This window comes from Opisthorchis viverrini (assembly GCF_000715545.1).
Source record: "Opisthorchis viverrini unplaced genomic scaffold opera_v5_212, whole genome shotgun sequence".
NCBI classification, from domain to species: domain Eukaryota; kingdom Metazoa; phylum Platyhelminthes; class Trematoda; order Opisthorchiida; family Opisthorchiidae; genus Opisthorchis; species Opisthorchis viverrini.
Genome location: NW_008751870.1, coordinates 230281 through 302369, shown reverse-complemented (window position 1 = coordinate 302369; position 72089 = coordinate 230281). Strand labels below are relative to the sequence as shown.

Sequence of the window (72089 nt, the reverse complement as noted above, 5' to 3'; positions counted from 1 at the left end):
TTATTTTTGAACTCAGGCTGGCCCAAAGCATTGGTCTAAACCGATAAAAAATGTGGATTCGCATGTAAGCAATGATGCAAAACATTTTAAAATATGGTCAACTTGTATTTGCGTTTATTTATTTATTTCTTAGGGCTTTGCCGGGTTGATAACAAACCTGAGAGTAACACAAGAGCAAGCTTCAGATCGACGTGCTTTATCACCGGATAGTTTTGTCGGGGCGTCTCGCTATAATCAAGGAACAGCCAAAAAGAATTACAATGTCTGTAGTTGTTTATGAGTTTGCACAAAGTTTTGTAGCTGAGGTTCTAATTACCGTGCATCCACATCACACTTGTCTGAGCAATTCTCATTTTGTTGCGTTGTAATAATTGTGGTCAGTCGAATCCTACAAGATAGAATTCTGGACCATAATATTCCCCTTTTTAGACTCTTCGGTGATGCATTTCCTTGGATGTACTGGATTTTAAATCAGGAAATCTGCTCTGTCAACTCCAACCGAAAAACGTAAACGCACCCACCATTGAGTAAGGTGCATAATCTCCCCAAAATGAGGACAAAATGTGAGACCGTTCCAAGGGCAGTCGTGCCGGTGCAAATCCTGCAAACCTCGCAAATACTTAGACTCTTTGTGTGTAAAGGTTACTCGTCCTCTCCGAGGTTTGACTCCATGATTTTTGAAGGCCTACCATTGGACTAGTTGCAGCGCAACAATGCCAGATTTACGCATTCATTCTTGATGAAAGGGCGAAAGTCTACATGGATTGGAGGAACCATCGAATTTCCAGACCAGGGACTGTATAGTGCAAGGCCAGGATGTTGAGAAACAAAACCCGGACGGTATATACAATTCTAATAAAAACAGGACTTTCGGCAGTTCAAGAGAGTGGGAGGCATTCGCAAGTCACAAATTTGCACTTACACAGTGACCTGGCTAGGAAGAATGCAGCGTGTGTAATCTGGAACGAGACAAAGATGAGAGTAGTACATGAAAGCAAATAAACGATTACACTATGTACATTCACAAATATCTATATTTCAGAGTGTTTAACAGAGGAACAAAATGAAGTTGAGTCGGTAACCGGGATACATCAAATATGCAGCCTGTATTGGCCATGGTGTTAGATTTCTGTCCTAAAAGAGCTGCAAAAATGTTGTGCAGCAGAATCAAGGAAGCACTCGCCGGTATAGCACATTAATGGAGACTGAATTTCAGTTACTCGCTGATCTGTATTATGAGAGCGAGCGAATCCATTTGGCCAAAGAGCAATGCACAAGGCTTGGTATGCAGTGTGCGTATAGTCTCCGCACTAAAGACCCCAGCACTTGTTGCGGTTGGTAGCACTTTCGAAAAAACAAAGCCATTTAGCCTAGTAGTTTTAGTGGAAGTAACAAAGACGGAAAATAAGTCGTCGGGGGACAAAGCTGTGTTCGATCGCCCAAGAGAGAAAACAATTCACGCTCGGGTTTTTCGATCAGTTATTAATCTCAGTAGTAAGCATACCAGCTGCTATCGGTTATTTTTCTCCTGCAGACTGTGCAACCTCATATAACGAAAAAGATTGGGTTACGTTATTTAGGGACCCCAATATGGATGTTTTGCTCCATATTTTTCCATATCAGTCGTCGCCAAAACTCTTGGTGATATAAACAATCAAAGTGCTGTTTTCAGTCCCCTTAGATATTCTTAGGCTCATAATTTACAGATCGGTGTGCTATTTCGTCACTGTTTTAGTGGTAACTATTCGGAGGAATGCAAGGCAACAAAAAGAACGCAAACAGGCTAAATACTGATCATGGGCATTAGCTTCAAATTTCTTTATTCAAACAGGAATGCGTGATATTTGATCCATTGATAGTCAATTACGTCATAACGAACTTGAAGATGTAAGACTTCCAGGAGCGGTTTGACATTCCTACGATGGTCACCTGTGTTTACCTGGTCAAAGGCGTAAGATGCCGCGTATTTACAATATCCGTAGATATTATGCAGCAGAAAGCTATATAGTGTTTCCGCTCTTTAAAAACTGGTGTTACCAACAGAGACTCAAATTCCACGAAACGCAATGTTTTTCAGATCCTTCTTAAGAAACCGGATTGATTTGTTGCCCTTTTAAAGAGAAATAACATTCTCTTCATATTTAATGACGTAAACAGAAATTACGCTTGGAAGTATCCAAAAAATATTTTTCCCACATTTACACGCAATGCCGCATTTTGTGACAGATTTTATTCATGTGAATTCCAGTTTTTCACTTGTCATGTTACCGTGTCGGTGATGCTAATTTACGGAGAACAGCGTGGGGGCATTTCGGAAAATGGGATTTCCAGATCTGCAGGTAATATGAAGTCACCTTATCATAGGCGTTTATTATTTCACCCTAGCAACTTTAAGATTGACAAGTTATTCAGAATCTTGAATAATTTGAAGTTTTTTTATCTTGGAGGCGAATAGTAAGATGAGCTACAATCATGAATCATTAGCTGACCGAATGCGGATGAGTCCTTGAGGTTATTTCATTCCCCGTGGAAATTCCTTGCTCCAGATATTCACCAGTGTTCCACTGGACCATATTGGTAAATTCATATGAATTATAACTTACAAATGGTGCACTCAGGTTTTTGTGTGAATATTCTGTGCCCACAGGAAAAGACACTGTTTAATACCAACGCTATATCCCGAAATATTTTCGTATACGATAGGGTTTTTCTCCTGAATTTCATCCGTCTTAAAATTGAAATTTCGTCCATTACATCTCTGTAAGAGTGTTACAGCTGAATTAGTAGTCGCCGGAAGACGAATTTAAGCAGCGAGTAAACTGTCCACCTGAAAATCGTCACTCTAGAAGCTTGTCCACATGTAACCGCGTGATGGACACTAAGTGGCAGGAGAGCGAGTGGCGGATTTTCAGCCGCTCGTCACCTAAATTGTAAGTGTTGACGTACTAGCCAGGAGTTTTCAAACTCAATTATCCCCAGAGATTCATGGGGTGTACACAGCCAATCATCCCAATAACAGGTACTCAAATTTTCTGATTTTCAGCAGATATTAGTTGCATTTACAAATATCACACTGACCTGTGAAAATGATGGCAGAGGAATCTAACTGCAAACACTTCTTGCGGACAAAGTTATTATTAAAGTGTTTCGACAGGTATTACTTATTTGTGCATTGTACGAAGTGTTTGAAATTAGCGATTCAAAGAATGTTTAATGTCAGCGAGCAGAAAATGCATTCAGCGAGGTCGATAGATGCGTGCATGTTGCTCCGAAATCAATAGACCGTTGGCAGTTTGTGTTTAGTTAAATATTCTCATTTCTCTTTGGCTTATGCTGGGGTTGCTATAATGTAATCAAATTCTTGATAATGAGTCTGGCGTGGCAAGACGTCAAATTCGGAACTCGAATAAGAAAAACCTAACTTTGTGTAGCATTCATCACCTGGTATCTCTCAGAAAGGAAAATTTTGTCCGTTGCACGTTGAACAGTAATTCTGAAGGTTCCGAGTGCTATCAAAACAAAAAAGGCCCCTCAGCATCTTGCTTTTCAATGTCACTTACTGCATCAAAGTGATGCGGATAATTCGGTGGTTGCAGATAGCCCTTCACACATGCTTCATTTCTCATCGAAACTGATGAGCCAGGGATGGGGGCTTGATCATTTGTTTAAGAAATGTGGGCTATTACTCGCTCGAGTCAAGTTTGCTAACCATTTTATGCGGGCGTTGAACTTGGTTTCAGTTTAATTTTTGTTCCTACCAGGTATTCCCCTAATCGGACAATCAACCGCAGTTCAATCCGTGCTCAGAACAATGTTCGGAGTAGCCCGCTAGTTTCCGGCAGCCAGAAACACCTGCACTAGCAAAGCATGAGTGAAAACGGAAACATTCTTGAAACAAGGCCGCAAAATTGTGGGTTTTGCATCACGAATTGTGAATTGAGTTTTGGACTTTTTAACACTGCGTCACTCACAATAATTTGGTGGTTGTCCCTGCCATTTGTAGAAGGGTATTTTGCATCGTATGTCAACGTTGATACTGAGAACGCCACTGTAGAAGCCAGTCAATCAAAAGTAACCACTTGATATGGGTTCCGTTACCGAAGGATGTATGGCTCTGTCTCCTGCTAATCACACTGCTGATCAGACACTTTGGGTCATACGGTTGGGTGATCACCCACTGGCCGGATGTTCGCAGGTTCGAAACTCTCTGAGTTTTGTGAGCTGTGCACTGGTTGTAATTCCCAGCGGAGATAAAAATGCTGTACAGTGTTTCTGAGGTTTTAAGCATGAATGTCCTCACTAGCAAGAAGTAGAAAAATGTGCATGTTTAGCCCATAAATTACAACGCTATATTACAACGCTAAAGGTTCGAAATTTTACGCATTACATCTTTCAAAGGCAATTATAGGTATGCAAGGCCAATGAACCCTTGAAACATCCGGAAAAATCATGAAAATCCACTTTAACTGTAGAAAACGCTAGCACACAACTAAGCCACTAACGATGAATTTCAGAATAAGCTAGTTATCAACACTCGTCCAAAGCTGAAACACTGTATGGCATCAGAGAAGTGNTATAGGTATGCAAGGCCAATAAACCCTTGAAACATCCGGAAAAATCATGAAAATCCACTTTAACTGTAGAAAACGCTAGCACACAACTAAGCCACTAACGATGAATTTCAGAATAAGCTAGTTATCAACACTCGTCCAAAGCTGAAACACTGTATGACATCAGAGAAGTGTATCCCTGAATCTCAAGGAATGTGTGTATCCGAATACAATGCGGGCTGTTTTTTTCGTATGGCTGTGAGACCTATCCTTTTCGAGTAGCGATCGTCTTCAGGGGTTCGACAGTCTTTGTCTCAGAACCATAGATCGTGGGAGTCGGTGTCAGAGAATCCTTAACGAGGCAGTTAAAAATTGAATCTTCGGTTATGAAACGGATACTCCCATTAAAAAATGTTCTTAGGAGCTGCGTTGGTTAGGACGTGTGTTGCGTATGCCCAACCATTGTTTACCGAAGAGAGCGTTGTTTTCCATGCCCAAATCAGAGTGGCGTAAGCAGAGGAACGGCGAACCCTTGGCCTGACAGATGGGTATGAAATAAATCATGGAACGTTTGGGCGCTGTCGGTGCTACTCGCCTTCCAGGCTGGGGACCGCGTGATCCCAGCTGCGACCGTTGTTGATGCCGCACAATTTGGCTGCCAACCGATGTCAGTGGCGTTTTTGTTGTCATTCTCTATCCAGATTGCTTGGATAAGTGTCAGGTGGTATAGGGTCCTTGGAACGATTGTAGTAACCTAGCAATAATTCCCTTTTCTGTCCATTTTTATTCTTTTTTCACAATAAGTCTTTCAAATAAATCATGGAAGTACGGCCGGGAAGCATCGGTGTTCAACATGGATTTCTTGATGATTATGAATATGATAATGGTGATGACGTGATCTTTAGTCCCGAGGTGTAGTTTCACACATAATTTGTAAGTGATTACGAGGTCCCTAAATTGCACACTAACCTCACTTCCATCTGAATAGTTGTATTTGTTCTGAGCAATCATCTTGCTCAAAGCACCCCGGTGAAGGGATAACCTGCACCTGCATCTCGCTCTTAGAGGAGGACATCACTAGTGCACATTGCATTGAAGTAAACTATCATTAAGTACAAGATTCTGGCACGCACGTCTAGGCGATACAATACGGACTTGGAAACTGCACAGGAAAAAAAGTCTGTCCGAGGTTGCCACTTACACTACGCTAGCGTTGCCCATTTTATAGTTGTTCGGCTTATCAGATTATCAAAGGGTTTGGTAAATAAATCCGTATTCACGAAATCAAAATGGATTGTAAGCTACCCGATCTTTAGTAGATCTTAACAACACAAACAAAAAGGGACTCCAATGCGCGTTCAATATGAATAGAAGCTAAACAGATGAACGTCACTAGAGTGCCTGGTGCCACTCGCTTTCCATATGTGTTCACATTCAGAAACACGACGTAGTTAAATTTCATATTACTGGGAGGCCTTGCAAACTCAATCTTCTCTTCTTGTGACCTTTACACTGAAAATCTCGGCTGCAACACTACCTCTGTGACTCTACCAAGGTCAATTTCAGCATTTAAATGAGTCAATGCATGGTCGGTTGTGTTTCTTGCTTTGTAGAATAGAGCACACTGGAAGCAAGTGATTGTTTGAGCAGTGTTCATGCCAAAATCATTGCGTACCTACTATCACGACCAAACTTTTACATATCACTATCATGATTTTTAATCCATGTAAGTCATTTCAAAACACCTGTGGAATGCTCAAGAGAAGTTTTCAAGTTTGATTAAATATACGCATATACATATATAGGTACATGTATAGACAAGTGTTTATCCCCAAGTATATGTTCCATGTTGGTAAACACCATAGAGGACTTGATATTCCAAGTGACACTGCAACAATCCCGATACATCGGACAGGGCATATAGAAAAAAATCCTTTTTACACAATGCCGAGTACTAGGCAATCCGGTCAACGAGCCCGCATTTGAAAAGATTGTTACGGATCTCAGCCCTCCGATCCGAGTCCACAGCGCATGCGTAAACAACAAGGAGGGACTGGTGGCTGCTTGGGGGCGATAGTCCGCTAGCTAGTCTGTGCTATCGCTTATAACTCCTTGAAGAGCAGGTAGCATTACACTCATTTGCATATCAATTTAGTTTCGACAAATACTCGCTAATTCCGTGTAATTTGGGTACAAATAGTAAATAAGTTTGATGGAAACCCGGGGAATCAGCCTACTTGACTGGCTTCAGGTAGCGCGAAACATGTCGTAGGGTCCCGAAGAATTCTTAATCACCTTATGAGTAGTGTATTACGTCTTATATCTTTGCCTGCGTGTTTCCATACCAACCCTTCCTACGTACGTTAGGATTCGTCTTGTTTGAGCGAAACTGTTGGGGCTTGGACTTCGAATGGGTCCTTCCGTCCGGTTTATTTAATATTCTCCTGGAACACTTCCACGTCTATCCCTTTCATTTACTTTTTATGCTTGTGACTATGTTCTTAAAAGATAAACGACAAATATGTATTTGAAGGATAACTGTCGAAGGATGGATGCAGCCAGGGTAAACTACTCGCAGAAAACTGCGCTCGGCAGTACATGCACAAATAATGACATTTTCTATGTTATTTGCTGTTAAAAGCTGTCCTTGTTGCCTAATTTTCCGCTGATGCTGCCAAATCCTGTTAGAGGCAGCCGTGGTGGCAATTTGAGGAAATCCGTAAAAAAACCGACGAATCTGTCTCGGTCTACACGCCCATTTCATAGGCTGCTGCCGTTTGTTTTCGAACTGTTTTGCACAGTAGATTACAAGCACTTTCCAATAGGAAGCCATAATTTATTTGTGACCCCCAGATTCTGCAGAACGGCTTATTTTATATGTTGATGGTTAATTGTCACCAGCTAGTTATCTGATAGCTACGTTTTTACAGAATCTTCACTCATACATTACCGCGCTGAGCTCCGGTTCAGTTGTGAGGAATCCACCCAGAATACTCATTACCAAGCATTGTGGATTTTAGATAATGCACAATTTAGCCTAGTTCACTGTAGCTTAAATGCTGGAAGTTTGTCGTTTCAAACTGCGGACACACAATCTTCTGTTTGTATACAGTAACTTGGACCTGTGTTCTATGGGTAGATAACAGATTATCTGAGCTCTTAACTTGCCGATCATTGTCAGTTGAAAAGTGATAAAATAATCTATTCTCATTACTTCAACTAAACCACCACCGGCGAGAAAGAGGAATTTAATCGGTATTCCTGTTAGAGCCAAATAAAATATCACCTACATCTTAGTGATGCTTTATCAAAGTCAAGTGTGAACATTTAAACGAGCTGTACATCAAAGTTTTTCTATGTAAACGCTACTGCAGAAAATTTGGCATATGATAAATCGGTTCCTCTCTTGTTTCAGTGGCTTTAACTGTTCCTTTCCATCATCCACCCAGTTGATTTCCGTCCCACGCTGATACTCACACGTGGAGTTTTGGACCGCGACCTGACAAGAATATGTTGCTCTCTTTCCTTCTGCCTTCCAGCGACTCGTTATATTTTCACAATTCTCTAAGTATGGTGCTCGATTGTTGCAAATAGAGCAGTACGATTTTGCGTCCTGAGCAATTTATGAGCAAGCTTTATCCGATTCCTTGTATTTTCGTCTGTTTACATCCTTTGGCGATTTACGCACACGCTGGAATTTTCTGACCTTTAATATGCTTATTGTCAGTCCCACTTAATTCAGGTTGGAATGGTGAAGACTGTTGTATGTGAGGTTGACGGCAATCGTGACGTGTCAAATCCACTATACTTGGACGGTGCAGGCTTCCTTGGGAATTTAATCACTGAACGGCCAATCAACTCATTTGCCACTGTAGGTCTCGATCATTATACTGTTGAACTTGCGTTGAACCCTCCCTTAGTCATAAATCGCAAGAGCCACAGTTCTCTATAAATTCAATGGTTGACGGTATCCTCTTGTCTCTCCCTGTATTTGTTCCACCTGCTTTCCCTCTCATTTTTCGGTTCGTTACAAATATATCGACGATACAGTCGTTGATTGTCTTCATTGTGGGTCACACTACGCTCTCTATTTTCAAGACAATCATAGTGGGTTGCTGGCTAGTGCATCTCCTGATCCCTTTACTTGATTGTGCTAAATTCCCTAATTGTTTCATCTGGTCTTGTGATCGGTTAACACAATCGAAATCTTGGAATTTCTTTTCTAAAAGGTACAGCTGATAGCTGCACGGTTCCCATATCTATGTTGGCAATATACTCAGACGTCAAGATGACTTGTGATCTTTCTAAATTTTGGTGTCTCTGTTTCTGCTTTGTACTCTGTTCTTCGTTGTTTTGATTTTCTGTTACCAATGGATTCACCGAAAAGTTTCTATCGCCGTCACTGTTGCTTTGGTCGAATTTGTCGGTCTCTAGAAAAAATATTTTGACTTGCTATTTGGCTTCCTTAAACGGATAGTTAAATACAGGGACTTTTCCGTGAATTTATTACAGTTTCCACTGGTAAACGGGATCTTTAGCCTCCTCTAAAGTTCTGATCCGATGAAATTTATCTCTCAAATGTTTCGAATCTACTTTGGTCTCACGAAAGGAATAGGATTACGGACTATTCTTGCGGAGTAACTGATTACCACGACATTTTGTCACATACTAACCCACTTACTCAGTTATCGTCACCCCATACAGGCCGCCACCTTTTATACTGCCCTTTTCAAGTCTCATGATTATGAGCTCCATATGTGCTATCAGTTCGACGAAAATTCGGCTACTGAAAACTTACTCCGGTTGCTGTCTTGACGCTATACAGTAGTAGGTTGCTAAAACTGAAGTCACACTAATGTTCAATACTTGAATGTTTCTTTGACTTCTATCGGGGATCAGGTTCGTCAAAGTCACTGGCTGTGCACCACAGAGCCAGACTTTAGGGATAAACCAAGCTCGTGTGCCCAAACAAACGGGACAAAACACGCTATTTTTTCCTGTTGGATATTTCGAAAACTTTGCTTCAAGTAATCAACAGGGGATAGACGACGGATATTCCGCTGTTTTTAAGCCAAATCTCAAGTTGCCTGTGATGAACTGCACAGATCTCACCGTTTCGGCAATTTACTCGCAGATAATTGCACACATATTCCCATATATTCGTGTGGAGAATTGTAGTCGTAGGATAGCTTGGGAAACACACCCGCAAAAGAGGTCACCATGTTGAATCTAGAGTGGTTTACTTCATTCCGAGACAATCCGATGGACGACTGGCATTCAGTGATTTGGATGCTTCTTTGTGTTAGGGCTTTTCCAGTGAATATGGTTTGCACATATTCGTTGCTGTGTATGTTATGCACTTGACCGTTTAATTGTATGCTTCGTGCAGTACGAGACTGACTCTATTAACTCAACGATGTGATCTGCGACTGCACCTCTGCTTAAATATCCCCATGGTTTGAAGAACACAGTGACGAGAATTACTGTTTCCGGGATCTCGCCATCAAGTCAGTACATATCTAATGGAATTTCAGTATTGTTAAGTTATGGGGAATATTTGGGTATGAGGTCGCGCTGTGTGTGGTTTTGAACGACGGTGGACGATAAAAGACGAAATGGCATGGTTATGCTTCATGCTACGGAACGAAAAATCGGAATACAGAATAATCATATTTGCCCTTCAATTTCAATGCATCAAACCTATCATCAAATGGATATCCGGAGTAGATTTTTGCGTCACAGAGCATGAGTTATTAAGCTGAGCAAGACCTCAAATCGAACGTATTCAACTTATATCTTTAAGTTAGCCTCGAAAACCAAACGTGTGGTATTGAAAACCTTATTGCACAAGCATCAACGCCACTAACATAAGAATAGTTAGGCGGTTGAAATTGATGGATCCGAAAAATTGTGTACTGAAATCCAAGAAGTAAACGTTTACTGTTCTTAGTTCCTTACAAATCACACTCCCAAAATTTTTTGAAACTGTCTTTTGTGGAGCCGTCATTGTAGGCTCATTAATAAACACAAGTATCCCGAAACCAACTTTGAATATTCCTCCAATAGAATGATTAATTTACCACTGGACATACTGATCAGAATTGTAAGGCATGTTTCTCATAAAATAGTTTGAGTAATAAATGAATTCATTTCGTGTTTGTTCTAGCGAAGGCGGTTTTATCTGTTGTGATGTTGAAACAGTTTGTCGCAACTGAGTGTCGGTGAAAATTTGAGGGTATGGGTTCGGCGTATATTGGATAATGTAGCGTTCGCATACTAACATAACCGGATGTCAGTTGTCTATATTGTGGTGCAAATATTCACGACCTTACAGAATGTTTCTGCCCAAACAGTAGTTTCGTGCCGGACTATCATTACGACCTCTAAGTGTGCAAGTTTAGGTTTTGGTCAATAGTACAGGGACACATTCGCTTAGTATTTCACAGTCACATACCATCAGTGCTTAATAAAGTATGGCAAGAAAACACGACGAATGGCGTCATCTGTACACTGCAAACGCGAAGATTTCATTTGGGTCAGTTCAACAATTAAACTGCTGCGCTTTGTAAATACCACATAACTGGAGTAGAGAGGTGTGGGCACCTAAATAATGAGACCAGCAATGCGTTTCCATGCTAGGAGCCGACATTTTGTCACTGAGTTATACAAAATCTCACAGTGAACTGGGAAAGTGCATGCTTCGAAAACGCACAAAAACAGTGATTGGTTACATAAATATATGAATAGTTACAAAATATACATAAAGCAAATTTGTAAACAATCCTGTTTCAAGTGCAAAATGGTTTAATGCTTGCCACAGCGCACTGCATTTTAGACTATCTGATGAGTTCATATCTATTCGTGCAGCGACTGATCGTTCCGGAGAGGCGAGAAAAAAAGCGTGATCTACGGTTGACGATTATGTAGGATGATAGGAACTCGCCGAACCTACTTCGATGTTCGTGGTAGACTACAGATGGAATTCGGTGAGTTACTGAGTCGGCAAAGTTTAACAGTCGATTGCTGAGTGTCAATGAACATGGAACTTCGTTTCCTCTGACATTCCGTCTTCTTCATTCAACGAATCTATTATCTCAACCATCTGAGAATTAGCTTGTCTGCGATTTACATACCTATAGCAATTCAGGCGCGCAAAATGGGCTTCCGTTCACGAACACCTGTATTTCTTTGGAAACTAAGAATTTCCTGCGAGAAGCAGACTTGCAGATGTCTGAAGAATAACTTTAAATTACTGTTGTGACAATTCCATGACCACATGTATTAGGTAACTGTGTTTGACGAAATCCGTGAATATGGACTTTAGGAAGCGATCTGAAGAACGAAGTGCAATAAGTGTAAAGAGATAATTCTTTTTCATGGATCGTAACCCTGACCGATTAGTTAGATAACAGCTTAGACAGTCTAACCTAACGCAGTTTCTTTCAAGAAGCTTCCACTCATAAACACGCAGCAACGTGTGCAGGAATATTTCAGTCGTGAAAGCAAGAGTTAGAATTAGAGCAAAGCACATAAGCCAGACTGCCAGAAAGTAGAAACACGGTCTGGTTACAACATGAAGTTGACGAATACAACTCACAGCAGTATGTTGTGGTCTCATTGTATCCCACCTATTATACCTCTAAAGTGCGACCATTTTCAGGCATACAAACATATAAGATAATACATTGGGTTCTGTGACCCCTTGCGCCTCACAAAATATCAACGCAGAAACTTAAAAGTCAGCCACGAGATGATGAACCTCATGGAAGGGTTTGGAAGCAACGTGTGCCATGACCCACATTTCAAAAGTAGAACACCGTGTATCACCTAACCGTAAACTATGGAAGTGCCCCGTAGATAGAGGTTGAATACCGTAAAACTGTCAGATCTTGTAATGAAGTATTCAAAAAATCAGGTGCGTGCCAAATCGTACCACATTTTTCGAACGTTAATTCTACAACTGGAGATATGACTATGCGAAATAGACCGCCTGGCGAAAAATGCAGTCGAATAAAGCTTAGAGTCGTTGTATGAGCTAAAAATGACGAACATGTTTTCGGCAAGGTTTTTTCAAGTCATAGAATTGCAAAGGTTAAGAGAGTAGTATGTAACATATTTGAATGAGGATGGTGTAAATGGACAGGAAATCGAGTGAGACGACATTGGCTACCCATCAAAGAACAATTAGTTCTGGTCACGAATAGGATGACTTGAGCTTGTCAGCGCGAGGGGTGCTGTAGTTGTGTGTTCAGCACAAGGGGCATGTATGAGAGGAGGTGAGTAGGAACATGGTAAGTACAACACGCGAACAAAGCGTTTTTGCCGACAAAGGATCTGGTCGCGATGTTGTATGGCGATAGCTTCAGCCACTGTAATTGTGCGCTGCTTTACTGATCTGGGTTGATTAGCAGGCGCCTTGTAAACAGGGCGTGTTCTTACTACTAGTGGCAATTTTCGGAATAAGGTAAAAATGTGTTTTTTGCGTATATGAGTTTTTTGAGTTCCTTTCACTGACTAAAGGAATGCTTTGCTTTTCTGATAAAAGAACCCCACTATGTTCACTTTCAAATTTGGCATTACATACGCACTTTAATCTCGTTGGAAGTCACACATCCAGTACCACAACAGTTCAGATGTAGTACCATGATACTCGTGGAAAGCACGACGGCTGAACTACTGTCAAGTTCTTAAGTCTAGACGCGAGTAGTCGAGTTATCGAGGTTAGGTTCGTGCCTTAATCATCGAGCTATCTCGAGCTCAAGGGTGGCCGTCGGGCAGCTCCTAATGCGATAGCTTCAATCAGGGTCCGTGGTCATTTCGCTCCGATGTATGTCCCGTTATATAAACAACTATGTTCATCATATAGCTGATGTAAACACGGGTTATCTTGGAGGCGCAATACAATGGGAAAGGAAGAGAATTTCGCACAACAAACGTGCCGTTTATTTGAGAAGTCGTCCCTTGAGGAGTCAGTCAATAAGCCAATACGTGATTTGGGTTCCCTGTTTGAAGGATGAGTCCGAGTATATAACATTGTTGCTCGTGCACCCGTGGTGGAACGGCTGCGTGTTTAGACAAGTAGTCGAGAGGTAGCTGGTTAGACACACTCTGGAGTCTCGTGAGATGCGCACTGCGCATGAATCTCAATTAGGACGAAGCAGTTCTGAAATGCTCCTTGGGATTTTGGAATATACTGGCCCTACTTTCAAAACAAACTTAGGACCGGAATGGAGGAAATTGGATTTTCGGAACGTAAAAGGGCCAATCAGCAGACTTGAGGAAGAATTATTTAAGATAAAATATCAACTATATACGATGGACCTAGAGTGATCACACCTGCAGTTGTGGCAATTAATCTTCAGCTGGATCTTCTACTTGCTGCAATTCTCCCGCTTCTGTCCATCTAGCCGTGGTGTTTAAATAATTTTCATGCCATTAGCAATTCTGACTACAAAGTTTCTACTACAACCCCACTTCGATAGTTGCTCAGAATTATTTATCTCTCACCATGATCGAGTTCGTTGAGATCAACAACACCATCCGAGTTAGATAACAAGATCGAAATGGATTTAACAGCACTGCTCAAAGTGGCATGACTTTTCCAATTTAAGGTTATTAGGAATGAGCCATATTACTGGTCGGGGCATAAAACATGTGAGGCACAGTCAACATGTTTACCAGAAATCGAATAGTATTCGCGGAATCCAGTGATGCGTACAGAATAGCTGAAGTTCGCTCAACAGTTGTGGGTGTAGGTAACGGACAAACAAGTCCTGGAACCGACATGAACACAGCAATCCAGGGCGGATTAACACATAGAGCATGATATCAAATGCTAAGGTTTGTAAAAAACGTCAGGAAAGTATGAAAAAACAAACAAAATCCAGACCCTGTGCGATCCTCTTCAAAATTCTCCACATTTGCACATTTCAGGAGGCTACATAAAAACCCAGTTTTCGTGCCAAGAGCAGCTGTGATGCGCATTTTCCAGCATGCCATATCCGCGAAACCAATGATACGGCGTTCGATGCCGTCAGAGTTCCCTTAGCCGCATATTCTCCAGCGTTAGTGGGTCCATTACCCAATGATATAATGCTGTTTGTTCTTGAAGCTCTCAAATTCACTTAAGCCATCAATGAGGAGTTGCCCAGGTATTATAAGCCCGTGCCTTGCCCGATCCAGGCAATAGAACCTATCCAAAGGAAAGACCTCAACATCACAAGTGATTTACATATTATGTGCAATCAAATATTAGTCTCAGATTACCCATTGTAATATTCTCGATCTCCTTCTTAATTCAGATATTGTTTATCTTGCACACCGTCGGCTGCTACCGCTTCGTTCATTTGTCGAGAAAATCTATTTGGACAGCCTCACGTCCATTGCTTCGTTCACGCACACTAACACCGAATCCTATAAAGACATTTTCGTTCGATGTCATACATGAGCTGTGATTTCTTAATTGTCATGCACGCGAATAAATGGTGTTATTGAATCGGAGTAGTATGAGGAAGATACTCAGGTGATAATGACCAAATAAATCTTGAAATAATAAGTAATAATGTGCTAGACTGGTGATGAAAATTGTACTGGACAGATCAGAGATAGCAAATTCAATTCAATTTTGAAACAAACCGTTTTCGTGGAATTTGAGTATAAAAATAGGATTAGGTGGGTTCGACTCTTTGTATGAAACAGAATGAATGAGTCTGAAAAGGAGATACGAAAGAAGTAAACTGTCGAAATTGAAAACAAGAGATCAGATGCCAAATGGAGTGTTTCAGGCCCAATTATATCCCTGCAGAAAACAAATCCTGTCGACCGTTCCAACGTCTATTGCTTATAACACTAGGCGTCACATGGCCATAGTTTTTCTTTCGGAAGTTTGACCCGCAGGTTTGTATCGTATTTGCCTGATATATATAGCCACGAAAGAGCTTGGTCAGATGCGCCTCCAAATTACACTGATGTTGAAAGCAGAACACTTTGGTGCTACTGGTTCCATTTCACAATATGAAGTGTCTCTTAAACTCGAAGAAGCCCTCGGTTGGTTATGTGGATTAGGATTAAAAATATAGCACCAATTTTAATAAAACATGTCCGAAGTGTTGTCGTTAGTTGGACTTAGTGGATATATCTTCGAAGAGCAATCAAACAGACCTAACTGTCGGTTTTCTGCATATGCATTCAAGCTGACACGTGCTGAAACAAATGTGGATGATAACCGCGCTACCGAATGACGGATTTTCAAGATTTTTGTGAAAATGAGGTAGGGCTCAACTGACGTAGTCTAAACGCGGTTCATTGTGCGAACGGCAAGTGATCATCCGTTGTAGTGGGCGTATTTCGCCACGGCTACGGGACAACATTCCAGTAATTCAATGAAAGAATTATCCGGTTTTTGGAATAAGGTCACAATACTCAGTTTACGAAATTTGGGACGAGATTTCTGTAAAAATATTGGTGAATGACTGTTCAAGTGAGAACGCTCTATTCACCTGGTTGATCTAAATCGCTATGATGTCTTTTGGATATTTCCATCTGGCACTTTCACATCTGGTTCACATCAATTATCAGTGACTGCTGTTTTCATAAAACTGGTGAATCGTGAGTATTGATTGGTGTAATCGCGTTTACAATGGACAGACGTCTGGGTGCCTGTCCATCTGAAGTAAATTAATCCAACAAGATGGACTAATATTCGGTCGTATTCTTATTTTCGGTTCTCTGATTTCGAGATAGGGAATGTTGGAAAACACAGTGGTGTACGTGATCTTAAAATGTGGGAGCTGCCATAAATCATCCATATATAGTGCACAGGACGCGAGATTTCCCATTCTCTTATTTATCCTATTTCACCATTCTCAGTTTTCCGTACTGAACCAGGATTGTTGAAGCCTTCAAAGTCCAAACTGTTACAAACCACACACAGTTAAGCAGCCGAAATTATCGATCAGATACATGTAATCAGCAATAGACTATCCAAAGTTGCTGACTCAGTGGTGCACCGAATTTCGTCTGTAGCCTCATTCGCCTGCTGCAAACATTGCGGGAGGTTTGACGAGTTATTTCTGTCCTGCATAACCATCAAAAGACGTCTGGGTGCCTGTCCATCTGAAGTAAATTAATCCAACAAGATGGACTAATATTCGGTCGTATTCTTATTTTCGGTTCTCTGATTTCGAGATAGGGAATGTTGGAAAACACAGTGGTGTACGTGATCTTAAAATGTGGGAGCTGCCATAAATCATCCATATATAGTGCACAGGACGCGAGATTTCCCATTCTCTTATTTATCCTATTTCACCATTCTCAGTTTTCCGTACTGAACCAGGATTGTTGAAGCCTTCAAAGTCCAAACTGTTACAAAACACACATATAGTTAAACAGCCAAAATTATGGATCAAATACATGTACAGCAATAGACTGTCCAAAGTTGCTGACTGGATGGTTCACCGAATTTCGTCTGTAGCCTCACCCACCTGCTGCAAACATTGCGGGAGGTTTGGCGAGTTCTTTCTTTCCTGCATAACCATCAACAACATATAATGGTTTATGCTCACTTATTTGGCGCCATTGGTCGCAGCATGAATAAATATTCACTCATTAGGTAGAATAAAAAGCTATGCCTTTTGACGAGTAGTAAAAAATTTACATTTTACAGTATTCATAAGTTCAGTATCCAGTGATTTCTCCTGTAGGCTTTCCGAAGGATTACCTTGCTCGGTCTTTTATATTTCATTTGCAAAGCATCTGCTCCTATCCAGGGATCATACGGTTGGTTTCATGTCATGGATGCCGACACTTATCAACTCTAACTGTGTGGTGTTTACAAAACACAGTAGCTTACTTGTCAAGCTACACCAATTAACGCTTCATCGTATTTAGTGTACAAATACCGCAATTGGTTGCTCTTCAATGTCTTATTTTCCAGAGCTTTGTTTGTATGGGACTGTGGAGAATCAACCGAATTTTTTCCTCGTAATGTTGGTCAAAACCTAAGTTCGCACATTTCGAGGTCCTAATAACGTTCGGCAGGAAAATACTATTTATGCATGACAATCCTGTAATGTCGTGACTATTTGCACCACAATATAGACAACTGACATCCGGTTTTGTTAGCGTGCGAACGCCACATTATCCAATCTACGCTGAACCCATACTCTCAAATTTTTACCGACACTCATTTGCGACAAACTGTTTCAACTTCACAACAAATAAAACTGCCTTCATTAGGACAAACTCAAAATGAATTCATTTATTACTCAGGCCATTTTAAAGGAAACATGCATTGCGATTCTCGTCAACACATCCAGTCGTACATTAACCATCTATTGGAGAAATATTCAAAGTTTGTTTCCGGATGCTTCCGTTGATTAATGAGCTCAGAATGACCGCTACACTAAAGAATCTTTCGTTAGCGCTGAACTCAGGAGCAACAAATGTTTACTCCCTGGATTTCTGTATAATCTCTGGTGGAAAACAAACTAACCATTCCTAATATGGTATTGTTGATGCTCGCGCAATTAGCTTGTCATTAGCACAAGGTTACTTTCCGTGGAAAATTTAAAAGTGCATTCGATTTAAGGTATTTCTCAGCCTAATAACTCATGTTCTGTGACGCAAGATTCTACTTCGGATATCCATTTCATGATAGGTTTGATGCATCAGAGGGCACTGAAGGGCAACTAAGATTTTACTGTATTCCGATTTTCCGTTCCGTAGCATAAAGCAGAACCATGCCATTTCGTCCTCTATTACAAATTTTCGCTCGAAACCACACACAACGTTCATTATATTCGTTTGCGCGGACTCATACCCAAATATTCGCCGTGACTGAACAACACTAAAATTTCAATAGTGTTCTTATATTACCATCATTTCCGTCTGCACTGATGTGCAGAGATACAAGTCATAGATGGCATCATTGAGTTGAGTCTTGTACTGCACGAAGGATACAAGTAAACGGTCAAGTTCATAACATACATAACAACGAACATGTGCAAGCCACATTCACAGGAAAAGCCCTAACACAAAGAAACATCCAAATCACTGAATATCAGTCATCCATCGGATTGTCTCGGAATAAAGTAAACCACTCTAGATTCAGCATGGTGACCTCTTTTGCGGATGTTTTCCAAGCTATCCTACGACTACAATTCTCCACATGGATGTATGTAGCTGTGAATGTGTGCAATTATGTGCGAGTAAATTGCCGAACTAGTGCGATCTGTGCAGTTCATCATAGGCAACATGGGATTTGACTTACTGTTGATTGCTTGCAACAAAATTTCCGAAATATCCAACAAGAACAAAAGGTGAGTTTTGTTTCGTTTGTTTGAGCACATGAACTTGGTTTATCCTTAAAGTCTGGTTGTGCGGTGCACAGCCCGGGAATGGAACTGTGATTTTGACGAACCTGATCCACGAGGGAGGTTAAGGAAACAGTGCATTATCTGACGCACAATTTTTCGAAACGGTATAAATAGGTGTGTAGATCCATCCCAAACAAACTGGCTTTTCATATCATCAGATGAATTTAAACCCCTACATTTAATGCGCCGTTTGTTCTCACACGACATCTGTGGGTCGACAAAGTCATGCTTTTTCTCAGTCTCCCGTGCACACACATTGTCTTAAACTCCTGTATGAGTGATTGATCACGGATAACATGATTAGACCAAATTATGCCACACAGTTCGAGGTTAGCTCCATCCAGATCAGCAAGCAACCGAAAGACGCTGGTGCGCAAATTGTGAATTTTCATTTGTGCTGCATTGTGAATCTTCGGGAATTCGGATGGAATATCCACCTGGCTTCTTTCAGTGCATACTCCCAAAGCTCTAAGTTACTTGATATGTGGGAAAACGGATCCAATGTCCAACCATGTATCTGACTGATTTCGGATCTGATTTGACTCAGACGGATCGGAATCAGTAGTACGATGGCACTCTCCTCGAGTCACTTGCTGAAGCAGTGATGGTTCTCTTTATTACCTTTGCAGTTAAACCCTAAATCGATCTGTGCGATAATATTAGGCTGAAGAATATCAGTATAGTGCGGAGTGCGAAGTAATTCATCGAGTCACCAATTACAAAAAAACATGCATTGGCAATAATCTGGAAACTTATCCTGGATTGATACTGCTTAAATTCACACAAATATTATTTATCTGATAGATCCGAAACGAAACAGATGGCGGTGTGCTATCTTTCTTACCACACATATTCTATTTAGAGTGAAGAAGCGATGTCGTAGAAATCATATCCTCCGGTTTGTAGATTCCTTCTCGGGACAGACGGGAGCAGTCCAAAGATTTATGTACTTATACAATGGTATGTAAGATTCTCCGACAAATCTGATAGTATAGCTCTTTCGGGACCCGTCAACTGATTAATGGTTGATTTATTTCTTCTTATCACAAAAGGTTCACCGTTTCTAATTTTTTTCAAATTCACACTTGCTCCAGTACCAATGAACTGAGGTACTGAAAGTGGACGATTTGGCCTCACTTCGTGTCGTGATGTGATATTTTACGTCACCAAATACAGCTCTTCCTCTAACTGTCAATTAGAATCGATCGTGGGTGAGTTGTGACTGCTGAGTAGACGGGACACAAATACAAACCTAAATTCCGAGCCAAAGTGTACATGGTCAAAAATGCTTCCCAGTACTCAGGAATAGAAACATGACATGAATTGCTATGTGGGAAACTAGTGGTAGATGATTGAAATAGTATGTTGTTACAATGGGATTACGGAAAATCTCATCCCATACTTGGCGTATTCATCAACAGAGTGGTTGAGTTCTCAGTTAAGCTTATCCGATTATTGATGTGTACTCGTGCAACCGCGGTCACAACAATTAATTGGAACCACAACTGCGATCTCGGTGTCCGCTGGAAATCAGAAATCGGCAAACTACCTAATCGACTGTCAATTAGAATCGATCGTGGGTGAGTTGTGACTGCTGAGTAGACGGGACACAAATACAAACCTAAATTCCGAGCCAAAGTGTACATGGTCAAAAATGCTTCCCAGTACTCAGGAATAGAAACATGACATGAATTGCTATGTGGGAAACTAGTGGTAGATGATTGAAATAGTATGTTGTTACAATGGGATTACGGAAAATCTCATCCCATACTTGGCGTATTCATCAACAGAGTGGTTGAGTTCTCAGTTAAGCTTATCCGATTATTGATGTGTACTCGTGCAACCGCGGTCACAACAATTAATTGGAACCACAACTGCGATCTCGGTGTCCGCTGGAAATCAGAAATCGGCAAACTACCTAATCGAGTAGAGCTTTATTTATTGAAGGAAACAATCCGGCGACATGAAAGCTCTAAGCAGTTTGTTTCTACGAAGTACACTCAGCAGGATTCTTACGAGTGTCGTGGCGTAGCCCGAAAACTTGCGTTCAAGCAACGTCCGAGAGGAAGCACGTCTTGTTTGAGAATAAAACTCTATCTCAGGGATAAGCGGCTGTAAATCGAATGGCAGCAGGAGCGGATGATGATCAGAATCACCCTACAGTCTTTGAATCTTGGACCGATGCCAACCATTGCATCTAGCATTTTTTGGTTAATTGCCGAGTGGAAAACACATATTCGTATATTTCCTGATTCCTGGTCAGCTTCATATGGCGTATGTGTCAGATTGGTGGGATTATCTGCCGACTAATCCTCCAGCATTTCGTGATATTCCAAATTGTTTCATGACATTTGACACGCTCTCATGTGTGTATTGTGCTTACGTGATATTTTGATTTTAGGACCGGTTTTTAGGCAATAATTGAATGTCCTCGTGCTACAACCCCATTATCTCATCGTCACACTAGTCACCTCAAGACAAAGTTTGTTGAGCCACGATGAAAAAAGTTGGTCTTCATGAAAGATCAGTGTAGGATCGTCGCACCACCTGACTGCGACATGCTGTTTAGCGTGGTTACGTAGTGTCCTGAAGTCATATGCGCCGCAATGTAACCCCCCCTAATTTCTGAATATAAAACCTTAGAGTTCACAGTTTACCGCGCACACCTTGATATATTTCTTACGTTCGTTTCCAAAAAACTAGTTAAATGCAAAGAACGGCTTTTGCGCAAGTGTTTGGAGAAAACGCAACGAGATCTCGTTTCACACTTGTTGCTAATTAGACACGTTGCTCCAGATTCAAAGAAGTGCTTGCGAGAAACGAACGTCAGACATTCGATAATTGCCACAGAACAGCATATCTGCTTTAGCAAACCGTGTGCGTTTAACGGCCAACTAGGCATACGTCTATATTTTATGCCACATTATCATTTTTGACTTCATAAAATCGACGATATTTGAGTGCAGTTTTGTTTGCTCCTTTGGGATGAAAAGTAGATAAATAATCTACACTTATAAGACATCATTCAAGATAATTCAAGCTATCGGTTCTTCAAACGCTTCTTAATACTTTGTGTAAAAACAGAAACAGCTTTGAACATTTTGAATTCAATCTAATAATAAATGGGATAGACATGCCAGAAGTCGCATTCGGCCAGGTTTCAAATTAGGTCGGAATTACCCCTAAGGTCATAGAAGACAAACGGCTTAACATACGACTACCTCATTAGGATGACTCATTAGGTTTGGTAGAAAAGTTCGTAGAACAAATCGAGCTCACGAAATAGAACAAAATGCCTGACAAACAAGCAAATAATTTCGGTACAAATACTTGCACGCTACTCGCGTTCCTCCTGCTCTGTGTTTAAGGCTTGTTAAATTCCGCGAAATCTAGCCTCATTTCCAGACGAATACTGGGTACACGTAGCTGACGGTCACGACGAACGGCTGGTCACATTTCTCGTGCTAGAGAGTCAACGCGTGTTTCAGCATCCCTGGAACGTTTGCTCTAATTGTATCCATGTGTTATCTTAGTCAGAACAACGGTTCTGCGTGCACTTTCAGGTTGACATCATTGTTCACAAATATACTGACTGCTTGAAAGACACACTTTATGCATAGTTGTCAAATTTAAAGATAAGTAAATATCAGAAATGCTATTGCTAAATGGAAACTACATCCCTGCACTACCCGATTTCGTCCTAGCTTTGTCTAGCTTCAAGATCCATAGGGTTTCTCTTCAAATAAAAATGAAAAAATGTGGAGCGATTCACGGCTCTTTGTTATAGAAGTTCATTAGTTGCAGTTGAAAATTTGCGTTAGATTTCCTGAATTTCCACACAGCAGTTTATTACAATTTCCTGTTAACATCACATGGTTATTCTTTATCCCACTTTCCGGAACAAGGCAGCTCAATTCGCCTAAAAAGACCATAAAATTTCGCGGGTCTCCGTTATTCTGGAACATGTGGTTCACGAAATATACACAGAAAGTCACTAAGGCTTCAGATTGCAGCTTGCCTTGGCTATCCCCAAAATACAATCTTTGAACACAACATAACTAAAAAAGCCTGTAATAATATGATTCTATTCGGCAATGCTTTACGCTTGTCTTACAGTGAACTACATGAACTTTACATGTACACTGCGAAACCCGCCGCTACACTTCCATTCGTGCACCCTCGCCGCTCCATTTTAAACTCACAACACGCAAGGTCAAAGATTGAGGGAGGCCCAGACTCAACAGCACCAACCTAGGGATGAAAATGAATCCTAACGGCTAACACCTAATCGACATTTGTCGCAAAGTGTATAGTTAATTGTTTCCGGACCCTTTATGGAGGACCAGTAGAACGATCTAAATAAATACAGGCTTCCAAAACCTATTTGGCCGAAATTCTTGTAGTGAAATTTCGTGACCTCACTCTACGCCTCGTCAGCGCACCTCATCATCTGTGACAAAACCTCTCTTGTCGTATAGCATGCACAATCTCATTCAACGCAAAATAGACCGTTTTTCAATACCCTGTCTTCAAGTTCACCTTACTGATTGCCCACTGTGCACGTTAGATTCAACTCTGTTGGCAATTGAGTGCACCTCCCCATTTGCGGTGAGAGTCAAAGATAGCTAAACGGCTCGTGTGCCAGTTCTGTAGGATTAATAGCTGACGAAGTCTCCAGTATTTTGTGAAATGTCACAATGTCTTAGGTCAGGTCGCACTTGACATGCTGTGTGTTCAGACAGCATCCCATATATAAACCGGTTTCTCGCCGGGATTCAGTCATTCTATCAAGGTTTTACCCTCAAAATGTCGTTATCTTATTGTAGAATTTCGCGCAACTTAGGTTCAAGTAGAAAGGATTTTTGTGGAGAGGCCCGAGGGCATTTGAAAGAACTGATACTTTAGACAGACCCAATCGTGGAAACGCTGAAGCTACTCGAAACAAGGTCAGTGGTATTGAGGGCAACAAAACATATCGATTGCCCAATAGTTGAATTCCTTCCAGAGAAGACTAGAAGGTAGATGGAACAAATGAGGTCAGTCAATGAAAACGGTTTCTAACGGAACAGGGAAAAAAATTTGCATTCGTTATCCTTGGGGATGCCTTCTTCTACAGAGGAAGCGTTTCGGAGCATTTCCGGTGAATCGCTTCAATTGTGGCGAATTCATTTCCTGTTTCATGATTGTCTGTACGTGCTCACCCAGAATATGCGCTCTGGAGATTTCCGTGATAGGAATCTAACAGGACAGTCAAAAGTACCACTTTCTGAAAGGCTATCTATTCAGACGAGGGAAATTGTAGCAGCTCGATGCTATACAGATAAAACATGCGTTTTGAGAGTTATGGTTCATCCTGCTGTGAGCTTGTTGTCGATGGGATCACCTTAATTTAAATTTTTGGGAAGATCATCGGGCCCCCGATAAATATGCGTGCGACAAGAGCAGAAAAACGTAGGTAACGTTATATGAGAGCAATTTTACCGTAATGTGGCCAATGAGTAGCCATGTTTTTCTCATGCTCCTTCGCATTTCCGTTCAGCTGTTTATCACGTTGCAGTTTGTCCAATTAACTAATTAAACCGACTTGGCAGTTTGAAATAAACCGAAGTTCCAAAACAAAACCGCCATACAGCAGAATGAATCAGTGAATTCAACCTCATTAATTTGAGTTAATGACTACCGTAATTATTCCACTTGTTGTACAGTTTGTACAAATCCTTCAGTGCTGAGGACGAACAACAAATTAGAACGGAATTCGGATTACTAATGCCGTGCGATATGATACGGAGAATGTGAAGTAGACATTGTATGCCTTCTCGATGAAAGGCTTTGAGCCAGAAAACACGAAAGTCAATAACCTCCATCACAAGCCAATATTTGTAACCCGTTATACCTAGAGGTGAGCGGGAATCAAAGTTTGTGTTGGTAGCCGTCCGATATCCAGCCTCCGTGTGTATGGGAAGCTAGATCGGTTGGACTGCCACAGCTATTTGATAGCGTGAGATGGCTACATTTTACGTCAGGTGTAGCTGAGGACGCTGATTGGAGGATGGCCTTAACGCGAGCATTTGTGGTGGAGCAATATGATTGGTTGAGTGGGTGAATGCGTGACACGTCCGGGCCAAATATTCTAACAGAGGTGATGGATTTTGGGCGAGTGATCAAGGTGCTCTGAAATGTGTGGTGTATTGGAGAGGCGACAAGTATTGGGTTGGTTCCCATGAATGTCCGACAACTGTCAACATGGTACCAGAGAGACGGCTTCTCATTTGCAGTATAATCAGCCTGTCGCTTCTGTTCTTGGTAATCTGTTAAAATACTGATGGTTTGAGTGTATTCAACCTCACTTACAGCGATCGGTAACCTCGATAAACACAGGTATCTGCAAATCGACTTGGTTGTTAATATGTTCGCCGGGCTTGACAATGGCCTCGGAAGCTTTGTCACCATCTGAGGGACATCATCAACGAACGATGAGGGGGCGGTATTACGTCTTCAAGCCTAAGTTTGTAGCATGTAGCTAAAATAAGTGACTGCTTACGAGTCTTTGCGGTCAGATTGTGAATGGTTCATTAGTTATCTGCCCTGCGTTGTAGTCTGACACGGTGCTGCTTGATGGGTCGATCATCAGTACATATTCTACCGTTTTATTCATGAGTGGTCTACTCCAAACTTTCGGTTTAGCGTCGTGCTCCTGACTGGCTTTTTGCGTAACCTTCTGCAGAGCTGACATAATTTCTGTCAGTTTTGTTCTACAGTTGCTTATTCTTTAGGGGTGCTGCATAAAAAAATCTGTCTGTTGATTCTGAGCTACTTTTTGTTTTAGTTCTATTGGTTTCTTCTTCGCCTCATAATATAACCTCTGCCAACATAGAAATTATGTCGCCATCAAATTCTGAACCAGCAGCGGATGGAAACACGAAAAATATAAGCAAGGACTGGTTTCGCCCTTCTTGGGGCTCATCAGGCAGAACATAAGTTGAACATAAGGTTGACAGAAACTCAGGGACTGCGCCTACCTGATGAGCCCCAAGAAGGGCGAAACCGGTCGTTGACAAATTTACAGCAGCCTTATGACTAATGGATTGCATATATACATGTATCGCGATATCTCATATATCGCAGCGACTGAAATATCAGGCGGCATGGTGCGGCACATTCAGTTGCCTGAAAACATCAAAAACGAGCGATTCAGCTGGGTTCCAGGTGAGTCTCTTGCGAAACCAAATTAGTTTGCAAATGAGTGTATTCTGCTAATAAGCAAGGACTGTATACAATGATCCAACCAAGTGCAAGGTATGCCTGATATGACGCATGACAAATCACCAGCAGACTGATCAGACTTGTTGTTTCCAAGATCTACAAGTTCAGGCATGAAGAGAACTGTATAACCCCTGCGGTCCCCTCGAACGGTGACAGAAGTCAAATCAAGCAAGCTAAGCTTGGCGAATAGGTTGGTACAACCTGAAAACCACCAGCCATTTTCTTATCTGTGTTGGCATAAAGCTTTGAGCGCCAAGATATTCAATGAAAAGCTATGAATACTCTGTTAGGATAAGCACATAATTGTGCTTTTAGCTGTTATTTGACCAGGACTACGAAACTAGATATTCTCCGCTGTGTTCCACAGTTCACTTCTGGTTAATTAAAAACGCATTCAACTTTCCGGAGTTCGGTTTCTGGAGGAATGAAATGGGGAGTGAAACTCATTTTGCGCAGGTTTCGCATGCTTTTACTCAGCACACACGCTGAGGAAAATGAAGCAAACAAAACCCGACAGTGAACAAGTGTTCACAAAAATTTGGGAGCCCCACCATCCTAGTTTTGCTATAATAACAAACTTAGCGAACTGGTTAAATTGTTATCTGACCCTCCTGAAATTATATCCGTTCGATACTGTGACACCAAACGATCGTTTAATAAATCTGACAAAGTACGACCTTCAATTTTCTCCACGTAATGCATGAAACGGCCTAAACAATTCATCTGTGAGTAAGAAGGCATGTAAATTTTATACAACACAACGCATACCAGGACACAGCGACAAAACTCAGAAACTATTTTGCAGAACAATCGGTTGAAATTTTCGAGAAGGAGTCGAGCGAATAGTTTCTTCCCGATCGTCACGTTTGGCATGTCTATATTAATTCCAGTATGGTTTCTGACAAAACTGTACCAAGCTCACTTTACATGTCAACTAAGAAAATTTTGAAACGGTGGGTGAAACGTCAGGAGACACTTCATCCCGAGTAAGGATGAAGCAGGGGTGAGCAGGGATGATCAAAACTCAAAGAATTCTTCTTGGCCATATAGAACAGTTGGCATATGATACATGTCTAATTTCCGTGGTACTTCTGCCAATATGCATGACAAATATTTCACTTTTTTCGAGTAAACTTATTGCTTAGTGCGGCCAAGCATGTTTTCCAGGTAGGAACAACAATTCATTCTTTATTTACATTCAGCAGTATTCCTCTTCTACACACGCATCTTTAAAACATCTTTTTTTTCATTTTTCTTATTTTTAAGTCCTGGTATTGACATGGATGGGGGGTCTTTCCCATTCACTGCTTGCGTCAGAGTTAATGCTTCTGCGCGCTCAAATAACCGCACTGATTGATGTCCGAATTAAGTCATATAACCTAGGTTTGAATTACATTTTCCATCCTACTGCAGCCCTGATTTCTTCGTCATTTTCCACGTCTCTACAACAAACGACGTCGACCGGACTCACCTCTCATTCTTTAGGCAGACATTTGGTATACATAAGCTTCTGCATAGCCCGGTTATGTAATGGCAAGTGGACAATTTTCCATCTGTATTTTTCATCTGTATTCGTTCATCAGACAAAGAGTAATGCAGTTTAAAAGCGGAAATATGTAGCAATCAAATGGATTATTTTGGTAGTGCTCTTTGATGTTAGAACGCCATTCGCAGCAGATCATTTTGCATGTTCTTAGCACGCTTCCAATATGTTTGACGTCAATGTTTACATGTATGTATTCTTTCGTCCAGCCCACAAACTATATAAAGATATGTGTAGATATAATCACCCTGGAAACCTATATGGTTGACGACTCTTTCAGATATTGATCTGCACACGCACGCTTTATTTTCATAAAGCGTGAACTCAATAATCCCCAAACATATTGATGAAATGCCAACCAAATGGGAACTTTATGATTTTTGCTCCACAGGCACTTGATAGTCTTTCAATAACGGAGTGAATTTTATCCACAAACTACACAAATGTTCCGGAGCGAAACGCGGCTGAATGCTGCGGGCTGAGCCTATATACGATCGTTCAGATTAACCGATTATTTTATTCAGGACTATCTGTGCTGTTTTAACGTCATGAAGCTGCCATTAATGTTTGTACGAAGGATACAATAGTGGGTTTTATACAAGGGTAACTGATGACAAACATCAGAGACACTAATAAAGTGGTGACGACTTTCAACCAACTATGGACAATGCTTTTAAATCCGTTGACAACTTGTTGCAGCAGAAGATAGTTGTCAAGACACAATCGTTTGTGTTAATAAACACAATAAATCACCGGATAACATCAAATACCTGATATCAGTGAACATCAGAATGACTGGAGGCACATTTACCGGTATGATAATGCACGCGTAACAGACTGGTGAATGCCAGTCTTATGAAGGCGGGCAAGGAATCTCCCGCAGTGTTCCCCCGAAAATGGACGGGTTTCGCCAATTTCTAAGCGCTCTCTGCGCGAATATGAACAGGTCTAATGCTAGGAAACAATATTTACTTGTTCGGTAACGTAAATTCCACCACAAGATGCATTGGACGTATTCGGTTTTGATCATTTTTTCCTGGTTCTGAAGCCATTGGACGGCCCCAGAGGTATAAAAGCACGTTCAGTCTTGTGCTGTGGGTTATGGTTTATTCAAGTTCACATTCCAAATTACACAAAACACAGTCATCAAATAACTATGTTTCACTAAGTTACATTTTATAAACTCCTTCATCTCCCACTCGAGCCGCATAAAATAGATTCCGGCCAAATTTAGCAAACGTAAAATTTAAGAAAAAACATTTCACTGTTTCCCGACTGCTATTCAGAAACTCGGATGGATTCTACGATCTTGATTTAGTCTCGATGTGACTGCAAAGCCTTTTTCAATGACAAGAGAGACACTCATTCCGTGCACCTCACTTTGATCACCATCATTTACCTTGAGTTTTGCTTAATTCCAGATGACGTTTTCAAAAACCAGAAGGTACCTTACGAGGATTCCCTCAGCGATGGACGTGTGACACCTCAAACAGAATGGTTTCAATATAATCTAATATGATCATTTTTACCCCTACCTCAATTACCTAATTCAAACGTGACTTCTGTAGAATGCCCTCTGTAATATGTGAATGATAGATTTTCCACCGTTCTTTGAAAATACTGATTAGGAAACTACAGCCACCTAATGACATGTTCCAATGTTCCAACTACAGCTGTGGGATCCAACCACAACGTTTTGTACAAACATACTACGAAACCAGTTTAATTCAGGAACGAAAAGGGGCTATGAATTAATGGATAAGGAAGAGCTTTTTGATGTTATCGAAGCTAAAGAAGCACTTAGGACCAAAAACTTCGTTGAAAATGAAGTAAATCCTCGAAAATCCACCGATGATATTTTTCCAAACTCGCTTACTGTTGAACACTTCAGAAGACGAAATTCGATGTTCCGGTTACAGGACAGACTGACTAGACTTTGAAACAGCTCATTTAATCGGAAGTGCTGCCCGTAACTTTCATCCTCACTGCGCTACAAATATTTTATTACCCTCACTCTTGCTGACCCACTTGATTAGAACCGCTGAAAGACATAAATTTTGAAATGTAAGCCTTTCAATTAATTCTACGAGCAGGATACGTAAACCAAGCATTTACTGTAGAGTTGTGAACAGAGAAACGACAAATTACAAGCACGGAAATTTCGTTGTACGGGGTTTAAGTTTGTCTGAGATATTCCGGCGACACTCTAGGCCAATAACTTACTTTGGCTGTTTCTGAGAGATAAAATGCAGATGAATATATTCCTATAAGTATTTATACTTAGAGGATAATTGAATGAGAGCTGGCGTTTTGAGTAAGAGTGCAAGCAAACGATTTTGAAGAACAACTTGATCGAGGACGTGTGCATAACGCGGTTTGATTTTCACCATTCAATGAAGCTAAGTTTTGTTTCCAGCTAATAGGAAGCCCCATCAGTCCTTTTGTTATAATTTTCACCAAAGACGCAACTGATTGGATAAAGCTGATGAACAGTAGTTGGTCAAATACAAGATAAAAGCATTTACGGGGCTGGAAACCCTTGGTTATACCTATCGAGCCTATTGTCTCCATCCGAAGTACACAACTATGTGCTATTCTCAACCTCTAAGAAAGGCATTTTTGAACGGTGCTCGAAAGTATTATTTTTGTTCTGTTGCAGTTACCATCAGGTAAGACCGGCTTTATTCGCCGAAGAATCTTTCTGAGTGACCATCGTCGGTGAGGTTTTTTGTGATAAGCTGCTGATCGACTGCAACTGGTCAAGACTACATACTTGCGGTGAAATAGGGTTCTTGTAAATCTGGGGTTGCACAAAATTGGTGCGAATGGGCAAAATGGATGTACTGTTCAGTCTGTACTCTTATCTCTGATTGTTCTAACACTTTAGTAAGATCATTTAGGATAAAAACACTGGTGGTCCTGAATATGTACTCTAAGACGCCAGGTAGATAAAGTGAAAGAAAATTCACATGAAATATCGCTAGAGCTTTTTCATAATTGATGGTCAAACGGAATCAAACGAGATGGACTGACGTCGTTAGATATTCATCAGTGTGTTCATTCTGTAATAAAGATGTCCACATCTGGCGCTCAACTAATTGCCCGTCAACCAATTCTACACCCTACTGAACTACCTAAGTCACGCTGTTTTACAAAGCACTTATTATCGTACAACGAAAGATGACACAAAGCTGAATATTTGTATATAAATAGAGTGTTAAGATACCAGAAAGAGTATTCATCCGTTGGAAGCCGTATGTTGTGCCACGTGCAACGATTGCATGAATGTGTAACGTAAATGCAAAAAATGTAAAAGGGTATATTAAAGAAATTGTAAGAAGAATGCGTTTGTGGCTATAGTTCACGCTCAGAAATGTTGATTTAGTCATTTTTCCGGCAACAATGGTGTTCAACTTGTGTGGAAACATACTATAGCGTAAGATTAAGGGCTGTTTCGCTTGACAAGTTCAAATGAGAAGCTGAAAAATGCAAGAGCCATGAACAACTTCATTCGGTTGGTGGTGCGGGACCGTTAGTAAAATTCTCACGCAGGCTGGAATGTTACCTTCTTATTTGGGCACCCCGCTGGTTCATGAATGACCAACAGAAGGAGCGGGATAAGCTTTTAAATTAGCGATGAAACCGAAAAAATGGGCGTGCAGTCAGTCAGCAACCTATTGACGCATCGTTATAATCACAAAGAATCGATCGATAATGGTTGGAGCAGAATCTCTGCCACAAATCTTATGACGCTCTTATGCGACATCCAGGTGACAAAGCACCGGCCGCTCAACTGTAGATCCTATACATTCTGAGAGCAGAAAGTGGTACTCTGTGAACCAGCCTATTCTTGTTGAGGAATCTCGTGTAGATATGTTTATGCTTTTCTTGAAACAGCTTTAGTTCCCTTACAGAGGGCATTCAGTAGGCCCAAATGCAAATGCCATTATTCATTTGGCGTCCTCTCCATAAAGCTACGGCTACGGATAATAATTCCGTTAGTTGACGTTGTACTTCAGCATTTGAAGGGTTGCAGTGTAAGGAAATGCGTGATCAGAACCATTTCCAGATAAAAAACATGGCCAAGAAATTCACTTACCGGCCCCGTGCTCGGGCATTATTTGAGCTACCAAATAGGGACATTGATAATCCAGATTGCCTGGTTGGGGTTTATTGTGTCGACTGAGCTGAAAACTTGGTGCAAACGGTCTGGTGCCAACACAAATTCATCATTACGTAGAAAGTTTACAGCGGGTTGCTATGGATCTGTGTCTAGACCTGTACGATGGCAGCAGGACGGCGAATTTCGTCGAATGTCAACATTTCAGCGGTATCTTCTCAGCCGCCTAATATTGACTGTAAATTTTCAGCATAAATAATAATGTAACTATACTATTAAATCCATTATTCTCCCGCAGAACAATGTCCTTGGGTGAATGTAGTGGCGCGTGGATTGGATGATAGCATACAACATGTAAACCGGTTCGTCCGCAGTTGCGGGAAAAAGCGGTCCCTGCGTAAACGTGCGTTGAAACATCCATCATGCTTTAAGGGAGCACTGCTCTGAGCACTTTTGCTGTGCTGTCGAAAACGGCTCTTTCGAGCTCATGCATTCTGCTTTATGCGACTAAGCGCTCCGACGAGCAATGATAAAGTTTAGATATGGCATTTCTTCCCGCTTAAACTTATTTTATGTGTTGCATAACATCCGCATATATGCACAAAATTAATTTTTCCAACATGTGTGCTTTCAGTGAAAAATGCCCATTATAGATTATTATGTGTTGTTATACATGAATAAGAATTGTTTTTCTCATGATATTGGTTAGGTTCGCTGGTCTGCCCTCTGCTCTTCAACAACTGTAACAAACCGAGCACCGTGTTGAGGCTCATTTCATTCATGACAGGTGACGTTCACAACCGATTGGGGCTAAGGAATGAAAGTCAAGAACGGTTTAGAAAATGGGCTGATGGGGTTGTTCCCTGCTCCAAACTGAGACCTGTACACATGTACAATGAAGAAGAATCTACACATGTATTCACTTGCATATCAATTTGGATTTGACAGGTGATTCACGAGGAACCTAGCTGCATCTCTCAGATATGTTTCTAAGCAACTGAACGTGCTAAACAAGGCAGTTCCATGATTCAGTTGGTAGGACATTTGAGATATCGCGACATATTGTATAGACGCAACAAACTACTGACAGAGTTGCTCAAAACTCTTGGGCAGTCCACGACCGGTTTTTCCATTCTCTGGGCTCATCAGGAGACGAAGTACGCTCATTTAAGGAAATCAAAAACGAGAAATTCAGCTGGGTCACGGGTGAGCCACGCGCAAAGACGAACTGGTTTGGAAATGAATGTATTTCGCTAATTTCGTGCAATTTGGGTTCATGCGGAATATAATTTTGACGGAAACGCGGAGACTGCGCCTACTTGAGGAGCCCCAAGACGATCGAAGTCGGTCGTGGGCTGTTGAAGAACTTCAGCAACCTTCTTAGTAGCCAACCTGTATTTCTAAGGCCGGGGGTTTGAACACATCGGCTTTCAAGGGCAACTTACATGGATTTCAGCAATGTGGTCTGACCTGCCGCTATCGTGAAGCATGGCTTGAATGTCACATGAGACTATACTTTTTTATTTTCTGTCTGTCCGTCACAAAAAATAACTTTCCCTTAGAGGAAAAGCCTCGTGCCATACAGGACTTCTGTCAGACGAATGCCACTTAGGAAGCTGATGACTTCATGAACTATTCCATAGTTGTGTCTCGCCAAATCACAGGCTTATTCTTCTTTTGGTTTGTCAGGATCAGACCATCAGGTGAGACTATTTGCTGGGACGGGAAGAAAGTTTATGTAATTGCGGGAAAATTGAGAGCAGCAATTTACGATAATTATATGAGTTGGGTCTGTTAGTTTCCTTTATCGTGTGCCTTAAGGAGGAATTTCCGCGAAAGGTAATTCGGCTTTGAGGTACTAGTTTGTTTTTGTTATTTTTTCTGGAACTCCTATATATTACAGATCGTGCAGATGGACGACATTGTTAGAGTCCTAATTCTGCTGAAATTGCAGTCTATGATCATCCTTTATCCAAAGCCGGTAAGATTCGTTGAAAAAAGACTAAATACGACTCATATCGTGGGGTTCCAGGAAAAGCGCGACACAAATAACGCCATTTTATGCAACAGCATTTCCATTTATAAAGATTGCCCCTTACCGAGGGGTTTCTCTACATCTCTTTTATTAACATTGTCACTACTCACCTGCCTATCGGAATAACAACGCATCTAGAATTTAACGTCTACAACAATGTGACCATTTGTGTCCGAAAGATGGAACTATCCAAAGTGGAATACTTTGTGTGTGTGTGCCAAATAGCCTATACAATATCTACTAATATAAACGCGTTTATCTTCAGTACATAATCAAAATTGCATGTAAATGATCATGCAAATGACTGAGATCACTCCTAATGTGATCCTTACCTGTAGAGGATATAGGGAATCTTTCTCTGGGTACCTAAAAATGCCTAATTATTTCTGCTATATTCCGCAATCAACAAACTGGAACCATAATGATTTATGCATCTTGCGTCTAGCATGCGTAAATTAGGTTTGAAAAGCGAAAGGTGCGGAGCACGAGTGTGCACCATTAAAACGTGGAAAATATGTAGTGCTAAAAAAGTGGTACTGGTAAGGTATGGCATTGGTCTATTGTTACTTATATGCCCTTCGAAAAAAACAGATCGGTTGGCAGAAAATTTTTTCCCAGTATGCGTAAGAAGCAAACAAATGCGTCACAAAATATGGCCAGTATCTAAAGGTAGCTAAGTGTGATGGAGGCGGCTACTTCTAGTTGTTTTTGCTAGTTATAATTTCGACTCTTGGTCCATTTATTTGGATTAGCAATCGAAAGGCAAAGCAGATTTGATGTGCCGTTTCGAAGAGCTGCATTGGTTTTTGGTGATGCCGGTACTTCACATATCTCCTTGGTGAGTGATGAACGTTCTTTGGAGTGCTACTTGCTTTACTTCGAGCAGTGTGTGTTGAATGTTAACGCTTTTGTCGATCTCGAGTGTAATATAGCTCAAAGTGTTTACAGTCGTCACATACTTGAGGAAGATTCCTGCAGTGATTCGGGGCATTCTCCACGACCGTGCGCACATTGGAATCTGAAACCAACAGCTTTATACACCGAAACAGAAAGTGTAGAAGTACAGGAGTACAAAAATGAAGCTTGCAAATGTTGCGCTGTTTAGAACAAAGCCACTTTGAACCTTTTCGAACGACGCATACAGTTAATACTTGAGGTGCAGCAGTAACTCATTCTAAGCTTCAACCGTGGCAGTTTTTTACCCATACTTCTATCCAAGTCGGAAAAGCAGTCAATCAGGAGAATATTCAGCAACGGTGAGCTAAGGCGTTCATTTTACAACTCACCAGTCAATTTTATGAATAACAAAGACACATTGTCTGCCATCGACTGATCAGTGGTGGTCCACTCGTTTGTTGGCCAAAACTACCCGTCACAGGGATAGACGTTGGTTACCGAGGATCAAGCAGAATTGTCCGTAATCTCTCTGAATAGGGAGTAAAATGTCAGGCACCGGCAAAACCTAGAGATGTTCACTAAAGGGCCACTACTGGAAGCCGACGCAGTCTTTTACTGTCATCGATTGGGTCTAAGAAATTAGTTAAAGATGCCTTTGAAGGTGACGCTCAACGCGACTGAATCAGTCGTTACTAGACCACTAAGTCATAATCTGTTTGCAAAGAAAAGACTGATCCAATCAAAACCAATTATTTGGCCACTAATTGACCAAGCAAGAATAAACGCTGCTGTTGTGTTGCTTGACTACCATTCAGTCGTTCAACTGTTTGGCTACTCACGCTGTGTTTCGACATCTCGTCTGCTTGTGTGTCTTCCGCAAGGAGAGTTCGATTATGACTCAAAAGAGACAAAGAGTAAATGAGGTAGCGCAATAGAAAATTTCTTATGTTCACCTTATGATGCCAGCGTAATTGTCCACTTCGAAGCAATCTCCACAGCTCAGTTTATTTTCAGCCAACCGATGCCCAAACTCAGATTTTTAGACAAAAGCGCGTATTATAAAAAACGTCAGCCTGATATTTCGGAAAGCAACAATGGCATGGAATAAAGCGGAAGGCCTCTATTACTTGATGCTATTCTGGTACTAAGGTGCTTTAACCCGTCGAAGGAAATATGTCTCATCCGTCTGACCAAATGAGTATTCGGCTCCCAAGCTGGCATAAGTATATTTACTGACATAACCGTCATTGTCCTTCTTCCCACTCTTCACAAAATACTCGTGAGGTGCAATAGAACTAGACGAAATAGCCCACTTTGTCCCGACTGTTTAATGTGAATCTACGTGTTTCGGTTAACGCCCAAACTCAGACTCGAAAGCAGACGAAGAAAACAACTCAGTCTCGTCGCTGTGAGACAAATCACGTGAAGATTGAATTTCGCACTTCTGATTGAAAAAAATATTCCTTACTGAAATTTGGCGGAATGTTCAGACATTTGAATGCAGCTACCAGATCTAACGTTGGGCGATTTCAAAGTATAAGTAGCTGTTTATTTCTTCGCCTTCATATCACTCTCGTATGAACAGTCCTCTTCCAGTCCTCCTCTCGCGAGTCCTCATCCAAACGGAAAAGCACTAGGCTTGAGTTTCTCACTTATTAGAGCTCATCAATAGTAGTATCCTTGACGCTACATGCGTTTCAACGCGGGACGTCTGACATGCAATACAAGGGTGCTACCACTGCTCTACCAACGCACGATGACGCAACTTGTTAATCATGTCTAAACAGACGATTGTATTCACTCTTGTGCGATATGATTGGTTGGTCCAATTTCATGAGCTTTGTACCTGCACATTGTGTGCCAAAATGTTTTTGCAGAGACCCAGAAAACACGGATAACATCGGTCTTTCAAATTACTACTAACATGAAATATTTCTTCCAATCAGGGTACCATCTCAATATGACTGCCTTTGTTTTCGTCCATATTTCTTTGGGGTTAGTGGTAAAAGTTTTCTTCGAGGATCTTCACTCGGAAGGATGGTCTCAAATTTCGATTTCAGTATTAAGTACGTCTTGAACCGTCCATCTAACATGACTGGACTGCTTGCAGGCGGTGGGGTTCTGCACGCAGGTTTCAAAACCACTTAAATAATTTAGCCGCCCGTAAAATCAGCCTCACACTATAACGTGCGCCTTAATCCAGCCAAGTGTTTGATCCCGTTAGGACGGCCACTTTGTTCTCGGATGCTCACACGAACATGGGCTTACCAAGTCCTAATACAGAACTCAGTACGAATTTCAACATGCTGTGGTGGCAGGTTAGCCGCGGATATTCAAGTGACTCTCTTCAGATTGGATTGCGTAGCAGGACACGAATTGGTAACACGAACTGGTAGGACAAGAACTGACTGGGAAGTATGCAGCTTATATACCTGAGGCTAGATTAGTAGATATCCATTCTGTATGTTTTCCATTTGTTAGTGCACGGCGTTTTTTAGACATCAATCAAAGACAACTGCCAGCCAGTAAGCCACAGAATGGTAATGGTTCTTTTCATGTCAAAGTGTGTCCTAAATCGAGTCAGAATTGCTAGGTTCAGAGGTTCAGGGAGTGACATTTCAACACTTCTGAATTTCCTGTAATTTATCGTAGTTTTCGAGAGACCTTCAACGGTTGATCGGTCTCTATCTAGAATGGGCTGCTCCCAAAGGGGAGCAGTATATTTACCGTGATCCCAACAAATGCACCCGAAAAGTGGAAATACAAAGTGCCTTATTATTTTAACGTTTCCCCCGATTTTGCACGCTTATAGTCACATTCCTTATTAAATTAGCGAAAACTAGAACGGAACAGGGAGCACCATAAAAACTTTTTGAAAATTCTGGGACACACGGCATCACGTAAGCAAGGTGCTAAGCGTTTTGCATCAGTTGGCTAAATGGACTGAGAAAACAGGTGGATGAATGATTACTGATGCTGCAACCGCAAAAGCTCTACTGAAATGGCTTTAGTCGCTAGTAAAAACGATGCTTCTCTTCGTCCATTGGTGTTTAAAAATTCAGAGTATTTAAGCATTTCTTTAACATCTCACTCGCGCAGGTCTAATGACCAATGCTATCCATAGTGATACGTAAGTGACACGATCCTGAAGCTGGTTCTATGCGATTTACGATCCCAACCAAATTCTGCTAGAAGATTTTGTTGTTGTGTATGCACAACACATTACTCATAAGGCGGAAGAAAACCCCTCGACAATACGCGACCAATTTATCTTTATCTGATCTCATCAGGTTGGCGCATTCTCCGAGGTTCCCTCAATTTTATATTCTACGTAAACCAAAACTGGAAAGGTTCCGACAAAAAACAAGTAATATGTTCTTTTCTGCATTTCGTGCTGCAGGATAGGATTGAGTTAACTAGTTTTGCTACACACAACTCAAAATTTACGATTACGAACTCAGATACTGTTGCAATTTTCTCGTAATCGTCTGAATGTAAAACGTTTCGAACAAAAGTCGCAAACGGAGCTCGGAACATTGGAATGTAACAGGTTATTCCGCCCCACTGGGTTTCATGCCTGTGTTTGACAACTCAGAACGGCTTGCCTGATGAGGTTTTCCGCTTGAACCAGTTAAAAAACTAACAGTGAATAGCAGCCAGTGCGAGATTCAGGACTGGTCAATTATTTATTTGCTCAGCTTAGGTGCTGCAAACATTTCGACAGTAATTTCAGTGGGTATCACGGGAGAGGTTTATCATACTGCATTGATACAGTATATGTACCAATAAGCATTAACACGAAAGTGATTCAAGCAATCTGAACAAGGAGGCACGCCCTGAATGTTGATTGAGAAATCTTTTTCAGCTGAATTTTTGCATCCATTTATCGACACACTCCCAAAATTCTTGCCAAGCTCCAATTAGTAATTAATTAGAAACCAAAAGCCTCCCAACGGGCTTCAGCTCCTAGGCCTGGGGACGCCTAATATTGTTAGTTCCCAAGTTTCAAGTCGGTCCATACGTTCTGGGTGAGCATTTTATTCAACAGCTTTGAGTCATTCATCCCAGGCGGTGTTGTTGCCTTACGAATGATTCTGTTAGTCATCTTAACGATAGCAGCAGACGTTGATTTGACAATAACATTTTCAACCATGCTGTAGATCATATGATCACAACTTGACGCCATGCATTCGCGAATACAGGCATAATCGACCAATGAACCGAACTGCATAGAAAAACGCGTTACTCGACAGTGCATTGGTCGTAGAAAATCTGGATCTGTTTCAAACCGAACAGAATGGAATTTTCGGAACAATTTGAAACGCTGTACTTTGAGGCGGCTGTTACCCCCTCTTTTTGGTTGTTACTTAGGAACGAATACATATTCAACATTCTGATTCAGGTTCCGAATGTCACAAATGCGTCGGTACACAGAACACGCGCTGTCACTTTGAGACATAATGGACACTAGATGATGACGTTCGTCCGCTACAGCTACTATGTGACCCTTTGTTGGTTATTTTGCATTTTTTTCTGATTCGTGCTTCGTCTTGTTGCATTGCCGAAAACTGTTGTCGATGCACGTGCTCTAAACAAGATAATTAAGGGTCCTGCTGTTGTTCTTGTTGACAATAATGCCTGGTAAAGCATTATGTCCTCTGGAACACAGTACCGCAGAGCGAGACACTGGATGTTTTGCATGAAAGACGCCATACGTTTGTTGTTATCGAAATATACGTAAAGGCCAAAAATTAGCAAACGTTTAGAACCAAGAACGACTCAGAGCCTTCCACTACGGCAGTTTTGTACGTTGAGCACCACTGATAATCTCAAATAAGGTTGAAACATTTGCGCAAAACTTTTCTGCATCCCTGTATAGACTAACTATACTCTCCGTTTTTTGCACCATCAGGTCAAGTTACTTTTTGGCCCATTTCATTGAAGACGGACGAATTCATCAGATACATTGGAAACTGATGAGTCAAACATGCACTATTCTTCTAAGCATACATAATGAACAAACAAGTGTGTTACCTTCTAAGTTTAGAAAAACCGGAAAGTAGTCTTTCGGGGGATATACTTAACCCAACATTTGGTATCCGGACAGGGAAACCATGCAATGAATTTCGTGATCGAACAAGTTATCGCAAACGAATTCAACTTTAGCATGACGCAATAAATCTTGCATACACACATTTACCCTGCTAACCACAGCCCGGCGACTATGATTGCAAAGCCCGAAAAACAGCATTTATTTTGTTAATCGACCGATTTTTATGACCTAACTTCGTTTTTGATCCAGGTTTCCTACACTTACGTCACGCGTCAAGGAAAGAACGAAGGTTAAAGTAGACAACCGTACATAAATGGGTTTGTCAGACGAATAGGTCAAACCGACTGTGATCTACCTGCACCTTGCGGAAACTCATATACAATTCACAGGTTATATTGTCATATTTTGTTGTTGTGCTTTTGAACACAGGTGTGCGTATTGTTTATGTCTGCATCAAGCGCTGACTCTGAAGGTTTGAAAGTCAGACCTATCTTTTTCGGATAACTCATTAGTTAAAATCACGGGCTCCCGTTTCGAGGGCCAATGGTCGGACCCCAATACAAGAGCCTTCAAATTTGCCCACGACTCCTTTGTTCAAAAATCACGTGCATATTTCGTTTCACAAGTTAGAAATATTATTAAATTACCCTAATATTAAATATAAGCCATTTGTCGTTGTCACTGACAAATGATTTTTCTTCTATATGCTCCATCAAGTTTGACAGACATTTTCGCAAAGCTGTTGGAAGTTAGTCAAGTCGTTCCCATAAATGCACAGCACGCAAACTATGCTTAGTGAGCGTTGGCCAAATTCAGGGTCTAAAATTTATCTTTTGTTCAGTGTAAGCTAGACCTACGTCGCTGCCTTAACCATTCATTAGACGGTTTTTCGCTGATACCTTGTATATCCGGTTTTAGATAAGTGTAGGCAGTAGGAGCCGTTACCATATAGAAAGCAGCATCTGATATTTGCTCGTTGGACTATGCATACGTGTGTAGGCACTATGGATAACTTCTCAGGCATTAACGAACTTGATTGTATATACAGTCATTCATCTTCCTTCAGTTTGGTCCAGATATGGAGATATAACAAGACTTAATAACAGCCGGATCTAACTGAAGTTGGCTAAGGTGGTGGAATATTCAGTCCAACCCAGCGATTCCCATCTTGTAGCCAAATCGGCTATGCGGGCTACATAAAATCTGAACTTTGCGTGAAACGTTCAAGTCACACAGATATAACAAGTACTGGCTGCACTGAATTATCACCATGGTATGTCGTACTGGATTGTGTCTGCTCGCCTTCAGTGTTTCCCTGCCTGAATTTTACAGTGGTGTGTGCCTGTTCCAAATGATCGTTTAACCTAGAACTTCGTGATTCAAACACAGCAATGTTGTGCTTCTGCCGAACAATTTTAGGAGGATAGAGCAAAGCATAAGTAGGACAAATGTCACGTTTGAAGTCGACAGTTTACTAAACCATGCTTCGTTTAGTTGCGATGCGAAAATGCAGCGCACTGGTTCGGTACCTCAAACCTTATGGCTGTTAAACCGCTATCACGGTTATCTTCTGGTCGGTTCGCGGCCAGGTTTTTAATTTTTTTCTCAATTATTACTTTTTTCTTCTCTATGTGCCACAAATATTCGTCAGCTCTGACCATCTCTTTCCCAACCCAACTAACAATGTGGTGGGAATGCGCTTTCCGAAACTGGGTTTTTAAATGTGTGACATTCAAACTGACAGAAATTACCAGTCTATATGCAAAAAATAATCAACCATTTGAAACGAGATGTATATTTCAGGAAACCAGATTTGGAATATCCTGCTCTCTACAAGAAAGAAGGCCTGCTCCAGGATCGGTCATGATGAACCTCCTTTTTTCGTGCCCTAACAGACGTGAGGTACACATGATGCGCCAGACACATTTTTTCTGGATCTGGATTTGCCTGACAGGACTAACAACAGTTTGCGCACTACAAATCACGTGCAATTCACTGACAACACTCTGTCATCTCGAATAAAAGTCTCGAGCAGACAATGTGTTCACTCTACTGAGACATTTATCAGATGGTAGAAACCTTTTGACAAACTTGTCTGATGAAAATTCCATGACTGATGCAAGTTACAATGTGGTTATTCTCGATCTGAATTTGTTTGTGAAGACATTTCAAAAGCGAGACAGTCGTGTCAGTATTTGATGTTTTTCACAATGTAGTTGTTTGAATATGGCTTCGAAGACTGAAGAGGAAATGTTAAGAACTGGGATGCAGCTGCGACCTGGGGCACAATGGAACGTTGCAGTATAGGAGGGACAATTATAGCGAAGGATATTCCGTATGCCTAGAGTAACCCAGTTTGGGATCGAGCTTGTGCGATTTCCCGTAGCACTCACCAGTAAGTCCTGTACGTAAACAACGCTACTCAGTGCACTTCTCCAACCTGAAATGAATTTACTAACGGGCGGCTACGGTTACATTTCGCTCATAGGGCATAACAGTTATGAAAGACGGCAACCATTACTGTGCCGATGAGATCAGCCAGACGTCTGGTTTTCCCTCACACTTTTCGTTTTAAAGGATTGACGATAGTTTAGAGACCAGAGGTTGTGACTTGTTTACTGTGGTCAAAATCGGTCTGTTATTTATTTCGGCATTCACTGAGCACCCAAATTTTGCCTAGTTCATGCTCCGAGATGGATGATCCACATGTCGTTTTTTTTACAAACATGCAACCATGGTCTGCTATAGATAGCTCCTCACGGTCGACAAACAACTCCAAACACTGTTCCGAAATCAAATTTGTCCTTTTATCACAAACTCATCATTCTGTACCTATTTCATAGTATTTTATTGTATCACGTTACATTCTTTCGGCCACAACAGCGTTCGAAACCACACAACCATTTGGTATTCCACGCCCGAGTGGACTCACTTTAGCTGGGAGGACAGAAATGCGTCGAAATGATCTGTGAGCGGAAACATCTGTTCCAATAGGACTCAGAGAACATAGTAAGAATTTTTGGAAGCTTCGTTGGCTTTGAATGAAAACGGATGATAGCCAGACACTAACTGATCGGAAGTCAAACATTGACAGTTATGAGCGGCTTGTAAAATGCAAGATCCGTTCACGTAAACAGTTGTAAGAGAAAGCATGCATATAGATGCATTATACTACTCATAAGGTTGCTGAAAATGCTTCGAAAGCAGCAAACTTATAAGTAGCGCGCTACACCTCAACAGTGTATTGTGATAACTCGAATATCGTACCAGCTGAAACCGCTTCAGTACATTCAGTCAGAGAGGTACGCCAGAAATGAGGGCTACCACTGAGTTACCCGTACGACTATCCTAAAAACCAAATTGGTATGAAGATTTGTGTAATTGGGGAAACATATCCATTGGATAAAACGAAAAACTCCCTAGAAGAACGAGTGGAATACAGGAAACAATGGTGAAACTGTCAGTCCAAATTAGGCCACATATATCATTTTATGCGACACTAGGTTACCCTTGAGGAAAGAAACAAGTGTTGTGGACACCCAGCCATCTAAACATGAGTTACCTACTGCCGTATGAAATTTTTGAAGTCAAAACACAATGCAGTGGAATAGGTTATTTTAATTCAACGTTTCCGTTGGCGCGGACAACATTTTTGAAGGTTTTCTATAATCAATGGAATACTAATTAAATGCTGTGTCAGTTGGGTCCACTATCATCTGATCGGTGTATTCTTGGGTTCATTTGCCGGCCAGACGCCGCCAGTGTGCGTCGGTGTGCTACCTCTGTGTGAGTCTATACGTGATCGTGAGTGATGAGGATGCGGCTCCCATCTGTTGCTGTGCTGGTTGTGACGCCTCATTGTCGAACTCCGGTTACTATGCCAACATAGGTGTGCAGTAAGTCCAATCCAGATAGACGGGATGCTGGTGCCATCACTCCGTCGAAGCTGATTTCATGCTTTCACTCAAGTGCAATCATATAAGCCACACAACTTCAAGCCTCCCTAAACTGCTTGAAAGAACAATGCACAGTAAAGCTGAGAAGGAGCAGAGAATTATCAGTTACATGGACTGCAAGCTCTCTGTTAGCACTAGTCGTGGATTCTCAGTGGGAATCCACAGGAAGCCTACACATTCGGACAGGTATTTGCATTACGAATCTTCGCATTCACTCTACGCCAAACGCTCAGTCACTGAATAACTGGCGAGTCGCACAATAAACTATGCACGGACGAGTTCACACAAAGAGACGGCCTGAATCAACTCACTAAGGTATCACAGCAAAATAAACATCCCATGAGGTTCATTACCCAACAAACGGGGAGAATGCTACTCGGAGCGGTGAGGCAGGAATACGAAAACAAAACACGACGGTTACCGTGGCAACACCCCATAGAGTTGGCACCTCAGACTCCGTTCGAAAAATACCTCGATTTTATGATATTAAAAATTTTTGACAACATCTTTCAATGACATTTTGTGAGGACAATGGAACTGCAACACCGAACAAACTGCGTCTAGCCAAATACTTAGGCCAGACAGCCAGGCAATTCCATGTACGGATCAAGGAGCACAAACGACATGCACGTTTTCCTTCGAGAAACCTAATCGAGTTAAAAAAACAGGTGGTAAATCGCCAAAAGAGCATACTTGCACAGGAAATCTGGGAGCAGGTTACGGAATGTGTACATAAGAGATATCCCCGCCGTCTGTTAGCCTGCATGTGCGTTAGACTGCTCTTGTGTTTCTATAAATCTGTTTACGTGTGATTCGTAAAAAAGTGCAGGCTTCAGAACAATTGACATTCGAGGGTTACGACTGGATGTACGGTTTTACGTAATGCACCACTGAGGTGATTACAGAATATAAAGTCAACAAACATGCCGAAACATGTAAATATACTTTTATGACATTTAACAGTCAGAGGGAAAAGGATACAATTGGAAGTCAGGTTACAAAGGAATAAAAAAGGTTTTACAGGCCTTCGTGAACCCAGCAAAGACGTTTAGCCCGGATTACTTTTTGACACGGCGCCACCATCAGATATTTGACCAGATGCAACTTGGGAACGTGATGGTTATTAATAAAAGTTCGCTGAAATGTATAGTGTAAGTTATCGAACTCTGCACTTTCTATAGTGATGAATTTTCTTCAATGTGGCGACCTGTTTGTGTAACGACAGGTACTACTGATAAGGCATGCGAGTGCAGATGGTTTTGTGTAACGACAGGTACTACTGATAAGGCATGCGAGTGGCAGATGGTTTTTCTGGAAGCTCCGCCACGCTTCTAACGGAAAGTAAGGTTTATTTTCATCAGGAACTTGTGGAACTCCGTTTACAAATGCGTGAAAGCTATTGGATATCCACGAAAGTTTAAGAAGACGCATAATAATATTCAGTTTTTAAAAGACATGTGCATATGGGACGGTTAATTTCCCGTCAAATTATTTGTAAATGTTTAGTTGGTGTTTGCTATTAAACAAATTCGCGGCAAAGGGCTTTCCTCCGTGGTGGCTATTGGAAAAAGTTTGCTGAAGTATATAGTGCAAGTTATCACGCTCTGCATTTTCCATAAGGATGGATGGTATATCGACAAGCTTCAGTGTTCAATGTGGCAGAACTGTTGGTAGATCAGTTCTAACACACAACAAGTTCATTATGAAATAAAGTCTGAAATTTCCGAGACCCGATTGATACAGTAGATTCTGGGGTGTAAATAGCAGGTACAGACCTTTGAATCTTTCAGTCTCAAGCTTTCTCACCTACATCCCCGACCTTAGCTGCGATAGTGCCTACAACTGGGTAGATTGTTTTACTAAGCGGCTGTTTCAACTGTCTACATCAAAGATTCGTTTACTATGGAGGAGAATTTCGGTAGCACAGGTAACATAGATGGCTGTTCGTCTGTTATCTGAGCTGTCACCAGTCGAGGTGACGTCACCAGTGCGTTCTTTGGGAGCGCATTGGAGCGTAGAGTTGGGTTGGTGATTGTGCTTATGATGAGGTTGTTCCTCAGTTAGAAACCTCAACCATTTTAATCCCTTCATTACTTTTCGGCAGTTGTCTTCCCCCAAACACTTGGTCATTCCACTCAGTCCACAATTAATCAGAGAAGCTCCGAGGTCGTGTCTTGCTCCCAGTAGATACTCACAATCTTTTCCGGATTTGAATATTCGAGATGCAAGGTGATGGGCCTACCACTATCACAGCACGTTGAACACAAGCGAAGTATTACAGGTAAAGTAATATGTTGACGGATTAGGCGTGTAATTGGTTTCCCCGGCGCCTTGAATTATGACCCAGTAACTGTCCAGAATTTTCCGATCGCCCAAGCGTGAAAAAAATTCACCTGATTAGGTATAATTATTCAGGTGCGACGAAATGTAGCTGGTGTACTACTGGAATAATGCTTGCCTCACCTGTCCGATTTTCGGAGCTTGAAGCCTGACACGACCATGGATGTACGCTGATGGTGATCCGTACTCAGCTTACTTCTAATCCACTGCTTGGCAGGTCCAACGTTGACTGACAGGACAACTGATTCGAGAAGAGAACATGAAACTGTTCACACAAGATTAATATAAGCATACACCCATCACAACCTGTGGTAACGGTATTTTCTTCTGCTTAGTTCTCGGTCTGAGCCTCCCAAGCTGCGTTCACGTTCAAAACAACCACCAAAGTTGCACAAGGTCTATTAATGCCCAAAACGAAGGCAAGAACAGCTGTACAGCGCTTCGTATATATAGCGTAAGCGTTTATAATCTTCTGGACGTTCTGACGCGTTCTGGATGCGCCATTGTCAAGCAGCATTTGGCCAACACTCGGCCATGATTGGCTGCTGGTTTCAAATTGTTGACCAATCAGATCTCGTCTTGATGCCGGACAGGCAAGCGTCCCGAATTCTGGGACAATCTCGAGCGGGCCAGGCTTATCAGCCGTAGCAGCGCCTAAAGACGTGCTGTACAGCGGGATCCGTGTGGATTCCTGCCTAACACCTCCCCCTTGAAGTTTGTTGACGTAGCTTCGAAGCCGGGGGGTTCACTTGCAGTGGCCTCACTGGCTTGCGTATCCTGTCTATCCAGCGTCGCGGTTGTAATTCGTGCTCAGGCTGGGCCCCTGACGAAGCAACTGATTGATTTTCTGGGGTGGTGCTGAGATCAAAAGTGTCCAGAAGCATTTCTAGACTCATATCACTCGGTCCTGTAGGCAGGATCTACGCATCATTCGGCCGGATTTGTTTCGCGTGGCGTATCCACTTGGCTGGACCAAGCTGAATATCGTAGAGCACTTTTCCGCGCCGGCAAAGGATGAGTCTTGGGGTCCACGTAGGGTGTCTGCCGCTGTGGTCACGAACCAACACTCTCTGGTCTTTGCTGAATGCACGCGCAGTTGCTCCACGATGCCGGTTGAACTGTTCCTCCATTCTGGTGTTGCGGTGACCAGCCTTCTTCGTTTGTGGCCGGATAGTGTCATGCGGTGTTCGGAGCCTCCTTCGGAGCAGTGCCTCTGCTGGTGATACTCCATCAGGTGAGTTGGGGTTTGGCGTCGCTCGATATGCCAGCAGGAACCTTTGCAAAATCTCTTCCGTTGGTCCCTCCCCCCTGGACTTCTGAAGTGCCCGCTTGAGAGTGTCAACAAAGCGTTCCGCTTGGCCGTTCGACTGTGGATGAAACGGCGGCGAGCGAATATGCGTTATGCCATACTCCCGACAAAAGTGTGCGAACGCCGACGACGTAAACTGACTGCCGTTGTCGGATACAATTGTCTCTGGCGTTCCAAACCGACTGAACAATCGCCGGAGTTCCAGGACTGTAATGGCAGTTGTGGGGCTGTTCACCGGAAAGATTTCCGGCCACTTACTGTAAGCGTCGACCACGACCAAAAAGTGTTGGCCACCCACTGGACCTGCATAATCGATGTGAAGACGAGACCAGGGTTCGGTCGGTTGCGGCCACGAGCTTAGGTAGGTTTTCACCGGTGACTTGGATGCTTCAGCGCACCGCAGGCAAGATTTCGAGACTTGCTCGATCTGGGAGTCCATCAAAGGCCAGTAGACATAACTCCGAGCAAGGGCCTTCATCCTGTTTGTTCCCGGGTGCCCTTTATGGAACTGATTCAGGACGGCTGGTTGTAACTTCTTTGGGATGACCACACGTTCTGAAAACAACAGGCATCCATCGGCTAGTGATAATGCGTCACGCCGGTTGAAGTAAGGCCTTAGTTCGTCTTTTTGGCAGGTACGCGGCCACTGATTGCGATGGTACTTTATGACTTGCTGCAGCACAGGGTCTTGATCGGTAGCCTGGCGGACCATGTCGGCAGTCACTGGGAGGATGCGAACAGCTTCGGAAACTACGTGGTTAACCTCTGGTTCCAAGGCAATTGTTGCGATCACGGTATCTTCTGGTTCTGGCCTGCTTGAATCAATGAGTCGGGACAGTGCGTCGGCTTGTCCCAGGCTGGTAGTGGACTGGTATTTTATCTTGAAGTCGTACCCCAGAAGCAGAGTGGCCCATCGCTGGAGCCGGTTGGCAGTATATGCCGGAATTCCTTTCTTCGAGCCAAACACAGCAAGAAGTGGCTTGTGATCGGTCAGTAGGGTGAATTGACGGCCGTAAAGCATTTTATGAAACTTCTTAACGGCAAACACGATCGCCAAGGCTTCCTTTTCTATCTGACTGTAGTTGCGCTCGGCTGAAGTCAGGGATCTGGCCGCATGTGCAATGGCTTTCTGGCTGCTATCTGGAAATACGTGTGAAATCACTGCGCCAATTCCATAGTTCGAGGCGTCCGACGCCACAACAATTTCCATCGATGGATCGTAGTGTGTGAGTAGCAAATCGGAACTTAGCATGGATTTGACAGAGTCAAAGGCGCGTTGACATTCTTCTGACCATGTCCACTTGTGGTCCTTGGTAAGTAGCTGATTTAGTGGGCCTCGAAGGCGATGCATGGCAGGCAGGAACGAACTGTAGTGACTGACGAGACCGAGGAAAGACCTGAGGGACGCCACGTCTGTGGGTGCTGGCATACGTCTGATCGCTTCAATGTTCTCCGGGTCTGGACGGCGGCCATGTTCGTCAATAATGAACCCCAGGTACTTTATCGACCGCATGAAAAATGTGCATTTCTCTCGGCGCACTTTGAAGCCATATTCTTGAATACGACTAAGCACGTAATCAAGGCGCTGCCACAGTTCGTGGGGATTGGAACCCATGACAATGAGGTCATCCAAATAGGCGGCAACGCCTGGTGCATCCTTCAGCATCGTATCCATAATCTGTTGAAATATGGCCGGCGCTACTTTGACACCAAATGGCAGTCGAGTGTACTGGAACAGACCTCGATGCGTATTGATCGTGAGCAGTTCTCGGGATTCTTCCTCCACTTCAACCTGGAGATACGCATCGGCCAAGTCAATCTTTGCGAAACATTTACCCCCATTCAGTTTCGCGAACAAGTCGTCTGGGAGAGGCAGAGGGTATTGATGGGTATCCAGTGCCGCGTTGAGACCGGTGGAGAAATCTGCGCACAACCGGATCGTCCCGTTAGCCTTCTTTACCAACACAATAGGTGCGGCCCAAGCCGAGTAGTTGGTCGCTTGGAGAACACCCGCCTTCTGAAGTCGGTCCAGTTCTTGGTCGACGATAGGCAAGGCTGCGTAAGGCACTGGACGTTTTGGCCTGAAGACTGGCTTGGCACCAGGGAGGAGGCACAGTCTGGCTTTTGCTTTTGTACACCGTCCAAGTTCGTCAGTGAATACAGACGCATAACGTTGTAGGAGGTGCTCAAGTGAACGCTTCGGCAAGTCAATTTGTCCGGGTGCTGCGTGTATGCCGTTGCAAATAGAGTTGATTGGTTTATCCAGCAGGTTTAGCTTTTCGATCCAATCTAGCCCCATGAGATCAAGTTTGGGGCATGACGTCAGGTAGCAGGTGGCTTGTGCCGTCGAGTCCTTGAAGTTAATGAGGCAGTCCACTTCGCCAGTCAACTTCAGTTTGCCACCGGAAGCATTACGGGCCCAGTGATCAGTCGGCTTCACATATGGCTTACCGATTCGCTTCCACGTTCGTTCACTGAGCAGCGTGATATCGGAGCCAGTATCAAGTTGCAACCGAACTGGGATGTCGTTGATACGAACCGTCACGAACTTCCTTCGGCAAGCAAAATCAACTTTGAATGTTGCCGTCACCGAGTTGGACCGCGATTTGTGGGCTGCACGGTGGTGTGCGGGTGGCTGCAATCTTTGAGATCGACACAAATCTTCTTTGTGGCCGCGACGACTGCACCTGGAACATTTGTGACGCCTGAACCGGCAATAACGAGCAAAATGCCACTCACCGCAATGCCAGCAACTCGTGGGAGGCTTACCCTGTCTTCGATCGGGCTTCTTGTCGGATTTCCTGGGCACGCTGTAGTTGATTGCCTGTACACAGCTGCTTGAGGTCACAGGTGACTGACCGATCATAGCCGTGTCGTGCTTCAGGTTGATGAGGCGTTGGCATTCAGTGGTGAGGCTCTGCAACGTCATTTCGGCATCCTGTTCAATTCTGTTAAGAAGCCGGGTTCTGATGTCAGCATCATGGGATGACTGGAGACCGGATACAAAAATGAGGCACTTAAACTGATTCTCCGTCATTGAGCTGAGCTTGAAGCGCTCGCATTCTCGATTGACAACACCGGCAAACGTGATGAAATCATCATCATCTTTCTTGACCAACTTAAGGCATTGGTAGCGGATATTGAACAGTGATGTTTGATCGCCGAATATCTGGGACAGTGTTCTGACCGTTTCATCAAAGCTGAGGTCGCGGGGCAGCTTGGGGAGAATGAAATTTGTGAACTGTTCATGCTCCAGTGTGCCGAGTTTTTGCAGCAATGGTCTGACATTCCATCCATCATCAAATTTGGAAAAATCAGTCTTGAACATGTCTTCGTACCGCTTGAACCAGGAGTCAAATGTGTGACCAGAAAGAGGGTCGAATGTGAACTCCGTAATTGAAGCCGCGGCCGCATCAGTTGAGGAAACAGAAGACTCACCAGTACTGACTGCTGCTGTTTGGACATGCAGTTTCTGAGTCAGTGATTCAATGAGCTTCAGTTGCGCTTTTTCAAACCGCTTTTGTTGCTGCTGCAATAATTCTTGGAGTTGATCAAATTCGATTGACATCTTGGGTTCCCGTTCGTTAATTGTAATAACGATATTCTTCTCAGCTAAGTTCTCGGTCTGAGCCTCCCAAGCTAGCGTTCACGTCAAAACAACCACCAAAGTTGCACAAGGGCTATTAATGCCCAAAACGAAGGCAAGAACAGCTGTACCACGCTTTGTATATATAGCGTAAGCGTTTATAATCTTCTGGATGTTCTGACGCGTTCTGGATGCGGCATTGTCAACCCGCACTTGGCCAACACTCGGTCGCGATTGGCTGCTGGGTTCAAATTGTTGACCAATCAGATCTCGTCTTGATGCCGGACAGGCAAGCCGAATGAATTCTGGGACAATCTCGAGCGGGTCAGGCTTATCAGCCGTAGCAGCGCCTAAAGACGTGCTGTACAGCGGGATCCGTGTGGATTCCTGCAAATCAAGTGAAACCACTGCTAGTGAAACAAAGTGACATCGGTTTACCAAAAATGGATAACTTTGAATGCGAAAGCAAAATCACCCTAAGCATTTTGCATGGATACTGCTTGCAGTTAGTCGCAAGTAGTATGTAGTTTAAGATTCAGCTTATCAAGAGTGGTATGGATGAAACAATGTATATATAACAGTGTTGTTTCATTGCCAATAATTTCATTACGATAAAAAACAAAATCTATCATCCTTTCTCTCACAGAAAATCCGTAAGCATATGTCGCTCAACTTTTAGCTAAATAAGTCTGTTTACGTAATCTTTCAGTTGTTATTTATGGAACGATTCAGGCTACACTCGTTTTCACCTACATTTAAAAATGCCATTTAATAGTCATCATTTTTCCGAAGGCCCACAACGAACTTCCGAAAATTTCTTAGCTACGCAGTGGCAGTTGGACCAACAACTGCGTAGACGAAGTACCATCACTAAACTATCGTAACAGAGACAATTTTATTCACTATCAGACCAATATAAATTTACTCTCCCACTTTTTCAGAATGTTACGGTTAGACTCTTGCGCATGAGATTCCGGAAAGCTTGCATCTACCGCAAACGCTACGATGCTGTATGCTACAAACAAAAAAAGCCCAGCCAATATAGTGAATGCCAAATGAAGTAGGTTGTTCGGCTTCCTGGGTCAGTTTTTCCATTTTCGTGAGTTTTCGGTTGCCTGGCTTGACAGCAAAGGTTTGTCAGCCTATCAATCGAGAGTCCCTCATAGCTCACAAAAAACGACCTCCATAAATGAGCTCCTGAAGTGGCTGTGAATTTGAGAGGTCACGTTGGTGTGAACAAGACACTACACTGAAGCTCTCGTCATGGGCTTTCGAAGAGTTCTCAACAGGAGGGTATTGCATGAAGTAGACATATCACGCGTATCATCTGAGGCAAGACGCGGATTTTTGAAGGGTATTCAGGTGAGAATATCATGAACGAGATGTTTCTTTTGAGTTGGTGAGCTGATGAGCAACACTGTGATTGAGAAATGGATATATTTTGCTATTTACGTAAAATTTTGTGTTCCACTAGGACATAACTCGGGGACAAAGTCTTAGCGCACGGATGACGTAACTATTAGTGGAATGTTAAAAAGTTTTCAAAACACAGTGATTTATACTGTTAGTTTGGTAGAGCAGTTCATCTATTTAAAGAGCAACTTTTGTAAGCTTTAAATCATTTCCCAAGATGAGGCACTGTTAAGCTTGGCTCAAAATGAAGCCGCACTATAACACAGGTATCAAAACTTTGCTCTCCAGCCTCCACAAGTTGTGCGTGTTTTTTATGAATACGGAATTAACTCTTCTTACTTTAAGCTCATCCCTCTGTCGAATCAAGCGAACTTATACCAGTGCGAATTACAGATGACGTTGATGCTTTTAGCTTTGACCCAAATCTAGGGAACGAATGCTTCTTAATACCCAGGCGGAAAATCTAAACGGCCTACCACCGGTTATGGTCTTCTCGGGCCTGACCAGATGGCCATATTCCACGAGATTCCCTCATTCTCGTGACCTAGCTTGACTACAAATCGTAGATACATTTTTTAAAAGCACTTGAAAACATCTAGATGGATTAGACAGCTGGAATTAGAGAAACAGCGAATCCTCGTTTGGAAAAGTTAGGTGAAATGATCTAACCGCAAGTATGATCTTGTAGCCTGTCATACCTGTTATAGTTGCCTTGTTAATACATATAAGACACAAAGCGAAAAACCTCAAGCTGGATTTCATTTCGGTAAAAGTCTAGCAACCAAACATTCACGTCACATCATTGCCGCACAAAATACCGAATACAAAAGCATCCATGATTTCGTTGGCAAGCTATTTCCATTGCCTACGCCTCACCTAGAAGAGGTGCCTTGGGATGGATAAATATGACTCGTGCTTCTGGTTGTGCGAGATTCTGATAAAAATGTCTGAAATGTTTTCATTCAGTTCATTATGGGCGCTTATCTTCTCCCCTTCTATCCTATTCTGTCTCCAAAAGCGTAATAAAATACGCATTTTGAAGAATTGAGTCTCCGGGGGCAGAAAACGAGCTAAAAAACGGCTGGCACACGTGGACAATGACGAGAAACTTCATTCGTGATGGTCATCAGTACGTCTAGTCTAGTCTACATGGAACTTTTGACTTGATCCAGTTTTTCTTTGGGCGCTTCGTCACTTCAAGGTAAAGGGTAACGCAGTGGGTACATCCATCCCATCCGTAACCTTAGGGAAGGAAAATTGAGTCTGCTGACCAAATCTAACGTAAGTTTTAGAAAGAAAAGTTATGACGGTAAGAGTCAGATGAGAACAGCATTTGCCAACTTGTCTGATTTTGGTCATCGGAAATTCATTAGGAAACTGACACCATAATGTGCGGTCTCCTGCACTGTAGTGGCAAATCACTGATACTTGGCCCTTATATGGAAAATTTATCCACGACAACACAAAGTTTGTTAACTATGAAACACCAAGATGCCAGAGCTCCGAATTGTGGTGTACCTTTTCAATAAAATTACCTACTGAACTGAGTAAACCGCTCAAGACCGTGGTTATAAAAGACGAGGTTGACGATTCCATCAACAGAATAAATTTTACAAATTAAACTGTTGGAGTTGGTGAGTGTACAGTAATAAACTTGGTTTATATTTTGGGCGAAAGGCAACCGTAAATTTCTATTCGGACTGGTGCTATTTGGCAGAGTGACATCGATCTTTCCCACAGCGTCAAATTTACGACCTTTGATAAGACACTGAAGGTGTGCGGAAGAAATCAGGTATACTATTATTTAGCTGACCAAAAACGCCGCCAGTTCACTTCCGCTCATTATGATATAGTTGGCTCTGTTTGGAACTGGGCTTTCCGTCCGTCATACTTTGGACGGAAAAAGCAGCTGAACGATTCTTTTTCGCACAGGTAACGTGATTTGATGCTCTACCCTGTCACGGGAAGAGCAGACCGGCAAATTTTACATCGACCGATAGATTACATGTAGAAAAGAAAACCTGTCAGTCTAACCTAACTGGATTTTGTTGTAGGTAGAGACTAAAATGGATAAAGAAAGCCTGACATGTACACTAAAGAAAGCCTTGGCTACCAAGTGACTCATATCAACAGAACCTACGGTAGTAGCATATTCCCAATTTATGTGGTCAAATTCTGACAGTGACAAAATTCCATAACTCGTTTCCAAAAAAGCTACCCATTTATTGCCTCGAAATCTGACAAGGCCTGTCTTATTCGAAGTGCTATCATGTTGTGCGGCGCGGAATCGTGACCTGTTATCTGTGTTGCTTTGATCTCTGCCTGTCAAAGCAGGCAAATCAGAATTCGCAACTCAGTCGAAATCATTGGGGCGTTTCATAAAAAAGCTGAGGGTAGAAATTAACTGTGAAGTTGTTCGCTGGTAGGTGGTTTGAATGCAGTTCCAGCGCTTCGTTGTTCCTGTTTGGGCTTAGACAGTTTGGTAGCACCTAAGTACCTAAGCACACCTAGGTGTGCTTTCAAATAAACCTTGAAAATGAACAATGTACGAAGATAGGTTTTCCTCTCACACGAGTGTTGATCATTAGGAAACCAAAATCGTTTTCTGAAAAATAGTGTTTAATTATCACATTGTATGGATGGAAATTTTTGGACTCGGCCTAATTTATGAGACCTAGTGATGAACCGTCCGGATATTTTATCGATTTTATGAGCAATCACATAAACGACATTTTGAATTTTGGCTAGTTGAGAAACCAGTGTCCGTTTAAAACAGAGTGGAAGTGAACTTATGCCGCATAACCTCAAAGCAAAAAAATATTTTAGAGGAACGTTTGAATGTTTTTATTTGGATGCGTCTAAGCTCGACTGCTGGCACCCCAAGTTATAAGAAAAACAGCATCGCAAGTGTTGCGTCTCCTCCACTGTGTCACAGAACTAACAGTGCACTTGTTAGACCTTCTCTCTTAACGTCCCATGAGAACGTGCTTGATGTGTTTTTGATATGAATTATTCTCTCACATACCTACGACGGTTTTGTGACGGCAGGAAATTCCACAGCAAAATTTTGCTCAGGATTGCGAGTGAATGTGGGGGAAGAGTGATGCTTTCTGTCAGAATAATGCAGCTATAGGGCAGCGATGAATAACTGTTGGGCCTTTCAGTATCCATGAGTAATTTTTGAAAGAAACGGATACTGAAATGATGCGCCAAACTGATTAATACACCCCAAACCCAGTGTTGAACTTAACTTGACCGTATGATAATTTCCCCATTCATTTGCTTACTCTGCCTGTGTACTTTTGATCTCGATTTGTTTTAGTTATCCGCACCCGCCATTCACCTTGTCGCAGAGGCCGTCCTTTCCGACACTTGTGTATTGACATGTGCGTCTGTGTGTGAATGTGCGCTGCTGACCTACTTACCCATTCGCGTGCATGTCCCGTTTGCTGAGCCTGCGTTGGCTTGTTTTCTCATGAGTTCCGTGAGATCTCACGTCTGATGAGAATCACGAGACCGTCGTCGAAATGGACGACCGCAACCCACGCTACCGATCCATCATTCCGCTCGCCGTTGTTCGGTGTGCGGATGTTGACACTGCGCTGTGCCGGTCAGAGGCAGACCTGTGAACTTGTTGACGCTACAAACCTGGACAATTAAAGCTTGGTGTACACATTTGCTTACCCTTGTGTAAATAGAATTACGAACCCAATTCTTCCTTTTGATATTCGGGGTTGTCGAACCTACGCGTCACTCACTGTTCCTTACCGGGAACCTCAATACTTAGTGTGGAAGCAGAAGTAATTTTTTCACGCCCTACAACCAAAGAAATCCCTCCAATAATATGAATGTCCGCCTATGTCTGCGTGGAACAACTAAGGAATTGGCTCAAGTAAGGCAGTTGGTTTTCGCAAAACAACGAACAGCAGAGAAGACCAAGCCTGTCACAAATTACCCAAAACATTTAATGTGAAGGTTTTGACCAGCCAATGTTCCAGTATCTTCTTTCTAATATTCGGTCGCGATCTAAGTACTTTGTACATTGTGATCGTTAGTAGTGTTCACAGCTTTCCAAATTTTATTGGATCACATGAATTCGTCAAGTCCTTGCGTGTCAACTGCACTGCACACTTAGTCTTCCGCTTTAAATGTTGTCTACCTCATGTTAACCTGACTATATTCATAGTTGATTGAATTCTGTTGCATTCCAACATTAAGCACATCTTCCGTTTCGCCAAGCGATTTCACACCCCAACAGGACGCTCTGTTTTTACCGTCAACTCACGATCCACAGTAGAGCTCATGGTCCCCCATGGCCGACTGGGACCACGCAATACTTAATCAGCTTCCCATAACATCGAAAGGATTTTAAAAATGAAGTTGAAAAACTGCCAGTTTATCTTTGTACCAAAATATGCTTTATTTTAAACGTTTTTATCTGATGTGCAGAAGTTTTTTGAAGGCAGCGCGAAATTCCAAATTGAAAATAGTGTAAATGACAGGATTGAGAAGTGAGTTGACATAGCCCAACCATGTGAAACTGGGCATGAGTTGCGTGTTAATTGTGCAGAATGAATCGGAAATTGTGCCACGTAATATGCATATGCCAATCGTCACATTGATCGTGAAGAAGGGAAGCCAGCAAGCGAGGAAGGCTCCTAAGATTTAGAAGTAATAAAAGTAGATTAAAAGTGGGCCAAAATGAAATGACTTTCAAATGGTGTGATTAATGTTATATAGGAACTGAGTGTGGCAATTCTGAAAAACAGAAGAAACGCAATTCGTCAGGTTGAAGAAAACCCTTGAGTGAGCTGTCAGCAACCTTGAGTCGTGTCCCTTCAAGCAAGCAAACTGAAGAGTGAGGCGACTTCCGTATAGCACATTTGTTGAAGATGCAGCTGGGATTCAGCTGATCACGCCATCATAGTGAAATTAATCTGAAAATGAGTGCAGTAATTAATCGACTACATCCCGTGGCATGTTCAGGATTTGTCGCATGAACGTAGGTGTATAACTCACGTGATCGCTTTCGTTTGTGGACGTTCCACATTGCAACCACGATCGTGCAAGGACTGCACGTTCCTATTGCTAGGTTGGTTACTCATACGTGATGAATTTTTGCAACGGATTTAACCATTGGTTCTACTCAGCATTTATTCAAATAGGCGAGCGAATATTAAGCCTGTAACAACCACAGTCACCGCCAAACAGCTGATGATATCTAAAATGATCCCTCTAAAAAGGCATGTGAGAAGCGAGGGTAATGTGAACAGCCCTTGGGCGGAAGCCTCCTGGGATTGATGCACACTACCAGGTACCGGTTGGGTAGCCTTGATGCGTACCCTGCAAGGCATTGCACTCCCTTTTTGTGGGTCCAATGTGAGGTGGGTCACCTTGTAGGCATGCCAGCGGTGTTCTCGACCCTTCAGTTTGGACCCCAGACAGACAGCACGATTTCGATAACATAAGTTGCAAATCATATGATTTCAATATGGTCTCGTCAGCCTAATACGCAAATAACTAAGGCTGGAGCTTGAAGGAAGAACGACTTGCAAAAATCGGTCAGCAACATCGGTCAATAAAACCAGTCCGCAAAATGAAAGCCTACTCAAGAACCTCGAACTAAAATAGAATATTTTTCAAACCTAATCCTCGGCGACAAAATACCATCTACTCTTCGATTTACAGAAAGCCGCTGCTTAATCCTGCATTGAAGTTTTCGAAACATCAAGTCAATGCGGGTAATGCCCAAAACCCTTTTAGCATTAAAAAATCTTTTCAATAAACATCGGGACTAATATCCTCCGAGGTTTATTCGCATCTTCTTGTGAAGAGTCTCAATCAGGAGAATAAGGTCTGCAGCCCTATTCATATAGGTCATGTGAGTTCACGTGACTCAGTGGACTAGAACATGGACGTTTGTTTTAGAAACTTCGGTTCTATTCACTCTCCAGGTTGTCTTCAGATTCAATGCAAGTTTTTATTTTGAAATGTGAAATTGTTTAACCGATAAAGATGCCACTGATATAACGCAAAACCTTCTTAATATATAAAGCTTAGGTGGCTGTTTAAACCTTATATATACATGTATATTCATATACGCATAAATAAATGCAGACGAACTACACCCGGAAATACCACAAGCTTTCTCCAACACCGCTGATAGAGGGACATTGAAAGCATGTTCATAGCATCGGTTGAATTCGACTTTTTTCGGACAATTCCGCTCGTGCAATAAGACGGTTTTCTACCTTTTAGAACATATGACTTAGCCAAGTCCGGGAGACTTTCAGGTTTGTACGGTTACGTTATTTAGAAACAAAAAAACAAGTATTCGGACAACACTAGTTTAACTTACCAAGAACGATAGCCAAAGTTTTGGTAGCTTTCTTCTCCCTTTGCGAAACTGAACGCTGTTTGGAATTGTGGAAATTAACTCTTCGATGTGCATTTCGAACTGGCGAGGTTAGTTTTTCAACCGCAGGTTCTAACGGGCTTTCGAAAACCGGTTGATCCCACGTTAGTCGAGTTTGTGGAAAGGTTGCCCGTCTCACGGCTGTACTCTTGAGGTAAGACGACACGGATCCATTCACTGTGGTACTTTTGATGGCCAACCTCTCTGACCTTTGCCGGAACATGTGGTTTAACCCGAAGAGTTTCTTTGAAAACCATGTTCCAGCTGCTTGATGAAATTTCGTCAGCCTACTGGTTTTTATGATGCATTCTTGTTTTTTGAGGTCATGCATTTGCACAGAGCTTTTTACGCCTAAGTTTGATGGGTCAAAGCCACGAGTCAGAGAATCCCTTGGGTCATTGTTACGAAATGTGGTTGATAAAATATCAATATTGTTTGTATTATCACCGACGGCTTGGTTATCTTCAAGTGTTATGGAACAACAACACGTGTTTTCGTTGCAACGGCAAATGCCCGCTGACGTTGGCTGAGCCTCCGATATATCGTCCGTAGAGGATGAAATAATATAGCCGCAGATATCTGCTGCCGAAAGTGTACTGGTTCCGCTGGATGGGTCCGTGCGTATACCGCAATAACAGCAGAACAAATTTATTTTCCGGGATGAATCTTCACAACACACCAGATCAAACGTTTCCTGTGGGCAGTTGATGGACTTGCCCTGGCCTATATTGATCAGAGTTTCCTTTGGGATGACATTGTTATATCGTGAATTTTCACAAGGCGTTAGCTGAGAGGTCTGTGTAGTTGACATTGGTGGGTGGGAGAGAAAAAACTCTGTGTCGTTCCCTTTGTTGCTGTATTCACACAACGACCTTGTACGCTGTTTCGGCTCTTCAGCTTGTGAGGTTTTGTGGATTTTCTTGTTTTCGGAGATATGTTTTTCAGGAAAGTGTTGTAGATGATTTGTTCTTTTATCCGGTTGGTCAGTCAAAGGAAGTGTGAACCGTCTTGCCAGTGAAGAAGAGCTAGGAGGAAGTGGGAAATTCTCCCAAGCTTCTTCATAAGGGCATATTCTGGGTGAACTTATGTCCAATCTCGGTCCCCAAAAACGATATTCCGAGGGTTCATTCGTTTCACTGTCGGGAACAGAACTCTTTAATTTGTTATCCATGGTAGGGTCAGTGTACTTCGTCTCGAGTGCTTGAAAAACCGGTGAGCTGCACATTGTTTCTGGACGACTGACGGGTGTGAAACTACTATTGAATGTCGTCAATCTGTCAGTTTGCAACTCGATCTCTGTTGTTTCTCTATTCTTATTGATCAAGCCTCGACGATGATAGAGGTCGCCAAAACTACCGGAAGCTTCCGATTTACTGCACTGCGACTTACCGGACAGTTTGTGTCGTTGCCGGATGAGAGAAAAAATTCGTTGATAAACCACAAGCAAAACTATTGCAGGGATGTAAAACGAGCCTATGGAGGAAGTAATCATGTAAACAGCATTGTTTGACTGGCACGTGGTGGGATCTTGGCCTTCGTAATCGTTTAAACCACACACAACCGGGAGAGCAATAAGAATGGACGAGATCCATACCGCTGAAATCGATAGTTGGATTCTTCTGACGTTGTCACGCTTTGCGTAACTTATAGGTTTGGTCACCGCCAAATACCTGTGGGAAAACAAATAAGACGGGGATAAATCTGTGCCGGTATTTTGAGCAGGCCTTCCGTCGGTTTCAGACTACACCAACCAAGAGGGCAGCACAAAACGTGAAAGAAAATTAAACTCAATAGAAGTATCAACTTTTCCATATAATCTTTCCTTTGAGATCTCAACATAAGAACTGTGATTATCTAAGCTTGGTAATGAAGTATTCTCACAGCTATTCAATGATTAGCTGCCAATCAAATGCTTGGTTTCGTATCATGGTCGTGACATTTGACTTGACATATAAGCTTTATATTCGGCCGCGCGAATCTGAGTGGAGAGAGCTGTACGAGTTATATCGTCCTCTGGCATGTGACGTACATGTTCTAACCAGCGCAACCGTTCCTGGAATCATCTGACATATTTAAAATTGTTCATCGGGTGTTCCCTCAATGCTTGGAATATAATGGCTGTAAAACATTGACAGCTGCCATACTATGTCCCGTAAGTGTAGACGCCGAGTTCCCGATCCATGGAGCAGTATGGATCCCACCGTCGCTCTCCAAACTATGCACTTGCCACGCCAACGACATGGATGTTGGAGGCTATGAGGGACTTGTATGGATTCTCCATTTCAAAAGTGATATCGTCTCCAGCCAGTTCGTCAAAACCCTAACGACGGACTATGTAACTAAATTTATCTGCCATATCGATTGGCTCATCTGCAAGGCTGATCCCACCCAGTCTTTAACCAATATGTCACATTCTGTAGCTATGAAAAGCACACTAAATCGTGCGGCATATTTATTTACGCTCTTTACAATGAATGGAATCTTTGTAGGATATGAACTGAGAAGAGTAATACCATCTGTGCAGTAAGTATCTATGCTCAACCCCGTCAGAAACACTTTGATCACTGAGTTTTCAGAGACAGACTGGGAACTTTCAGCCAATATATTCATAGCAAATTCAAAGAGGAGCATTGAAAGAATAGTCTTGTTTTAATTTGGGCACGGCAAACTCAAAAGCCTGATGTATACACGTAGGAGCCCACGGCAGTTTACCTAGGGCCTCTTGTATGGAATAAAATGTTTGAATGAACTCATATGATTGCCATCATTGCCAAGATTTCTGAATGTCTACAGGCTTGGAAACAGATATGAGATTGGGGAAAATGCAAAAGTCGGTAATCTGAAAAAGTGGCGGACAAGATCATTACACGGCCGTTGAATTTTTGGTTATGGGAAATCCGGTTTGGCTTTCACGACTCTGCCTCCCACGATAAGTGGTAAACCTGAGTAAAAGAACACTAATGATTAACATGGAGGTGTCGTTTACCAGGACGATACCGCGGTGGATTTGGCATGATAGTTTTACGCACTTTTCGAAGAGTAAAATCACCGCCGATGTGTTTTACTCAAGCTAACTTGCACTTTTTTTCAAGTTTTTCTTACTAGATCACTCAGGCTGCTCTAAATTTTCACGAGTCCTACGGGATCGCACTGGAAGAACGATACGTTTCCTTAAATTTCCGTTAATAGTGCGGGGTTTGTGCCGATTTTCTATTTAGTTTAATATGTATGCCCAGTGATTTTGCAAAAGAGGCTGGCTGAATCGTTTTTAATGTATTTAACGCAGTACTGAAGAGAATGAATCTACGAATGAATCACGATTACGTCTCTTCACACATTTTGTCTTATTTCGGCCAGTTGCTTGAATCACCCAAAATGGAATGCAGCTATTATCCACAGAGACATCAGAATCTACCAGCTTTCATTGCCAGGGTCTCGATTACTCGACTGAGTGATCTGTGCATGTGATATTCGTTGGCAGTTTCCGGAATCACTTTTCTGGCACTGATAAGATCTGCGGATCTCGATAGTATTGAGTTCTTATACAGTCGGTTCGTATGACTTGGGTAGACGATTTTGACAGCGTGTGTATTTTCTGCTCACTTCAATTCATGCGCCAATCTATTCTAGGCATCAGTATGACTGTACCTTTCCGGTAACTTGCAGGTAAGATCAGCGAGCTGTTGTCTGACGTATGCAATCCATTGAATTTGCCAAATGGACTGCCTGGTTGCGTACTAAAACCGCGTATGCCCCTCGATCAAACAGCTCGGAAAATTGTATCATCTCCCATGAAGCTACCATCCGTCCGGCCTGCCTAACAATGTACGTGCAGTAGATCACGATGAGACTCACGTTCATAAAACCTTGACGCATGACCGGAGCGACGTCTTTTATGCCTGCTCTCGAGACAACAATCATAGACAGAAAGAGACTGAAAGGGGTCAGTGCGTGATGCCTGTTGCACAGTTTGACCGTGATTAAGAAATTTGGGAGCAGCGACATGGAGCGTATCTTTTGAATCTAGTGAGGGGTTATTCTGTTTTGTTTTGTGGGTTGCTAGGTTGAACACGGAAGAATGACTATGAAAGCGGCCGACATAATGATTGGTTTTGGTCGTATAACGGGTGGGAGTGGTGGAAATGTCTGTGAATGTGAAGAGCCGCAAAGTTGAATGTTACTTTCCGGTTTTGTTTGAGGAACACTAACTACAGTGTTTGGGTCAAAAGACGGACCCAGTGCAAGGTAGAGTTGCATTGGTAGGCTCTGTCCGGAGCTAATAACTCGGTGGTCTGACCTGCCTGGCTGCAGAAGGCTGGAGTGGTCCAAAAGCGCACATGAGATGCCTTGGAATTCGACTGTGACGGCTAATTTGTCACGGTTTACAGGTAGACGAGTAGAGCGTGACAGTTTCATGTCCGCCTTTTCCCTGCCCTTCTGTCTTAGGAGAAGGAAGTGCTTCTGATTCATCAACTATGGACGTGCTGGCCAGATAGTTGCCTTCACACTCCGCTTAAAGATTCGTTTTGTGGTTATTTTACTACGGTGACTGGCTGTTGTGTCTCTTCCCAGCTGATTTTCTTTGGTAATAGTTGCATGGTTACACCTTACAAACTGGGGTTGCATCGAGTCTCGAATGAGAAATCGTAAGAGCTATCAAACCGCCAGGTCAAGGAGAATGTTGCTGTTAACTGGTAACTGAGTTGCGATTGTCTCAGCACACTTTCTTCGGACAGGATCAGAGGTCGGTTATTTGGGTTAAGGTAGCAGCGTTAATTCCTCAACTCAGTTTTTCTTTGAATCTCCCAAGCTAGCGCTTTCAACAGAAGAACCACTAACCAAGGGTGTCAAAAGTGTATTATACCTCTAAACCCTGATCATAAAAGCGCGTCGTATATAAAGTGTATGCAGCGAAACATTCTGGAGTTTCGACGCCTCCCGGTATTCAGCAGATTCTGAATCATCATTTGCTGTTAAGTCGGCACCTTCAGCCGGCCAGAGTTTGCTTCGATCCGGGGCCGGCAAGCAGCCCGTTCCTCTGACGAATCACACGCTGGCAAGACTTTTTGGCAAAAGCCGCGCTTAAGTGAGAGTGGTTAGGCGGTTTTGGTGCAGGTTTCGCTCTACAATTTACCAAATTAACGATGCCAAATTGGATTTTTCTGAACACCATCGGATAGAGCAGGCCTCAAAATGGATAGCAATGACTATCTTCATTGAGTTCCGGGCCAACAGACGTCCTCTTGCATACACTCTTTGTGCAGTACACACATTTAACAGACGTGAGCAAGCGTTTGGGCTTGTTAGGACTGGTTTAGGGATGTCTTCTCTCCTTATTATCCGCTTTGTTACACCGGCTTCACAGCGGATACGGTGCTTTCAATTTGATGTACATGTGGCCCGGTGCAACCCCCGTCTGGTATTGTCTATAGTTTGGGAGGGTAGTTGGGCTCATATTGATGTGGTTGACCGATTTGAAAAAGGATGATAGCCCAACACGAGAATTCACACATCGCATTCGAAATCGATTCCATGTGCGATTGTCATGAAGTCTCGCGCAAATAAATGAGTTGGATCAGATCCTATCTTATCAAGCTCTTAGAAGTCAAAATTGGTCCAGATTACTTACTAATCTGCAACTGGGCCTCGGACAGTCCGAAGTAGCCGGTGTGCATGTTGTTGATGCGTGGTTTGTAAGGCTGTCCGTTTGTTAATTGAAGAGTATCAGGCGTGTTTAAAAAAACAATACTCAAACCGCGGGTAGAGAAGAAACACTGTGCATACATGCCTGACAAATTTCAGTGTACAGCTCGCGGAGGTGGGACATAATATTTTTTTATTTTGTAAGGGAACAGTGAAAAGCACCTTTTAGACACCAGTAAATGTATGGGGCTGCCCATCTTTAGACCCTTTTATATTAACGTAGTCAGTCGTTCAAGGCGCAGTGCTCCCATGCAGTTATTTGATGTACATCTCGAATACCATCACTAAGGAAAACTTAAACAGTTCAGAGGATATCACAGTATGACAGTTCGCGAATGAAGTAATTCTCTGTACTGAAACCCGAAGGATCTATTCATAACGTATTATGATATCAAGAACAGAATTGACAGCAGTCGAGCTCTTTCTATAAGTTCCGCCCTAATAGCGGTGTGTAAGACGTCGTGACAAAGCATATTCAGACGTTCGGAAACTTAAAATTAGTCGTCTACACTTTGAAATTTGCAAATGAAATGTGGTCCTGTAATTGAAGCTATTCTCTTTCAGAAAGGCGAAAATCACTGTCCAATCGTTTCATCCGCGTTGTTGATCATCAGCAGTGCGTCACTTCCAAAACACCAGAGACTTTCAAATTGTTTTGTAAAGCTGAAAACCAACTTGGTAGTTGGTCATTTGAGCATCATTTCGACCGTACTAAATCGCCCTTCTCCGAGTGGAAAAATTCATCTATAGTAAATCAACTACAGGCTGATATACAGTGCGCCTTTGAGCCTGTTGACTTGGTTCATTGACGTGACGCCTTCAGTTAAAACTTCATCCCATCAATCAGTGGGCTTCCAGAAAGAAACTCAGTGCATGCCAAGCACGCAAAAAGTTTACACCGGATATATCCAAATCACGGAACCTGTGGGAGAACGCCCACAGATTTCTATCGGGAAATTTAAATTTAAGTCAATAAAGGCGCTATGCTACATACCCACCCCCGCGTGCCTGTTTTTTACGTTTTTACCAGTAACCATTTGCATAAAGCCAAAAGAACTCAAAGCGACTCTTTTCACAGTGATGAATGTGTGTATGTCTATGACGGAACCTGAAAATTTACCGTTTACCTCACGAGATATTAGTCACTGTAAAAGTACTCAAGAATAAACGATATTTTTCGGAATACAGGGGCTCGTTCAAAGCCTCTTCAACAGGAACCTATAGAAAAAGGTTCAGGAAGCACCAGGCTACCACATGAGAGAGAGACCCTTCGCTGCAAGGTCCTTTATCGGCAAACAACAATTACAAACTACTGGACAAAAAAGTAAACACCTCATACGTCTAGTTTTTAAAAACTGAACATTCTCACACATTTGTGTTGAACCGGCAAACAACAATTACAAACTACTGGACAAAAAAGTAAACATCTCATACGTCTAGTTTTTAAAAACTGAACATTCTCACACATTCTGTGTTGAACTTCCGTGTATATTGACTGACTATCACGCTTTTGTAAACGAACACTGCAAAGCAATTACACAAGTTCCGGAATAAAATTCACCTTCCATCTTTATGCGGGGCGGACGGACTATTCGCATGTCTCGTCAGTAGTATCCGACCTTACACCACAATTCAACCAGCCATTACAGTTCTTACAATCATAGTTCCTCAGATGCTGTCAATATTACGCCAAAAATAAATTTTTGTTACAATAGTAAATCTATCCAGCGAAAGCTACTGTTCCTTTAAAGCCTTCCATCTACTTTTGTTTGCATTTTTAGGCTACGCTGTGCTGGTTTAATGTAACTTAAATGCTAATTTACGTACAATAAGATGTGACAACTTTTTAATTCGAAATTTTACTGAAACGTTGTGTAATTTAATAATGCCTGTTGGACTCTGATATTTATAACAGATTTTGGAACCAAACAGCGGTTGAAATTTTGCTGAGTCCGCTGCCGAAAACTTGTCATACACACTGAAAACAAAGCAAGGTTCCTTCGTGCGCGTGGCTCACCTGCAGTTCATAAAACCTGTCTATCAGAATCCCCATATTTGGAGTGAGGGATTTCTTAAATGTCTCAAGCGTGAACAAGTTAAATTATTCAACCGTGCATTGGCAGAATAATGTAAACAGGTCACCTCGCATGTTAGCCGTCCGTCGTTCGAATCCCCAGACAATATATGATATGCACTGCTGACGCACTTTACGAGCGATGCTGTAGGATTCTTGCTGCTGATCAAATAACTGAGTCATTTGGGCTCCTTTGACGCTTCTTTACTGCAGATGGTGATGACCACCGGTAACGGGTCACTATTTTATATCTAGTTTTTGAGCCATCTGCGTCGCGCCGCTCTAGTGGCAGTGTCAGATGTTCAGTGATGCATACTGACGGCGATGGTCTGTTCTGTCAATCATTGCTCCACTGTAGGGTGGCTAATAATTAATCGACAGACTGATCAAATAAATCTGACAAGTCGAATTCGCCTTCGATTGCCAGCTGGAATAGGCGCGTTTGTGCAGTATTACAAATTTGTCTTGGGGTCGAATTTGGTCTCTCCTTGATCTGGCATTTGAAAAGTTTACTCTCAGTCGCATCAAATATGTGCTGCCGAGATCACATAGCGGTAATAAAATGGTGCCTAGCTGTCAGATAACAGAAGATGATTCAAGCGCTCCTGTCCGTTGCAGTTGATCTTGTGTAGAAAGTTTGCACAATCGGGGGCTGACTAGAACACGTTTGAATGATTTTTGAGAAACCTGAGGGGTAAAAGTACTGTGAATACTGCTCATTCCACTTTAAATCGAGGGTTTTTCTATGTGATCTATAAGCAAAGCACAAAAATTGAAAAAAAAGATTGTCCAGTAATTATGGTTTGTCAACAATGCTATAGAGCTTACCTGTCGAGACCAATGGCGACCAAGTTTAAGATAGAAGCTGTACAAAATAGCACATCCAACATGACAAACACGTTGCACATTGTGGCCCCAAAGCTCCAGTATCCTCCTGTTACCTTGATGAAAGAACAACAGAAATGTATGCAAAAACATCACAATAAACTCTTCGCTTTGTTTTCGACAATGCAATCCGGGATTTTACTCATTTTCAGCATACCGATGTAATTGAAACCCTGGAAAATGGAACTGCGAGCGTCAATCAGAATCGTTTGGTTTGGTGTGTGCTATTTCGGACCATGGCTTTCACCGAGAATTTTTACTGTTTTTCAGACACACCAACCAGGGATCCAATGCTCACTACATAACGGTTGTAATGTAAGGTAAACAAGATACGTGAACGATACCTACGAAATCATGCTAACAGCCCGGTGATGACAACATGTCTTCATTATTACTAATCTGGCCATAAGTTAATCGGAGATTCATTATAATTTAGGACAAGACAGTTTACATATGTGGCCGAACGTGGAACACAGTGGAAAGTCACCTAAGTTACAACATCATTGCAAGAGTAATATTTACTTTTATCCTCTGTATGCTTCTGATATAACACTGGGGATTTTGAGCAAACAAAGTTTGTGGGATCGGCTCGATAACGTTTAATTATGAAAGAATCCGATGGCGGAAAAAGGATCCTACCTGATGTATGTGCAGTGAACATTTTTGTAAATTTATTTATTTATTTAGCTTTATACATTTTTATAAATTAGGAATGCTCGAACTTTTAGATTGCCAACGATAGTATTGCATTTTGAATATCAAAACTGAGCATATTGGTCAATTTTGAATTTTGAGTGCCAAATATACGATACCTTTCCTTTATGTTTACCTTTATCGCAGGCGCAATCGTTTGTCAGATGGCCAGTTGTGGGGGTGCCAACTGTATAGATTTTAGTGTGTCCAATCCAAATTTGTGTCATGCTTGGGTAAACAACGTTCTTCCAGTGCTGACAGAGTCAGTCCAGTTACTCAATAGTGGTATAGACTCACGATCATAATAGAGCCAGTACAGGAAGACAAATTTTCAAACGCGTGTGATTGTAATGTAAATTCCATGAACTTGGCAACCTCCTAAGGCTAATCCGATAACTTTTCAACAGATTTCAGGCAACCACGGTGCCCTGGTCGGAAATTTCTGGCAGGCTAATCAGTCGACCAGCAAACCCAGGACAGATTCAGGGCTCGCGTTTGCACAAGCGTGAACAAGTTCTCCTGTTCACACGCGGTAATTCAGGAGCATCACGCACGTCATACATCCGGAGTTCGAGCTCCGGTATCGTCAAATAAATGTACTGCTAATGAGCTCTGATAAGCGTGAAAATCAAGTCCACTGCTGCTTTCGTTCCTCAGCACAAACTCACCAGCACAATTGCTTAGAATAACACAGGGACCATTCAAACGTAGGCAAAGGCCCACAAACCAGAGAACCATCTAAAATTAATTTAATCTTACTGCCTTTTCATGCGTGTAAAAATATGCTGGTGCTATTTAGTCACGTTTGTTGCACAGACTGAGTTGTTTGGGAATGTAGATAGTAGCTTTTCAGCAACAAGTTGCTGTTTGCCAAGAATTGTTCAGTTTCCATTATCAATTTTTGAGATTAGTATTGTTCCAAGAGTTCCAAATAGTTACGCCGTAGTTCCTCCCGCTTTACTCTGAGGTGTAAAACTGTCTTAAATTTCATCTACCATTTTCTACACACATAGAAGCCCTGCTGCTATCCTCTCAACATGATATTATGGTGAGAATTGCTCTTTGGAAACGCGCTTCCAAGGTGTAGGGTGTTAGAATGAAGCGATTTCCATTTCATAAAGGAAAAAACTCTTTGATATCTCAAAAACGGTTTTGCCCTGCTTGGGGCTCATCAGGTAGGTGCAGTTCACAAGGTTCCGTCACCTTCATTATTTGCTTGTACCCCGACAAACTCAGGTACTGCGTCCTCCTAATGAGCCCCAGGAAGAGCGAAACCGATTGTGAGCTGTCGAAGAGTTTTCAGCAACATTGTGAATAGATTTTTAATGGAAATATACTGCGCTATCTCGAATATCGTACCAAATGAAACACGAGGCGGCCTTTGTGCAGTACATTCAGTTGAAGAACATTGTGAAAGAGAGATTCATTTTAGTCTCCCGTGTAAACCAATTTGATTTGCAAATGAGCATATTTGGTTTCAAATTCAGCTACACGCCTAAGCTATGTCCTCAAATCGTCTTGTGAATTTGGCTCTTTTACAATTCGTCTCCCAAATCTGCCCGTATGCTGTGAGCTGTTGTGAATGACTATGCTGTGCTTTCGCAAAAGCATGCATACATAAAAAGTCTGTGACATCGTTTGAGGCTTCAGAATACTGTTGTTTTCTGGAACGACGGGCTAACAAAACCTTAGACAGAATAAAATAAGCCTATTTCTAAACCCGAAATTCCGCACCAGGTAGACTGTATTTTCTGGCCATCAGGCAGATGATTTATGGAGTGGAGATTTTACAGAGCCTGTGAGATGGTATCTTTCCAATTTTACAATTTTTATTTTGAAATTGGATTCAGTGTAGTGGATCGGAGGAATTCAATTTCACGATGATAAGAATAAAAATTAACTTTGGAATCCTTTCAGTTTGCTGATTTATTTGATACCCCCGTAGCACCCCAATGTGCTACGGAATACACGGAAGGTTCAGTAACACACCAGCAAGTAATTAGTTGGTTAAACGGTTCGCGTAACGGAAAAGATGAAAACTGACGAGCTAGAATTTCAAATAACACCATATCAACCTAAATTGCACACACTTCTAGCATGTATGCACTACTGCGCAGTAAAATATTCAAATCGAGACCATTACAACAGTTTAATAACTTCTTATACTTGATTTTTTCCCCTTCAGGTTGGGTACTACCACTTAAATAATTTACATATGCGCGATGATCAATAAAATAATGCTTAGTTAATTGCAGCGATACATTTGAGCTAAAGTGCACGTTAAAATCTCCGGAACTAAATAGTGAGTAACGCATTAGCCCAGCTGTCTAGGTAATGGGTATTGCATACAGCCGGCCTTGAGATTTCGCCACAAAGATAGTCAATAAATTTTATTTTGTTTATTGCATGTGATAGAGGTAAATTTCTTGAAATCTGCAGATGTTTCACCACAAACAACCAGTCTTCGCCCGGCTTGACGTTCACTGAGTAAGCGTATTTCTCATTGAAAGTGAAAATGAGCTCGTAAGCATGATGGAACCGCTGGACACAAAAACTGGATGCCGTTGACCGTAAGGGACTTCATCAAGCCGGTGGTTTCAAGAGTTTCATCACAAGGTAAACATTCGATTACGTTTATGTTAAACTAGGAGGTCGATTTTCTTGCTTCTGGGAAAAGGTTGCCATTTGATTAGCCCCAAATGGGTCAAACATTTTCATGGATTGCCTGCATATTTTGCGCAAACACCCAATACTGCCTACATCAGACAAAAGCTTAGATAGAAGTTGACGTAAAAGTAGAAAGCTAAACCGGAAGTTTACTGAAGGAACATAAACCGAATAGCGGCCTCAAAAATTAGGGACAACGGTAGGAGCTGCTAAAAAATATAAGACTGTCAAACTATGGTGAAACAAGTTGGATCGTTCAGTGGGTCAGAGGATACCATTGGTTTTGTTGTGACATGTCTGGCGTACGGGTGAATCCGGACGGAAAAACATCTTCAAAGCCAGTAACCTAGCTTCCAGGGTTGCCGTTTGGGTATTTGGATGGATGGTGAACCTTCATTCAACACACAGACGGGAAAAGTCAGCCGCAGGGACAACCTTCTTCATAAACAGCTAACTAAATTGTAACTGATGATAATGTGACACGAAACGGGAGGTTTCTGCCTGACAAACGTAAACAGGATCTAATGAACGGATTCAAAGAGTAATAACTGTTCGACAATGCGTCCTCTGGCAATTCTTGCAGGACAGTGCAACCGTTTGGGACGCAATTCTTTGATCTCGACGGTTCAACCATGTTCTGTTGAGTAAAAAATATTTAAAATTATTGATGAATGTGCCCTTCTGATCGCGACAAGCCTGGCGAAAGCTTTGATGACGCATGTGCTTTATGACGACAGAAGTGTATACCTCATTGTTCTTTTCCTACCGGAAGAGAAGGAAGCAATTTCAGCTGCGTCAGTAAACAAGAAAAGAAAGTGGACTGGTGCATTGCGGCATGATTGTGTACCCGCTCCAATGTAGTGATAAAAAGCTGTTTCATTTGATCAAGTTATTAACACTGAGTCCATAACTAAATAGCAAGAGGATTTGCAAATCCAGTCCGTTTGCATCAAAGGATTTTAAACGGCGGATAGAAATCCTTAAGAAGAGACGAATCAAAGTTGTGCCGCCTGGTTTCTTTACTCTGTTAGTCGGATGGCCGCAAGTTACGCCTGAACCCAAACGAACGATCACGAAAGGACTCAGCATATGCTTTTCCTTAATCTACAGCAACGAACACCCATTGGTGGCGTTGAGTTGCTTCCTAATAATGTTCAAATTGTTGATTTTTATCTGTGGAGTAACATACGATGCTCCTCCGAAATGAAGTAT

The 72089-nt window shown here is 42.2% G+C and overlaps 1 protein-coding gene across 1 annotated transcript; it reads right to left on the bottom strand.

The window, feature by feature from the left end:
- Window positions 1-56874: 56874 nt before the first annotated feature.
- T265_08353 (hypothetical protein) lies at window positions 56875-67573 on the bottom strand (the record flags this gene model as incomplete). The annotated part of the gene is made up of 3 exons (XM_009174129.1): window positions 56875-57098; window positions 58799-60525; window positions 67461-67573. The coding sequence occupies 3 exons, from the start codon at window positions 67538-67540 to the stop codon at window positions 56875-56877; spliced, it is 2031 nt and encodes a 676-aa protein (XP_009172393.1).
- Window positions 67574-72089: the final 4516 nt, after the last annotated feature.